Source organism: Pygocentrus nattereri, chromosome 29, assembly GCF_015220715.1.
Source record: "Pygocentrus nattereri isolate fPygNat1 chromosome 29, fPygNat1.pri, whole genome shotgun sequence".
NCBI lineage: Eukaryota > Metazoa > Chordata > Actinopteri > Characiformes > Serrasalmidae > Pygocentrus > Pygocentrus nattereri.
The window spans coordinates 8,583,833-8,655,921 of NC_051239.1; the positions used below are offsets into that span (position 1 = coordinate 8,583,833).

At 40.0% G+C, this 72,089-nt stretch overlaps 3 protein-coding genes across 8 annotated transcripts in view; 2 read left to right on the forward strand and 1 right to left on the reverse strand.

Moving 5' to 3' along the window:
• Positions 1–6,273, forward strand: part of fgf17 (fibroblast growth factor 17) — a 7,571-nt gene extending 1,298 nt beyond the window's left edge. For all 3 annotated transcript variants that reach the window (XM_017696251.2, XM_017696252.2, XM_017696253.2), the window contains exons 4-5: positions 2,300–2,406; positions 5,690–6,273. In XM_017696251.2, coding sequence (XP_017551740.1) covers positions 2,300–2,406; positions 5,690–5,980 — 398 coding nt within the window. In that variant the 3' untranslated portion in view covers positions 5,981–6,273. The remainder of the gene's footprint in view (positions 1–2,299; positions 2,407–5,689) is intronic.
• A 24,520-nt stretch (positions 6,274–30,793) lies between these two features.
• Positions 30,794–34,209, forward strand: tubb2b (tubulin, beta 2b). The gene is made up of 4 exons (XM_017696289.2): positions 30,794–30,933; positions 32,583–32,691; positions 32,773–32,883; positions 32,998–34,209. Exons 1-4 carry the CDS (start codon positions 30,877–30,879, stop codon positions 34,056–34,058), a joined length of 1,338 nt encoding a protein of 445 aa, XP_017551778.1. The 5' UTR covers positions 30,794–30,876; the 3' UTR covers positions 34,059–34,209.
• Positions 34,210–36,384: 2,175 nt separating this feature from the next.
• bcl2l16 (BCL2 like 16) lies at positions 36,385–39,169 on the reverse strand. 4 transcript variants are annotated; one of them, XM_017696255.1, is made up of 5 exons: positions 39,069–39,169; positions 38,508–38,566; positions 38,360–38,425; positions 37,451–38,077; positions 36,385–36,849 (listed from the first exon to the last, which is right to left on the reverse strand). In XM_017696255.1, the coding sequence occupies exons 4-5, from the start codon at positions 37,916–37,918 to the stop codon at positions 36,718–36,720; spliced, it is 600 nt and encodes a 199-aa protein (XP_017551744.1). In that variant the 5' UTR covers positions 37,919–38,077; positions 38,360–38,425; positions 38,508–38,566; positions 39,069–39,169; the 3' UTR covers positions 36,385–36,717. The 4 variants fall into 4 exon arrangements, with proteins under 4 accessions (XP_017551744.1, XP_017551746.1, XP_017551745.1 ...); XM_017696257.1 differs by having other exon boundaries at positions 38,508–38,622; XM_017696256.1 differs by lacking the exon at positions 38,508–38,566.
• Positions 39,170–72,089: the final 32,920 nt, after the last annotated feature.

Below are 72,089 nucleotides of genomic sequence, written 5' to 3' on the forward strand. Positions count from 1 at the left end.
CTTTGAGTGTCCATGGTTCTATACAGAACCATTTTCTTTACCTTAAAAGAAGGCAGTTTTTAAGAGTGTACATAAGCACCTTAGAAGCATGAAATGGTTCTATAAAGAACCCACAGGTATACACAGAACTGGGGTCCATAGTGCTATTGTGTTTACTTTTGTTTTGTTTATCTTTTGAAAGTGTGTACGGTTCTATATAGCATCCAAAGGAGTTCTGCTGTTATGGTGTCAAGCTTGAAGAACCTTTTTTGGTGCTGTATAGAACATTTTCAGAAGGTTTTATATAGAACCATATGCAGCACATTCACCGTTCATCTGAATGACCATTTCTGTGTTTAAGCATGGAATGGTTCTGTATAGAACCATCTTTTTAAGCGAGATGGTTCTTTTCCCATCCACATGGGCTTGTTAGCAGAAGAAGAGATTCAGTGATGATTTGAAATGTTAAACAGAGACAGGAAAGAGAACCGATAATAAAAAAATATAAAACCTGTTGATCTAAGTCTGCAGAAAGTAAACCAAGAATCTGTGTAAATAACAACGTTATTAGTTGGTTAGTTGATTATTAGGGATGCACCTATATGAGAGTCGTGGGCCGATACGGATATAAACATTAATAAACTATAAAAGCTGGGACCCGATCAGCGTCGTGGAGAAATGTACTGTTTATGTGTGGAGTCTTGACTTGACTTAGTGAAACGTAGATGTTCTAACACAGAAGTTCAGAACCACTGAGTACAGTAAATACGTCAGTTTGATCATCTGCCGATACCGAGATGATTCCGATGTCATCGGCCGTCTCTAGTAATTCCTTTGGAAGTAGTCCCACCATAGAACAATAATACCTAGATTAATCAGTTTAATGAGACTAAAACGGGTCTGTTAGAGGAGAGGAAACAGCGTGCGGTGCAGAGGAAACTACAGGAGCAGGATTGAGAAACAATTTTAACTGGACATTAAGCCACGTTAGGTTTCGGGTGAGATAAGGACACTTTGAAATGTCTGATTGATTGGGCTGTTTGTAAAGGCAGGACACACAGACACTTTGCTGTTGCTTCAAAAGAAGTTCTGTAATTGCTCTCCTTTCGCGCTGTGAGACGTGGTAATTTACTTTAGATATCAAACCCAAAGGAGCAGCCCAGCTGTCTGTGACTGAGAAAAGGCTTAGATTGCACTCATAAGTAACCAGAACAGATGTAGGTAAACTATTTGTTGTCCAGTAGATTCATCAAATCATGTACCAATCACAGCTTCAACAATGTGGACTGTGATTGAGGTATTACTGAACGAGTGAGCTCAGCCTAGCATGCTGGAACAAAACCTTGTATCTCAATTTTTGTCTTTTTTTTTTTTTTTTTCCTGTCCGATGTAATTTGACGCCTGTTGTCCTCTACATTGTGTGTAAATTTCAAGATGATTAAACCAAAAGAAACAGCCCAAAATTACTTGATAAAAAGTCTGGTCGACTTACGTTAAAAGTAAAATGTTTTTTCCTGCAAATTTTTTGTTTTTATTTTTGTCATACAAGAATTTGTTCTGACGGCAGCAGTGTATATATATATATATATATAAAACATTACAGTAGAAAAGAAAAAACATACTTTACTTTTAATGTAAGTCAATGGAATCAGAATTTTTTCTAAGTAATTTTGGCTCATTTGTTTTGGTCCATCCTCCATGAAATTTACACACAATATAAAAGCAACAGACATAAAATCAATGACAAAAAATCAACAAGAATGAAGTTATAAGGTGTTTTTCTGTCAGCAGATATATATATATATATATATATATATATATATATATATATATATATATATATATATACACACACGTTATGCACTTTTACAAATGCAATATGTGAGTGTATCTAAAGAACCTCCCGATTAGGTTTAGGTTCAAGAACTTTTTTTCCTACCAAACATCCAAACCACTTAGGAACCTTTACTCTTAAGAGTGAAGCTTTTTGTTCTTTGTTAGCAGTTGTTTCTCCATAGAACCATTTTTGTAAATGAAATGTACAGATGGGAGGATCCTATGAAAGTCCTCATAATATAACATTGTTGAAAGAACCCTTAAATTGGCATAGAACCTTTATATTATGTGAATCTCTTTTCCAGACACGCTTTTTTTAGGGAACCAGAAGGCATTCTTCTGTGGTGTCATTCACAGAACCCTTTTTGGAGCCTTTTTATTAAGAACATATTCGAGATTTTAGTCATTCTTGCTTTTCCTGAGTGCCTGAGAATTCGCAGAACCTGCTTGAGTCTAACGCTGTGGATGATTTGCTGTGTTGCAGCCAGGCTGTATGTGGAGACGGACACGTTCGGCAGTCGAGTTCGGATCAAAGGAGCCGAGAGCGGCCGATATCTGTGTATGAACCGCAGAGGGAAACTGGTGGGCAAGGTATGTGACAGAGTCTCTCACTGGATTATTTTCTACAGCTGTTAACACAGACAGAAACCTAGACTTTGTGATGTAGTGGGTGTTTTGCGGGCAGAGTTGCAGAGATGGTTGGCACGGCTAGTTTCAGTAGCACTAGTGCTTGTATATGTGCATGTCGGACTCGTACACGGCTGCCAGAGTTCCCTTCACACCCATCTGTGCTGGTCAGATGTCATGCTGCTACTTCCTTCAGGGAAATGGAAAAGATGTCTTCAGCACTATGGGCTGGCCATGAGGAAAGAACAGGGAGAGCTTGGTACAGTCAACTAGGAATTAGTTGGCGATACAAGCTGTATTTCCTGCTGGCATCTTAACAGGGTATGAACACATTATTTGTGAATATATAAATGCTTAGAGAGGAATTTCACACCACCCTTCATTTATCTCTGCATAATGTCTGCATAATTAAACGGCTGAGACCTAAACAGAGTCATTCAGAGCGGTCTGATGCGAAATGGTTCATTGCAGAGAAACTTACCAACTCTGATTTCTTTACAGTGGTGGTGAAAGGAACCAGAAGCCACATTATAAATGCTTAAAGAGTAATTCCACTGCATCATGTCTGCATAATTCAATGGCTGAGACATTCAGAGTGGTTTGATGTGAAATCATTCACTGTAGAGAAACTGAGAATTCTTTACAGTGGAGGTGGTAGGAACCAGGAGTCACCACGTTTACAACACAAATATGGACCTTTTGTTTGCTATCCAAAACAGCCAATGGAAGTCTTTTTATATTTAATGTAACATTGATAATGAGAAAAAATTTTTTAGGCCAAAACCTTCTCAGAATGACCGTGAAACAGTGTCGTGAGCATCAGGAGGTGTGTTATAACCATTTCATGTAGTCACTTTCTGTGAAAAAGCATTTAGAGCCAGTAGACGTCTGGTTCCTAACGCTGCCATTGTGAACATTTCTGACACCAGGTTTACAGTGGAGCTTTTCACATCAAACTCTACTGAGTGACTGTTTACATCTTAACTGTTTAATTATGCCGATATCAAGGTGGAATTCCTCTTTAATGTAGTAACCGATTTTATATTTGTCGTTATTGTGATTAAGTGTGATCTAAGCACATTGTGGACATCATCAGGACTGACCAACTGCATGTTCCATTACAAAAACAGCATAATTAGACCTGGTTCATTAGAATTACTGCAGTGCAAAATGTGAAATATTAAAATAAAATCACTGAAATCATTGTTTATGATACATTTTTAATGTGGCATTTCTAGTTTTTTCTCAGTCTTAACTTACCAAACCTCAGAAAAATGAAATATTGTGGTGTTACACGGTGAAAAAGAAGGTTCTTCACAGGTTCTTTAGTGAAGAAAATGGTTCTATAAACACGCATGAACAAACTCAACAACTCAAAAAAAACTCTGCCCGATTAAAGGGCGCTTTGAACCATGAAAGGACTCTTCAGAATGTGCTGTAGATGTAGATGGTGACAGAACCTTTTGAAATGGCTTCTAGGTAGCACCAAAAAGCACAATAGAAGAACCCCTTGCAAAAAGGTTCCATATAGAACCGTCTACAGCACATTCTCCATCAATCTGAAGAACGCAAATGCAAAGAACGCAGATGCAAAGAACCCGTCGATCATGCAAAGGGTTCTTTGAGTGTTCATGGTTCTTTATAGAACCATTTTCTGTACTAAAGAACCCTTGAAGAACCATCTTTTTTAAGAGTGCATTTTTGTTGTGGGGCCCACATCTAGTGTGATTTTAATGAAACAGTAAACTGGTTACAATTAGAATTTAGATTAGAATCTAAAAAAAGGTGCCACATAGGGGTTTTTCGTTATAAAAGAACCACTTTTGGTTCCTTCAAAGCCCCGTTTGAAAAAGACCTGTGTGAGTGTGAGGAACCTCCTAAATGTTTTAATGAACGTTTACATAATGTAAAGGTTCTGTACGCATTTCTCGGACACATTTCTCGAACCTTTACATTGTGTGAGGTTCTTGAAGCTTTAAAGGTTCTTCACAGCAACCTCCTCCTCTCTTTTACAAAAAAAGTCCATCCACTGAAACAAAGGCGTTTTTTTATGGCATTTTGACACCTTTATTTTTAAGAATGTGTAATAATTCTTGGCTTTTAACCCCTAAACACTTTAGCAGTAATGAAACCATATCCACTGTATATCTGTGTATGAGGCATATACTCACAGAGGGGAAATCAACCTGGTTTGCTTTTATTTTGGTTTGTGAAACTGATTTTCTTGTGTTATGAAGTATTAGAACATTATTAGCGCTTTAGAGCCTTGCCCAGGGTCCTTGAGTTTTACTGAACGCCTCGTCCAAATTGGTTACACTATTCTTTCAGTCTGTTGGGAAGATTTAGGAGCCTCTGTTAGGAAACTTTGACATCTGCTGCCAGCGTTAGGAACTGGCTTTCCAGGGCAGGAGCCGTTTGATTTGTCTTCTTGACTGAGAATCATATTCATGGATTACATTTATCGTCTTCTTCCACATTCAGATAGTCCTAGAGAGGTTCACATGTACATGTTCTGCCGCCAAGCATATTTACAGTTGGTCTCAATGGGGAAAGATGTTTTTGTGCGCTGGCCGCCTTGAATATTGTAAACGGCCTGCATGGTCAGCTCTGCCTTTTGTTCGTAGTTGAAAAAAAATGAATTCTAAGCAGTCAGATAGCCCGAATTATGAGCGCTTTTCTCTGCCGACTAAGATCAGAGGGAAGACGGACCTTCAGTGACAGTTGTAATGGGGGGATTAGTAGTGGTTGCACTCTTTTTAAGGTTTAAATGACATTTTATATTTATGGCCAAAAGAAAAACGCACTTTTTTCATATGTTTTTGCTAGCAGCACCATGCTTGTTAGTGAAAAGTTATAGGTAAACTTTCTGCCTGTACATATTGAAATCATAGCTAACACAGTTGACTGACAAATGCAAAGTTGTTGTTGCTTAGCAACAGAGACGCCCATCAATGTGACTAGCTGAGAATAAAGCACTACATTCATAAAAATAAAAGGTTCCTAGATGGTTGCTGGCTTGGATGTGTGGTTCTAGGAAAAAAATGTTTAAATTAATTGGAATAGAAGTTTACATTAGGGAAGGTTCGCTAGAAGTAATTCACCACTAAAATGTTCTTTAAGGAACCAAAAGAGGTTCAGAAAACTCATAACGTCATAAAACAGTGATACCACTGCTCTTGATCATCAGGATGTCCGTTTAAGACGAATGTACTGATGTACCATAACACCTAATGATGTTTTCCCACAGGTCAGCGGAAAGGGCAGGGACTGCATCTTCACAGAGATTGTCCTGGAGAACAACTACACAGCTTTCCAGAATGCCAAATATGAGGGCTGGTATGTGGCTTTCACCAGGAAAGGAAGGCCCGTCAAAGCCTCCAAAACGAAGCAGAACCAGAGAGAGGTCCACTTCATCAAGCGGCTGCACAAAGGGCCGCTTCCCTTCCCCAACTCGGACCAGCCCAAACACTTCGAGTTCATCAGCTTTCCTCCAATACGGCGAGCCAAGCGCAACAGGAAACCGCACGCAGCTTCCTAACGCTGGGCAACACAAACCTACAGGACTGGTTTTATAACTAATAACAAGAAAGAAGAGGCAGCTTTATTTTTTATATTTTCATAGTTAACGGACACAAAAATGCTCAAAAAAAAACTGAATGGACACTCGGTATGAAGGGGTGACTAAGGTGTAAATATGGTAAGATAGTAAAAGAAGATGTATATTTAATAAGCTCAGAATTTTCCGTGTGTGTTGTGTGAGCGCCTTGTGAAGAGGTGAAGAGAGGCTGAATTGTAACATATTCAGTAATAAACAAGTTATTTAAAAATCTAGTCCAGTTTTTTGTTCTTTTTTTTTAATAATAATAATCCATTTCGTCCATTTCATTGGCCTCAATGTAGATGACTGTGATTTCCCTGGATAAAATGGAGGGAAAGCTGGAAATTCAAAGTTAACCAGGACTATATTTGCTAGTGTACAGTGTAGGATTTCATAGATAAATGGTGAGATAAAGCTACAGATACAGACTTAATGACTTCCTCAGACTTACTGTCTGGGTGGACGGCTAGTGCTGGATGGTGGCTAGCATGCATTTCCCGTTGGCTATTGTCACATGACTCAAGTTGGATCTTCCATCAAGTGTTAACTTGAACAGCATTAGCATGTTGCTAATATCATCTGCAATTTCCCCCTGGGATCAATAAAGGAACCTGAATCTGAATCTGAATCGCACTCCTGTTGGATAAATTAGCACCATTTTTTCGGAGCATCTTCTTCATGTAATTCCTGACGGTAGAGGACAAACAGTTAGCTAAAAACACAGAGAAAAAAATGTGAGGAAAAGATTTCAAGCTGCTCTTATTTTTAGCGATGCTACATACTTTTGTCCATTTTTATAGGCGGCAGTATGTCATGCAGTGACAGATACCGCATAAACATGCTGACTACTTCAGCATGGTTTGAGGTGAAGGGTGTGAGGATCGTTAGACATGCAGTTAGCACGACGCTAATTGGTATTTGCGATCTTTGTTAGCCACATTAGCCTCGTGGCTGCGGTGCAAAGCTAAAGAAGCGGACTTAAGACACGACACAGTTGTTGGCTGATGGATATTTTGGGGTAAATTGTATGAATTTGATTCTATTATAAGCAGAATATTTTTCTTAACAGCCGGTTTTTGGAATGGGAAAAGAATGTCTGGTCTGGAAGCAGTTAGCCAAAGGAAATGTAATGCTAACATTAGCTAAGCTGAATGAGTGGTTTCATAACATCATGCCAAACTCCTTTTTTACCTCTTCATTTATCCTTTTTTACCGCTTTCTTTACACTGTGTGAACCAAAGAAATTGCCCAGAAATAAAATGTCATTATATTAACCCTGATAGCAAGAGGACATTGGTCCACTGTTGGCCCACTAATGGCAAAGCTGGTGGTCCACTGGCCTGTTGCTCAGGATTTTCTGGGTGTTTAAGCAGTTTTAGACAAAATTCCACTTATCATTAGTCAGTTTCCACTCACCCTCCAGTTTACTAACGTTTTGTTCCTTACTTTCTTCAGTTATACTTAGTAAGTCAGTTTAGTAAATGAGTTTGATGCAGCTCAGTGTCAGCAACGTTTTCTATAAAATCGTTTTATATCAGGCCTAGTCATTATTTTTTCTCTCTCAGGTGTTTGTAATATTTATCTTAGTTTATTTTCTAAAATAATAAGCTATGTGCTTTTACAGTCTGTTTGAGGAGGTTTGCAGTATGCAGGACAGTAATCTTGGTGGTCCGAGGCTGGACCAGAAGTGGCAAACAGTCTGTGGGGAGCCGACCTTATCAAGCCAGCAGACTGTTGTATGCTCGCTGTCTGGAAACTTACACCAATAAGTTAAAAACATTCACCCTTTCCCTATGACGTTACTGTTATTATACATTATATATGTTATTTACAACGGTAAAATGCAGGCAAAATTTGGGTGCACCACGTCACCCAAATGGCATAGCTTCAGACTCTTAAGGACCACATGACTCCTGTTCTGTTGGACCCTCTGGAGAGTTTTGAAGGTGGAGAATAAGTTCTGTCTCTAATGAGCTCATACACGTAGATGGCTTCGCCCTAGCAGTGATCTCTCTTTAATCTCAGACCTTCTGAGCAATTTCTGTAAGTACAGTGCACTGAATGCGGTTGGTGTTCTTTAATCAAGCCACGACTGCAGTGTCATTCCACAGCGCCATGTCTGACTAATCTCACTGTCGTCTCTACAGCACGCATGCAGTACAGTACGTAAATAATTGGACAACAACATACATGAGTATGCATGAGTATATTTAGCGCACTGGATTTGAAATGAAACAACGATTATAAGATTAAAGTGCAGACTTGTCAGTTTTAATTCGGGGGTATGTGTGTCCATATCTGGTGAAGAAATTACAGTCCTTTTTTATTATGGTTCACTCAATATAGATGTAAATACCCTCAAATTAAATCTGCCATTCGAACTCTTTAAGCTCAAAGTCTTTGCTGCGTTTCTGTGCTGGAATACAGAGCCAAAGCAAGAAAAAACAACATTGTCCATACTGTCCATTGCACCACATTCAGTTTCTTATCCCATATAGGAATATATGAATGCTTAAAGAGTAGTTATGCTTATTTATGCATTATTTTTGCGTAATTCAATGGCTGAGATATTCAGAAAGTCATTCCGAGTGGTTTGATGTGAAATGGTTCATTGTAGAGAAACAAGGGAAGTTTTGTTTACAGCAGTGGTGATAGGAACCAGGGGTCACAGGGTCTACAACACAAATATGGCCATTTTATTTACTATCCAAAACCACTATTGAGCCTATATGTGCCGTCTGAGTTTTTACATGTAATGTTGATGAGTGTAAAATCGGAAAACTACATTTCTGGGGGACTAATTTGCCTCACAACACCCTGTTTCAGCCATGAATATATTAAAAACGAGTACATTTCAGGCCAGATTTCTAACACTTATCGTAAAACTGGACTCAAAGATCAGGCAACATATTCAGAACCATTTCATATAATAACTTTGTATGGAATGGCATTCGGAGGCATTCAACGTTTCTGCTTCCTATCACTGCTGTTGTGAAGTTTCTGTAGAACAAAACACATCAACACACTCTGAATGACTTTGTTTGCATCTCAGCTATGTGTTGATACAGAAATTGTCATAAATCAGTGGGATTTCATCCATAATTAATTTCAGAAGAATTTAATTCCCAAAAATATTCATTTTGTAACAACAGTGAAAACATACCACAAGGATCCATTAGTGAAAATAAGAAGAAATGGTGAAGGCCTCCTTTAAATATAAGCTGTGTTTGTGTATGTTCTCATGGAGAGGCACACAGAGGATATTATACGCTTATCACTGTCAATAACACGCCGTCTTTTCATCAGCGCTGGCAATAATTAATCAGAACACAGGCATCTAATTCATAAGCAGTCATGTTTGTATTAGGATCATCACCACAGCAGCTGCACAGCACATGCATTCAGCACGTAAGGCCCCTGATCCAGTTTTAAAGCCAATATGATTGTAAACTTATTGCTAGTGATGAAGTTGGCACTGTATTAGACATGAGCATTACGCCGGATCAATTTCTGTGAATTAATAAAGCCAATAAATACTCTGCCCTTGTATGAAGTGTAAAGATAACGTGCTATTTTTATCATGTTGAGCTCCATTTCAGGACAAACTATTTGTCACTGTGAGCATTGAAAAAGCCAGAGAAAGGCCAGGGTGACAGCACAATGCAGACTGCTGGAGGTCATTAAGGTCATCAGAAATTCACTGGCCGTGATTGAATAGCTATTAATTAGCTTATTTTAAAGGGCCTGTATTCTACATTTTTCTTGTGTTTTATTTTTCCCTTTTGAGGTCTGCTTATCACGTTTGTGTGGTCATTTTTTTCATGACCATGTTCTAACCTCTCTTACTGCCTTAGTATTAAACTGTGACTGTTACTTCGTGGTCCTGTTTACACCTGGTCACTTCATGCGTCTAGTATCCGGATTGTATCCTGATAAGATTTTAGCCACATGCATTTAGGCTGCATTCACACAGCAGGTAAAAGTGCCCCACATCTTTTTGGTTCCATACATGACACAGATGTCATCTCAATATATGGCAATGCAACTCTGTCTGAACAGCCAGATCAGAATTTATGAGACTTCTTTGTCAGTCAAGCTTCATGATGGCTCCTGTGATGCTGAAGAAGATTAAACTGAAAGCTCTGGGAGCGACTGGCGTTCGTTGGCAGGTGTGGTTGTTTACCTCTGGACAAGCCACGTGAATCATTGTTCTTTTGCACATGTGGGTCAGACCAGTGTCGCATACAGATCAAATGTAGTGTGATAGTGTGAACAGCCAAACAAAAAAAAACACATTTGATTTCAGCCAGTTTTCCTTGCTGTGTGAATGTAGTCATACACTTGGTAGTCAAATGCATCTCTGGTTAGCCGGGCTGAAATCTGATTGCTGTGTGGGATGATATATGCAAATATGCTTGTTACATGGCAACCAATTACCAATTGCTTATCCATTCACAGCCACTTTTACAGTTAGGTTCAGTACAGTACAGCTTCTTTATCTCCCACTGCCACTGCAGCCATGCTCTTTGTAGGCCTTAAGCATTTTGTTTCGTCTGGTCCCCAACCGTGTGCATCCTCCATGATTATCTTCCTGATATGGTGATAAAAGCTCATGGTGGCACATCATGCATTGTGAAAAGTCCTGAAGTATCGCAGTATTATATTTTTTTTTTTATCGCCCAGCTCTACACAATTAAAGGAAGGCGCGATACAAAACAGTAGATGGAAATGATTGGATAAAGTCCAAACATCAATGGTGGAAATGATGTTTAAACACAATAAAACGCAAACAAGGAGGTATCGATATAGTTGTTGAATGTGTCTTAGAGAGACGGACGCATTTACGCTGCTATAATATGTGGTTTAGATGCGTCTCGGACACCTCCTGAAGTGGTTTGAGTAATTGGATTTGTATCTGTTTTAAATCCGTCTTGGGTGCGTTTACGCTTGTATTTTTTGTGCCTTGGCCTAATCCAGATATAATCCGGATTCTCAAGATGAAGTAACCAGGTGTCAACAGGGTCCAAGACTGTTCTCTGTAGAGGACGTGAGATCAGTTAAACGCACAGTGTTAAGAATTAATAAGTAAACTGTAAACTGGAGTATATTGGCTCTAACCTAAAACCTTAAGTTTAAAGATGTACAGCCACCCGGTGATCCGCTTTATTGTCATTGCCAATTTTATTTGTATTTATTTTGTCGTTTTGCTTATTTATTGATTGATTTCTTTTTTTCTACGGCTTGTGTGTTTGTTTGCTTGCTCGCGTATTTGTATATTTATTTTATTTTATTAATAGTATTATTTATTTATTTATTTATTTATTTTTTTATTTCTTTTAATGATACAGAGCCTTGTACAGCACTGGATTAAACCAGGTCATGAATGTAGCACCAACACAGCTGGGGTGGGACGGGGGAGGATAAAGGGGGTCATGTTGAAAAATCTATTTTAAAAAATGTTAATCATAAAAAAATGTACAGCCACCAACTGGGCAAAATAAAAGTTGAATCAAGAATTGACTGGAATGTGAACCAGTGTTGAAAGCTGTATTTGCCCATATTTGCATAACTTTAAATAATTTTGAGGCCTCATTCACTAATATCTACCTACGTTTTGTTCTTAAATGTGCTCTTGAGAAAGATCTAAAGAAATAGTCTACTTCAGATTCATGACGTGTTCTTAAACCACAGAATTGTTTGCACCCTTGTGCTCCCAAGTGTGTGTAGATTCTGTTCTCTTACCCAAGAACGATTCCCAAATAGGAAAACGCTGATAACAGAATCTTCGTGAAAACTGCGTAATTGGGTTTTAAGAAGAAATTTCTTCTTCGATTGGTGAACGAGGCCCAGTGATACTTTAGTTAACAGTCTGTTTGAGGAAATTAAGCTGCTGAAAAAGCCTTCAGTTTTAATTGAATTGTTTTCTGTGTTTTCAGCAGTTCAGCGCCACCCACTCACATTGAAGTTATACGGAAAAGCTGAATGAGGTGCAATACTGTGCAGCCAATTAGAACAGTGGTCATTTGCATATATCCATCATAAAAGTGTGTTTTCAAGAGAAAGATGTCAAATGAACTTTGACTATTTTGATACATAAAGCCACACAAATAGCAGGAGCCCGTAGTCCACATTTTACTTATATTGTATTTTTCCCCACTGAGGTCTGCTTACGTTTGTGTGGTTTTAATTGCCAAAATTAAATTTTTCATGACCATTTTCTTGCCTCTCTTTACGCCTTAGAATCAAACAGGCTGTCTTTTTTACTACAGCTTTAGTAGTGATGTATGCAAATGAGCTCTGTTCTGATTGGCTTGCCTGTATTGCACCTCATTCAGAAACTACTCAAAGCTGAAATACTCCTCCTAACTCTGTTGTTTTCTTCTTTAGTGTTTTGTCCTCATGTTGCATTTGGCTGTTTATCAGAAATGTCAGGCTCTCATGTGCAAGTGCAAGTATAATCAATAATTATGGGGCAGTCGTGGGCTGGAGGTCAGGGAACTGGCCCTGTGACTGGAAGGTTGCCGGTTCAATCCCCAGGGCCGACAGCACGTTACTGAGGTGTCCTTGAGCAAGACACCCAACCCCCAATTGCTCCCTGGGTGCTGTGGATTGGGCTGCCCACCACTCCGGGCAAGTGTCCTCACTGCCCCCTAGTGTGTGTGTCTATTCACTAGTGTGTATGTGGTGTTTCACTTCACAGATGGGTTAAATGCGAAGGTGGAATTTCCCCGTTTGTGGGATTAATAAAGTAACACTTAACACAGTTCTGCAGGGCTCAATACATCACACTAGTCCCAAGCGCACACTGTAAAACTCGGAGTCCTCAGGGTCCCCGCCTTTATACGCCTGCACACTGCTGACGTCACTGAAGTGCAGACTCTGAGGAGGAATGCAGTGCTTAGGGCGTCTTTTGGGACAGGTCTTCAGTCATTTCTCCCTTTCTGTCTCTTCCTCTCTTAATTGTAGAGGAACTTAGGCAGCCTCATGTAAGACTGTTATTCCATGGCGCCCTCCAGAGGATACTTCAGTAAGTGCAGACAAATATACAGTCATAAAAGTTTGAGCTCCCAGGTCAATTGACGTTTTGTTGATTTTCTATGTAAAAATAATAGAACACGTCTTTTACAGAGAGGGTGCACATTTTAATGCACAATTACTGAATTTAATATGTTGAGGACAAAAAAGAAAACATGACATGTGGCCTGTGAAAAAGTTATTGAGCACTTTATATGTTATGCTCATTCATTTTCTAATATGTTAAACAAATAAATAGAAAGTGAGAACAAAACAAATGGCAGAAAAATTTAAATGTGTTCTCTGTGGAGGACGTGTTCACTTACCTACACTCAAAATCAACAAAACATGTCATTTGACCACTGTAGTTCTACTGAGTTGTGGTGATTACTGAATGTCCACTGGCAAGACGTCTGGGAACTGAGAAGCTGAGCAGCTGTGGGTTAAAGAAGCAGTGAAATAAACATATGGAGCGACTGGAAGACTGAAGAAGGTCAAAGAGAGATTAGTTAAACATACCATGCTAAGAAATAGCAAGTAACCGAGTATGGTGGCCTTAAAGATGTAGTCTAAAAGGTCATGGGTGTCGGGTAAAAATTCACTCAACTGGCCATAATGAAAGCCAAATAAAGAATCGACTGCAATGGAGACGCATATCGTGGAAAAACTGGATTTTCCTCACTTTTTAAAAAGAAATGTTGTAGTATGTTAAAGCAGTGAAGCCAAGAGTGTGATTTTATTACAGGGAAGAGTGTTCATTTGCGTTATTATTAATAATGATCATCATAAACACATGTTCTGCCAAGAAATGTAGTTCATTTAGATTATGGTATCGTTACCAAGCAACCACAGACCGGTGAACGAGGAGAACAGCCCGTTGCTGTTTACTGCAGTCATTTCATGAGCTTTTTAGCTTTTTTGTTGTATAAGAATAAACATATGATAACGCAGCACTGTTTGATTCAAAACCCTTTGATTTCTAAGCACTTTTTGGCCACCAAATTACCACCGCAAGTCTTATTTAGCACCAATCCAGCGGCGCCCTCTTCTCACAATGGGGCTGAATCTCAAACGTCTCCCAGCTCCCTGCATAGTGCACTAAATACTGGATCCTGAAAACAGTCATTTGGGACTCCACACTCGATAAAAGATGCACTATTTGGCTATAGAGGCTAGAATCTCGAAACTTTCATAGCAAGCACACTATTTAGGGTATACGGAGCCGTTTGGGATTCAGTCTGGGTTTGACAGGACTTCTGACTGAAACATGGACATTTGAAGCGTGTAATCCATACAAGTAACAATTCACTGCCGTTTTTCACTGAATCCCATTGTGAGTACTTTAATTCAAGCCTGTGATATTATTGATGAAGCTGTTTAGGCAGTTGACTCTTCTAGCCTGTTACCTAGCTGAATAGCGTAGTTCTAGTTAAGAACATAAGTTGCCAGCCCCTCAGTTCAAACAAAAAATGGGTTCTCGCTTCATTAATACTCGCAAGAGAGTCAAAGATTAGTCCATTAACAGTGCAAGGGTTTTTTGTCCTGTGGCGCAGAAATGCACAGTTCAGTTACTGTGAGGCGGTCATAGATGTGGTATATTGGGGATATTACAACAGCTTGACCGCAGCTCAGCCAGTCAGATTTAGGCTGATTATTAGAACTGTTAACATTTCAAATCATACCCGCCCAGACTGTCTGTATGTGGAAACTAACCTGCGAAAACAGCCTGTTTTAAATGAGTTTGGCATGTCATAAAACTGAATTCAACAAATCTTAATTTGAGTATGTTTAAAAGACCAGTTCATTAAAAAAATGCAGTAGTTTGCTGCTTCAGTTTTCCCTAAAGTTAAGGATATAAAAATTTAAAGCAGTGTTTCTCAAGCCGGGCCCTGGAGGCCCAATGTCCTGCGCATTTTAATGCTTTTCCTGCTTCAAGAAACCCACTTGAACCCAACAATAGAGTGGAAATGAACAGATTGGCTGTGTTGGGAGCAGGGAAAACAAAAATGTGAGCAGTTCAGTGAGGCTCCAGGACTCGACTTGAGAAACACTGTTTTAAAGGGATGGTTATACTATTACACAATATTCCTATATAAATGTATTCAATCAAATGTTGCTTCTTCAGGCTAGCCTGTCTTAAATGGTTTTTGTAATGACACGCCCACAGCAGTTTCTTCAACCACTCGCGTTAAAGCTATAAAGGGAAGTTTTACTGAAGATGAATGAGGCACAATTCAGGGCTAGACAATCAGAATAGAGGTTATTTACATCTATCAGTCCTGATATCAGCCTGTTCTGTGGGATAAAGAGAGATTGTAAAGTTGCCATATAGCATGAATCAGGACCATCTTTGTACTTGAAGCCACACACCTCAGTGGAAAAAAGTAAAATACAAGAATGGAGGATCTGGCCTCTTTAAATTATACCCCAAGTAGAATGGACAGTAATGCTTTGGACATGATTTTTTTCTGGTGGTACCATATGGCCTGGGTCCATAGGTCAACCAGTGTAGAATTAGGCCTCATTCTTGGTGGGTGTGGGTCACTGTTTTCACTGAATTCACTGTTTCTGTGCACTGCATGCCACTAGGACAAGAAGGGTGATGAAAAGCTCCAAGTTCTAGATGTTCTCCTGATAAAATCAGCTAATCATTTTAGTACATTTGTTCCAGTGTGCTCATAGCTGGATGCAAAAACTGAATTTTAGATAAAGTCTTCACCCTTCAGTCACCTTTACGTTTAATTATACGTTTAGTTAGAAGGCCAAACTGACCAGGCTGAAATAAACCACATAAAAAGACACGCCTTACCAGAAAAAACAAGAAAGGCACTAGATGAATGCTGCTGTGATACTAGTTGACCACTAGAGGGCGCCACCAACACACTGTGCAGAAGACGGATCACAGTCAGTGCTGGCAGCTACAGAGAGTCAAAGCTAGAGGGTGATCAAAACAACAGTTTGGATCACCTGGGCAGCAGACGTCAAGCTGCTGTTGTCCGAAATTCATTTGCTTTATCAGTGGATGAAGCAGCGCTGATGGTGACGCAGAGACTGTTTATATTTTAATATGTTTATATTTCTAACCTAGAAATGACCTAATCTGTCAACGTAAATCTTGTTTGTTGACCTCTTTTTCCTTCAGGCTACAGTGGTCATCCTGTTAGGTACATAGTAAGAATATTTTGCTTAACGTTCTGTTTAGGCTTCCAATCCTGCAATTTGCCTAACTGAACTTTTTCTCCTGCAATCTGGTTAATTAAAAGTGTTCTGCTGTAAATCGGATTGGTTAATTAACTAATTTTCTCCTGCAATTTTGATTGGATAATTTAAAATGTTCTGCTGTAAATCTGATTGGTTAATTAACAAATTTTCTCCTTTCTCATTCTTTTTTTACTTGCAATTCTGAAATGGTTAATTCAAATCTGGTTAATTAAAAATCTTCTGCTGCAGATCTGATCTGGCTTGTTGCACTTCTTCCCTTTCAATCTGATTGGTTAATTAAATTTTTTCTCCTGCAACTGTGATTGGTTATTTGTTTTGGGGTTTTTTTTGCTTGCAATTTTGATTGGTTAATTGTTGTTTGTTTATGTCTTGCTTGCAATTCTGATTGGTTAATTAAAATACTTTGCTGCAAAGAAGCTTGGCTTGTTGCATTTTTTGACCTGCAATCTGATTGGTTAATGAAATGTTCTGCTGCAGGTCTGATTGGCTTGATTGACTTTTTCTATTGTAATCTGATTGGTGAATTTAGCTCATTTTTTCTCCTGAAATTTGTTTGGCTTGCTGAACTTTGACTCCTGCAGTCTGATTGGTAGTTAAACATTACTTTGTTGATTCTGCTTCTGGTTGCAGGCACTAAGCCCCATTTTAGGCCTATTCGACTTAACTCAGTTATGCTCACACCGGTTAGAGCCAAGCTTTGCGTAATTCATGCTCACCGGATATTTAATTCCACTTGCATCAGTGCCACCACATCGCAATCATGTTCTGCATGATAATCTCACGAGAGCAAGGCTGCGGCAGTTCACAGTGCCTGGACCTGTAGTTGCTCACCATGGTTATGAGCGGCAACCATGATGTTTAGTTTTTAAAAACCCTTCAATTTTTTACATGAATGCATTAAAAATAAATATCCTTTTTAAATGATTTATAAACCATGTTTTTATATGCCCTTATCATGTTTTTATGCATGAGCTTTTTCCATGAGAAGAAGGTGTAATTATTGTTTCCTTGGCTGCCTCACTAATTATCCTGGATCTATACAAAAGATCCTGCTATTGACTGATTCAGAGCCCTCCCCCAAAACCAATATCCCCTTCAGACCCTTCATGGATATTGCTTTGCAGTTCTTGTGCTTGTATTAGACAGGAATAAAGGACAGAGGAAAGGAGATACACATTAAACCCATCACGCTCAACATGTGGGCCTACAAAAAGCGAAAACCTGAGTTTTCACACTTTTTCACTGCAAATTTTACTGAATGATCGATGTAATTATTACACCATCACTTGACCTCAGCTGGGCTGAACTGTGAGCCTTTTCCTCAGTCATTACATTTCACCATCACATGTTTACATTGCAAGAAACAGAAAGCGAATTCAGTGGGGTTTCATCAGTTAGGATGAAGTAACGGTTCTTTGCTGCTTAATTTTAGTGTGTATGAAGAAATAAATCATTAGGAAAAAAGTCTAATTTACAAAATTCTCCCCTCAGCCCAGATGTAGTCGATCATCCAAGACATTTTGCTCCTTTAGTTCAGCACTGAAGCTACATGGCTATTGTTGCTAACAAATACTAGAAGTCAGTAGTCACCCAAATCTTTTTGGTAAATACATCCCCAGAACTTCTCTCGGCCTGCACAAACCGCATCCAACTTGTCAGTGTTTAGCTTATGATAAACTATGAAAAAAGAACAAAACCTCCCTGTGTAGCTAAAACACTGCGGCAGGTATTTTACACAACAGGATACATACACGTCACACAGACATATGGATGCATTACATTTGTGATGTCTAATGTTTCTATTTATAATTAAATCTTAAATTTAAAACTGAAAATATACGTTCATAAACGGAAAACAACAGAAATCAGGAATGTATACATGCATACAAAGCCTGCTGGGGAGGTGGAATAACTGCCCACTTCATTCAGTTTGTCAATAGTCACCCCAAACCGCTCATGTGGTTTAGTTTTGTTCATTTCTATAATTCACAGTAAGTCATAATGTGTCTTAAACCACATTGACAGCTCTGCAAGACCTTAATGATGAGCTGGATGTGATATCCGCTGGTTGAGAGATGTTTTGGGGATGTATTTACCGAAGAGATTTGGGTGACTACTGACTTCTAGTGTTTGTGAACATGGTTAGCCTTGTAGCCGCAGCGTTAAACTAAAGAAGCAAACTGTGGACACCAAACATATCTAGGTCAATCGACCACATCGGCGGTAAGTGGAAAATTTGTGAATTTAAATTTTTATGGTACCATTCCTTTAATTTGCAGCACAATCAATATAACTATAAATTTAATTTAATCAATACGTTTTTCTCCTTCATCCTAAAAAAAATCTTGTTTTCTTTGTGTATTATTACACTGTAATTAGATTTATGCTGCAGTAGGTGGAATAAAATAGGCAAAACGATCTTTAATCGAAATTATTTTTATCATTAGCTAAAATATCTTGGCACCATCCGGAGAGACGGGGGCTGTCTAGGAGATTTTTCCACTCGGTGACCTCCCTGTTACGTCGTCTCCAGCCTTTTCCTCATGAGGTTCTTCCGCATTGACTGCAGTAGACGAGCAGGGTGGAGAAAGAGTCCATTCCCATTAGCATCACAGCAGCATCCTGCCGCTCATTCCCAAGGGGAGGGTGCAGAGCCGGAGGCAGGCATGCGTAACAAAGTGCTGCTAATACCAAACTCATTCTGCATCCTTAAACGCTCCTTCACATCCCCCACTGCCACAGCCCTGCACAGCTCAATAGCGGATAATTCATACCGACTGCGGCTGCGCACCAGCAGCACACCAGGGGTGGGGCGATGGCTGATTCCCAGGGGAAGAGGGCAACTGATTCAAATAGTCCTATTTTAGTTCTCTTTCTTTCAAATTACTGTCTAATGAGAAGGTTTGATGTGCTGCTCTCAGACTGGTATCACTACAGTACCATAAATAACATACTCACACACATTTCCTCTTGCTCTGTGTGCAGGGCTCATCCAGTCACACTGGTCGAACAGAGCTTAACCTGATACACACACCGTGCAACAATCTGAGCCTGGTACACCACGTCCTACTTTCAGGAAATCATTGCCATAGAATAATATTGAGGATCTTCCTAGAGCCTTTACAATACATGGTCCTGTATCTTCCATTGAAAGGTTCTTTAGGTATCCAGAAGTGGTTCTTCTACAGCAGTGCGTAAAGAAGCCTTTCTGGCAGGAGTTTAGTGACGTGGCTTCAGTAAATAACTGGCAAAACTCAATTTTTTTCTTCGTCAGTGCTCAGAGGACGCTGCTCACAGGACGCTGTTGGCTGGATGCAGAGGAACAGATGGACTGCAGTCTGTAACTGTACTGTGTAACTACAAAGTGCAGCTATACAGTAAGTGGAGCTGATGAAGTGGACAATGAGCGTAGAAACAAGAAATGCTTGATTGGTGTATGTCCAGTACTTGATATTGAAATATACATCACATATATGTACAAATATTTAGAAATGTAAGCCAGGCCCTTTGTTATACAGGGTGATTGAAAAAGATTCATCTGATTTCAAAGCGCCGCATTTTTACAACTGCGAGGCGTCTAGGAACCAATCACAATCCAATTGCAAGAGGGGGTCATAGAGTTTCTGACTGTCACGCGAGATGGCTCCTTTCAGTCTGAGAGGAGATGAGACCCCTGAGCAGAAAGCATCCTGCGATCTCCTCTTCAATAACAGGGAATCCGTCATAACTGTGCAACGTGATTTTTGAGGGCAATGAAGCTTCAACAGCTCAGAGCGTTCATCGTGGGTTCCACAGCACCGGATGATCTCCAAAATCGCCCTGAAAGAGCCATGAGTGCAACGACACCCGTCATGCTCAATCGAGTCTGGGATGAATTTGACTGTGGCGTTGATGTCGTCCATACAGCTGGAGGAGGTTCATACTGGTCATATTGAGCACTTGTAAAACTACATCATAAACTTTATGCTCAACTAAACCGTTTACAGTTTACTGCATTGCTCTGTAATGATGCCCTGCGATGGACTGGTGACCTCTCCAGGGTGTATCCTGCCTTCCATCCAATGAATATCTGGGATAAGCTACAGCTCCCCCCGCAACCCAGAAGGATAAGCAGCTTAGAAGATTACGTAGCGGTGGTTGTGTAGTGCTGTACATTTCTTGGTTAGCCATTTGTAGCAGCTCATTGACGATGTGGACACTGTACAAATCTGTGAAGGATTCAGAAGGACATACTCTGTTTGTGAAACCTGTTTCTGAGAAAGAAAGCTTTGAAAAGAAGCAAAACGCTCAGCACTACTACAGCAACGTATCAGCCCTCACTACTCCTGCAAACAGACCTCCGAGCTGCCAGCTAGCACAGTAATAAAGACAGGCTGTTACTTTTGAGGCCACGGGCACGTCTCAGAGGCTCTGTCTGGCTGCTGAAAGAGAAGCAGTGGGTGTCCAGAGCAGCTGAGTCAGCCTTGCAGAGAGGAGGTTCCTCCAGAGGGAGTGTGTGTGACTCAGCCTGAGCTAAACTAGCAGTTCTGCTGGGAGGGGGATGGGCTGGCAGGCAGCATTGAAACACTGCAGCAGTCCACAAAGGGCAGCTTTCTAAGGACAAACACTGCTTTTGTTAGGTCCTGAGCATGTGAAAGTGACAATAGAACGAATTTCAGAGCATCTAAACTGTAAGCGATTCACTGAATTTGCATTATTTAAATAAATGTTGTCCCTATGAAGAAAATATGACATCAAAACAGTTCTGTCTTTCAGTTTCCTCACCTTCGGGGGGAATTGTGTTGATGTGGTATATTTCATCTGTGCGAAAGTGATGCACACATATGAACTCAATTAAGTTTTCTCAATGTGGGCCAACGCACCTTTTCTCCACTCACACTACTGGCCAACTACATGTGTACAAGGAACTTGTTTGGGGGGAGTTAGCACCCCAGAATATTCACCACTCATCCAAGACTCGTAAATACGGCAGGCCATGCCGGGTTAATATATGACTGTGTGGGAAATAGAAGATGATATCTGTGTTGATGTCACCTGTGGGTTGCACAAGCTCAGTGTGAGGCAGTTGAACATAATATGAAGCCTCAGGCCTCAATGACTGAGGTCCAGAACCATCACGCTAACAGGGAATTCAGGGAATTATGCAAAAACAACAGGCTTTTTTATTTTTATACGCTCAGAAATAAAAATATGAAACTGTCATTCTTGTCACTGGGGGGGGGGGGGGGGGGGGGGGGGGGGATCAAGGGTACATCTCAGTACCTTTAATCAGGGAACATAATTGTACCATAATCCACTGAAACTATATTTTCACTGATCTCCACACACCCCGTCTCGTCTCCAGGCTTTTTATTTTATTGTTCTGTTTTTTTTTTTGTTGTTGTTTTGTTTTTTTTAATAATATTAAATTATATAAAAAGGTACAAATCTGTACTTTTTACCTGGAAAAACCTAATTAAGGTACACGACTCAACCTTAAAACCACTGTTGTACCTCTGATGGGACCATTGATGAATGAAAAATTTACCTGTACAGCACCTTAGTTTCTAACCCTATAAGAAGAACTCAATTGATTATGATGTTGAAGCAAATTACAAACACGACATATAGTTCTAAAATGCACAGCTATTATTTAAAATCCCAATAATTGTTCATAATTTCTGCATAATTACACAGATAAGATGTAAACAAAGTCATTCAGGGTGGTTTGATGTGAAATGCTCTGCTCTAGAGAAACGTAATGAGGCAGAATTGTCCACAGTGGTGGTGATAGGAGCCAGACATGCCTTATGCCCAAGACATTGTTTTACACAGTTTCAAGATAGGCTTTGGGCCTAAAATGCATTTTGTAAAGACATTTATGGCAGGGTGTTGTAATGTGAAATAGCACACAAAGAAAACTTATTTGGAATTACCACTAATTTCCCTTACAGAAATCTGATTATAGCATATTTGCACATATACCCGGGCATATATTCAATAATATATGTGGTATACATTAACCCTATATAGGGGTATACATGACCCTTATTAGTCCCACATTGGGGAAATTTTACCTCCGCATTTAACCCATCCGTAAAGTGAAACACCACATACACACTAGTGAGCACACTTGCCTGGAGTGGTGGGCAGCCCTATCCATGGCACCCAGTGAGCAGTTGGGGGTTAGGTGTCTCACTCACAGACACCTCAGTCATGTGCTGTCAGCTCAACATTACATATAAAAGCTCAGAAGATACGTGTAAGTTCACGGGGGGTCTTGGATGGTAAATAAATTGGCTATGTTTGTGTTGTAGGCAATGTATCCCCTGGTTCCTTTCACCACCACTGTAAAGAAATCTGAGTCTCTAAGTTTCTCTACAATGAACCATTTCACATCAAACCACACTGATTTACTGCGTTTCCATCTTAAAGACTGAATTATGTGGACATTTTGAAAAAAATGTTGAATTATCCTTTAAACACACTCTCCTTGTCACAATCTCTCAGTCCTGCTGTAGGCCAGCATGGACACTCCTGCTGTCTGGTCCTCCGTGTTATGAGAAGAGGGATTAGGAGTGGTGGGCAGATGCTGAGTCAAAAGATAATAGATCATTCGGGGATCAATCAGGGGATCCATATTGGAACACGCCAATAGTCATTAATGCACACACACACACACACACACACACACACACACACACACACACACACACACAGGATACACCAGATCATTCAATAAAACCCACAACATCCAGAGATGCAGAGAAACAAAGATCTTAGCCTGCCCTCAGATAACTCTGTGTCCCTGCTGTAGTGTTCATACACTCACACAGGCACCCCTGCATACTGTCACACCTCAAATCTTGCAGGCTTTACCACCATCACCCCTCCCCCCACCCCACACACACAGCCCCTACCCAGTGCCACGCCCTCTAAATCAATTATTAATTTAGCTGCCAGAATGGAGCTTCAGCTGAGTAATAGCTCATAGGTCAAAGCTGAGAGGCAGAAGGGAAATGAAAGCCTGGAGACTGCAGGCTGTCTCAGAAGCACCGAGCACAGAGTGGCTCTTTGTCTCCAGATTTAAATTCCCGGTTATGAACATTGCAGAGGATCAGGCCAGCTTTTGTCAAAATCAGGTCACCCAATAGTTTTATGGCATTTTGTGTGTGTGTTGTGGCTTTTTTCTGACTCCTGGGTTCTCTGGTGAGTGTGATAATATAAACATCTCTTGTTTTAATCCTTTAAACTGTAAGAACCTGTTCACACATCAAAACCTTCAGGTGTTACATATCAAATCAACGTGAAAATGATATAAAGCACATGTTAAAAATGCTGGAGCTTCTGCTTGACTCTATTGCCTGCCTTCACAGGTGCCTTTGGATGGATGGATGGATGGATGGATGGATGGAGATATATATATATATATATATATATATATATATATATATATATATATATATATATATATATATATATATAACATAGGTTTTGCACAGGCCACATTTTATGTTTTATTTTTTTCCAATGTGTTCAATTCAATTCAGCAAATAAACAGTAATTAAAATGTATATACACATATATACATATATACAGTATGTACTACAGTAGTGGACAATAAACTTTAAGATAAATAACTGAATCATAAGCCTGCAGTTTAAAAGATTAACTACCAGTTAGAAATAATCCTGTTGCGCTGCTGATATTTTAAGCCTTTAAGGCACTTTGAGCTCACACTCTTGAGCTAATCTACAGAAACACATTTCTCTTTTTCTCAGAACATTGAAAAAGCTTTAAGTTAGGAAGGTGTCATCAAGTGGAAGAGGCAGACTGGACCGTGGGCCTCATCTGAGGAATTAGCTGCTAAGACCCCATCTGTTCAGTGACTGCTGCTGCTGGCTTTGGTCAACAGAGGAGAGCCCAAGAGGCCTGAGAAATGTCTCCCTGCCCCCTCAGCCCCCGAAGGCACACTGTGACAAACCTCTCATTCTCTTCCTCTAAGTCATGCCAACTGTGCCAGGGCAGCTGACTGTACCCCGGCATTCCCCTCCTGTACACAGATTAGCTATTAATAATCCCTCTGCCCCCATTCCTCAATAAAGGAAAACACAACCACAACACGCAGAGGTGTAGCTTCTACTGAGGACTTTTAACCAAACAGAGCTGATAAAAAACAGAAGTTCAAGCAGCTCAGAGTAAAGCATGCATTGTTGTAACTTAGCAACCAGTGCTTAGAAGATATGATTCTGTGGTCAGAACTGACTGTTGTATATGAGCTATGATAATCGAGATTATACACATACAAGCTGTAACTAGTTTTAATCACCTCAAACTGAAATGCACAGACCTTTTGGAAAATAAATGATAAAAATTTTAAAAAGCTGAGAGGAAAAAAAATAATGACTGGACCTAATATGAAATGATTTTGTTGAAAATGTTGCTGATACTGTGCTAGACCAGCTTTATTTATGAAACTGCTGTTAAAATTAGTTAATTTACAAAGGATACTGAAAGAAAGAAACGTAGGAAATTAAGTAAACTGGTCGATGTGAAGTTGATTGTACTTTTGGAAATGGATCAAGGGGCCACAACTTTTGTCATGGGTACACTACAGCCATTTCCATAGTTATTCTGCACCTATTGCCATGGTTACACTACAGCCATTTCCATAGTTATTCTGCACCTATTGCCATGGTTACACTACAGCCATTTCCATAGTTATTCTGCACCTATTGCCATGGTTACACTACAGCCATTTCCATAGTTATTCTGCACCTATTGCCATGGTTACACTACAGCCATTTCCATAGTTATTCTACACCTATTTCCATAGTTACACTACAGCTATTTCCATAGTTACACTACAGCTATTTCCATAGTTATTCTACAACCATTTCCATAGTTGCACTACAGCTATTTTCATAGTTATTCTACACCCATTTTCAGTTACACTACAGCCATTTCCATAGTTATTCTACACCTACATCCATAGTTGCACTACAGCCATTTCCATAGTTATTCTACACCCATTTCCATAGCTACACTACAGCTATTTCCATAGTTATTCTACATCCATTTTCATAGTTACACTACAGCTATTTCCATAGTTATTCTACACCCATTTTCATAGTTACACTACAGCCATTTCCATGGTTATGCCACACCCATTTCCATAGTTACACTACAGCCATTTCCATGGTTATGCCACACCCATTTCCATAGTTACACTACAGCTATTTCCATAGTTATTCCACACCCATTTTCATAGTTACACTACAGCTATTTCCATAGTTATTCTACACCCATTTTCATAGTTACGCTACAACTATTTCCATAGTTATTCTACACCGATTTCCATAATTACACTACAGCCATTTCCATGGTTACGCCACACCCATTTCCATAGTTACACTACAGCTATTTCCATAGTTATTCTACACCCATTTCCATAGTTACACTACAGCTGTTTCCATAGTTATTCTACACCCATTTTCATAGTTACACTACAGCCATTTCCATAGTTACACTACAGCTATTTCCATAGTTACACTACAGCTATTTCCATAGTTATTCTACAACCATTTCCATAGTTGCACTACAGCTATTTTCATAGTTATTCTACACCCATTTTCAGTTACACTACAGCCATTTCCATAGTTATTCTACACCTACATCCATAGTTGCACTACAGCCATTTCCATAGTTATTCTACACCCATTTCCATAGCTACACTACAGCTATTTCCATAGTTATTCTACATCCATTTTCATAGTTACACTACAGCTATTTCCATAGTTATTCTACATCCCTTTTCATAGTTAAACTACAGCTATTTCCATAGTTATTCTACACCCATTTTCATAGTTACACTACAACTATTTCCATAGTTATTCTACACCGATTTCCATAATTACACTACAGCCATTTCCATGGTTACGCCACACCCATTTCCATAGTTACACTACAGCTATTTCCATAGTTATTCTACACCCATTTCCATAGTTACACTACAGCTGTTTCCATAGTTATTCTACACCCATTTTCATAGTTACACTACAGCCATTTCCATAGTTACACTACAGCTATTTCCATAGTTACACTACAGCCATTTCCATAGTTATTCTACACCCATTTTCATAGTTGCACTACAGCTATTTCCATAGTTATTCTACACCCATTTTCATAGTTACACTACAGCTATTTCCATAATTATTCTACACCTACATCCATAGTTGCACTACAGCCATTTCCATAGTTATTCTACACCCATTTCCATAGCTACACTACAGCTATTTCCATAGTTATTCTACACCCATTTTCATAGTTACACTACAGCCATTTCCATAGTTACACTACAGCTATTTCCATAGTTACACTACAGCTATTTCCATAGTTATTCTACACCCATTTCCATAGTTGCACTACAGCTATTTCCATAGTTATTCTACACCCATTGTCATAGTTACACTACAGCTATTTCCATAATTATTCTACACCTACATCCATAGTTGCACTACAGCCATTTCCATAGTTATTCTACACCCATTTCCATAGCTACACTACAGCTATTTCCATAGTTATTCTACATCCATTTTCATAGTTACATTACAGCTATTTCCATAGTTATTCTACACCCATTTTCATAGTTACACTACAGCCATTTCCATGGTTATGCCACACCCATTTCCATAGTTACACTACAGCCATTTCCATGGTTACGCCACACCCATTTCCATAGTTACACTACAGCTATTTCCATAGTTATTCTACATCCATTTTCATAGTTACACTGCAGCTATTTCCATAGTTATTCTACACCCATTTTCATAGTTACACTACAGCCATTTCCATGGTTATGCCACACCCATTTCCATAGTTACACTACAGCCATTTCCATGGTTACGCCACACCCATTTCCATAGTTACACTACAGCTATTTCCATAGTTACACTACAGCCATTTCCATAGTTATTCTACACCCATTTTCATAGTTGCACTACAGCTATTTCCATAGGTATTCTACACCCATTTTCATAGTTACACTACAGCTATTTCCATAATTATTCTACACCTACATCCATAGTTGCACTACAGCCATTTCCATAGTTATTCTACACCCATTTCCATAGCTACACTACAGCTATTTCCATAGTTATTCTACACCCATTTTCATAGTTACACTACAGCCATTTCCATAGTTACACTACAGCTATTTCCATAGTTACACTACAGCTATTTCCATAGTTATTCTACACCCATTTCCATAGTTGCACTACAGCTATTTCCATAGTTATTCTACACCCATTGTCATAGTTACACTACAGCTATTTCCATAATTATTCTACACCTACATCCATAGTTGCACTACAGCCATTTCCATAGTTATTCTACACCCATTTCCATAGCTACACTACAGCTATTTCCATAGTTATTCTACACCCATTTTCATAGTTACACTACAGCCATTTCCATGGTTATGCCACACCCATTTCCATAGTTACACTACAGCCATTTCCATGGTTACGCCACACCCATTTCCATAGTTACACTACAGCTATTTCCATAGTTATTCTACATCCATTTTCATAGTTACACTGCAGCTATTTCCATAGTTATTCTACATCCCTTTTCATAGTTAAACTACAGCTATTTCCATAGTTATTCTACACCCATTTTCATAGTTACACTACAGCCATTTCCATAGTTATTCTACACCTACTTCCATAGTTGCACTACAGCCATTTCCATAGTTATTCTACACCCATTTCCATAGTTACACTACAGCTATTTCCATAGTTATTCTACACCCATTTCCATAGTTACACTACAGCCATTTCCATGGTTATGCCACACCCATTTCCATAGTTACACTACAGCCATTTCCATGGTTACGCCACACCCATTTCCATAGTTACACTACAGCCATTTCCATAGTTATTCTACACCCATTTCCATAGTTACACTACAGCTATTTCCATAGTTATTCTACACCCATTTCCATAGTTGCACTACAGCTATTTCCATAGTTATTCTACACCCATTGTCATAGTTACACTACAGCTATTTCCATAGTTATTCTACACCTACATCCATAGTTGCACTACAGCCATTTCCATAGTTATTCTACACCCATTTCCATAGCTACACTACAGCTATTTCCATAGTTATTCTACATCCATTTTCATAGTTACACTACAGCTATTTCCATAGTTATTCTACACCCATTTTCATAGTTACACTACAGCCATTTCCATGGTTATGCCACACCCATTTCCATAGTTACACTACAGCCATTTCCATGGTTACGCCACACCCATTTCCATAGTTACACTACAGCTATTTCCATAGTTATTCTACATCCATTTTCATAGTTACACTGCAGCTATTTCCATAGTTATTCTACATCCCTTTTCATAGTTAAACTACAGCTATTTCCATAGTTATTCTACACCCATTTTCATAGTTACACTACAGCCATTTCCATAGTTATTCTACACCTACTTCCATAGTTGCACTACAGCCATTTCCATAGTTATTCTACACCCATTTCCATAGATACACTACAGCTATTTCCATAGTTATTCTACACCCATTTCCATAGTTACACTACAGCCATTTCCATGGTTATGCCACACCCATTTCCATAGTTACACTACAGCCATTTCCATGGTTACGCCACACCCATTTCCATAGTTACACTACAGCCATTTCTATGGTTATGCCACACCCATTTCCATAGTTACACTACAGCCATTTCCATGGTTACGCCACATCCATTTCAATAGTTACACTACAGCTATTTCCATAGTTATTCTACACCCATTTCCGTAGTTACACTACAGCTATTTCCATAGTTATTCTACACCTATTTCCATAGTCACACTACAGCTATTTCCATAGACATTCTACACCCATTTTCAGAGAAGCAAGTAATCTGACGATAGGCTAATCCTTTCCAATAGCATCTGCATAGTGATCTCTCCTCTACCACAGATGAGCTCACACTTATTTTACTATTCCACACACAAACTACTTAATCCCTCTTCTCCATCACTGCAGCCTTCATGCTGGGCAGAAGCACTCTTTATGGTTAGCCAGCTATGCTGCATTCAGGGCTAATGGTCATAGAGCCGCAGTGGGGGATGGAGCAGAGTGTTGCATTTACTGTAGACTGTGTAATGGCTCAGTAAATAGTGGCTGTGTCAACATGCAGAGACAATCTTGTCACGCCCACAAAGGAAATTAACTAATGGTGCAAGCACTGAGCTGTAAACAGCATCTAAAACAGAGGAAGAATTCATATCCTTGTCCTTCTGACTGGTCACATGCTGTTGCATATGCAATACATGTGTTTGTATATCCTATATATTGTACTATATGTGCTAGCCCAGGCAGTAAAGGCTGATCCTACCTAGAACCGTGGTCAGGGGCCTGCAGCAGGGTGACTCTGAAAGCTAAGCCATGCTATGGAGAGGTCTATGGAGTCTATGAAGATAGGTATAGTGTTGTATTTGTGTTAAAGGGACGAGAACATGATATTTAATCTTTGGTTACTAAAATGTTCCTATGAAGCTACGCCGATACAAAGTTGTCTGAGAACAATAACACGGTCATGTGAGGATGAACCAGAGTGGCTGGTAGCACAGCCGGTCATTACACCGCATATAAATCACATGATAATTAAAATTCATAAAAACAGTGTCCCATCAAATAGCAACTGACTGACAGGACATGGAGGGAAACCTTGGTACAAATATTTTCATTTAGGCCAGTGGTATCCCTAAAAGAGAAGAACAGCCTCGAGCATCTTCAACTGTTGTGCTAATAAGTGCTAGATATACTAATATGAACGATGAATAGTATTTATATAGAAATTTAAGAGAGTGAAATTCGCAAGCGCTGCAGTATTTTTAACGACAGCCTACATGACCAAAAAACGGTCTCTTGCGTTTTAGTGGGGAAATTGAACCTAATAACAGAGCTGGCTGTTGTTAAGTTAGACCAATCAGAGGCAACCAAAGCGCCATGTGTTGTGACGTCACAACCATAACTTACTGGCAATCTGACGCGCTACGTTCAGGGCTCAAACCAGCAAAGGTGGATATTCTGAACCTCTAGGCCGGAGAGCAGGCCTGAACCTCAGTTTTATGAAACATAATCGCAATTCAAATGGCAGTCGTAATATTGGTAGGGAAAAAATAGCAATTAGGTATTTCCCTCAAATCGTTCCCAAAACAACAGACAACCAAATATTCTTCCCTGTGGGTTTTGGAAACTGATAACATCCTTTTTTTTTTAACTAAAATTGATGCTTGGCTCCTCTGCTCAGAGGTTACAAGTACAACGCATGAGCCTGCCGGGCCCAATGAGGGGAAAAACCTACACGTCAGGATCCAGTGTGATTGGCAGCTGACGAGCACCAATCAGCGTCGTCGACGCCTACAGTAACCGCGCTATAGGCGGCTGTTTGAAAATCTCAGCCAATGGGATTGCGATACGCCGGGTTTAGAGGCGGGAACAAGGAAAGCTATTAATATGGGGGAAGCGGGTTTAACGCAGCTCAGTTAGAGAAAGGCAGATCAGTCAGCGCTCGAGGCTTCACCACCTCCAAAGACACAATGAGGGAAATCGTGCATCTTCAGGCCGGACAGTGCGGTAACCAGATCGGAGCCAAAGTGAGTTTTTTTTTTTTGTTTCATTAAAAAAAATTTTTTAATCTTTATCCGAAATGCGACAAACGATCGATAAAACGCATTTATAATTCCTCAACATGCTCCTAAATGCACTTTGGTGAATTAAGATGTATTTAATGTCGTTGGTTTAAATGCAGGACCTCCGTTTTCAGCGCGCAGCCACAGACAAAGCCGCGGATGGTTTGAATGAGAAGTGGGTCAGCTGCGCCCCGCAGTCCGCTTCCTCATTTTCTCCGATCCTAAATAAGCCACACGGAACTAGATTTAATAGACTTAGCCTAAAGATTTTAACCGTTTATCTCGTGCCTTATTTCGTGCTTTATTTCTGCCGTTCAGTGTTTTTTTCTGGTGGTCAGCCGTTGGAGGGGCTTTCCCTCCATCGAGGCGTTGCAGCGTCACCAAAAAAATCAACCGAGTCGAAGCTGAAGTCCGCTTCCTGCTCGGCTTCTGGGTGGAATTTTTCCGTTCTACCTTAAATATTTGATAATTTACATTCACTTACATCCCACATCTCAGGCGCCGGAATGGAACGGCTGCACCATTTAAGGTGGAACGGGTAATTCGAACACGCTGCAGAGGAGGAGGTCCAATTTGAGCGTCCGTTGAGTCCGTCTGTCGGAACCGGGCGGTGTTGAAGCTCTGGGCGCGGATTATTCCCGGTTTCCCTCTCAGAAGAGGGATTTATTGATTTGTTGCCCGGATGAAAGAACACGAGGGCGCCGGATGTAACGTTAGGTGGCGCGAGACCGGGCGCGTGACGTAGGCAGTTTTTCAAACGCGCGACGCGACTGGATTTCAGCCAATCAGCGCACGAGCCGCGCGCGCCATTTTAGACACGAGACGGGTTTGAAATGAAGTTTGGCGCCACAATCCGCTCCTCGCCGCGGTCCCTCCGACTGTAGCTCCGCTCCTCGCCGCGGTCCCTCCGACTGTAGCTCCGCTCCTCGCCGCGGCCCGTCTGACTGTAGCTCCGCTCCCTCCTCTCCGTTTAGAGATGCTTCTGAGGGGGTTTTGTGACTTCAGTTTAAACCTGCTGCTCGGGCCGCAGTGCCCAGGTTAATTGTTGTGTGTCTGAACATCTGCAGAATACACTGAATATGTAATCGTTCTTAAGTTATATGTAGTTTTTTTTTTTATGAGGAATGCAATAACAGGAATTTTGGGCAGATTATCATGCAGTGTGTGTGTAGTGTTGGTCAAAATTCACAGGACAGGTTTTTGTTCAACTTTTATCATCTCAAACAAATGAGAATCTGCAGCAAACACCACCTTCAGCACCACATTGTGGAGGCTTGTGACAGCATAAAATAACTGACTTTTGACTCACCCTGTGTGTGTGTGTGTGTGTGTGTGTATGTGTGTATATATATATATATATATATATATATATATATATATATATATATATATATATACACACACACACGAGAAGGGATTAATTCTTATTTTGATCCGTTGATCATGAAGTCTACATGCAGTATTAAGGTCAAGTTACTATCAAATAGTTAAACTGAAACAAGTGGACGTGGGATGTTTCATCCATCCTTATTTGTAGTTGTGCAAAGTCCACACTGTCACCAATAAAACAAAGTGAATGATTAACTCATGACTTCATTTGTTTATTCTTTCAGTTCTGGGAGGTTATCAGCGATGAGCATGGCATTGACCCAACTGGCACTTACCATGGAGACAGTGACCTCCAGCTGGACAGGATCAATGTCTACTACAACGAGGCATCAGGTACATTTGCAGGTGGTCTTTAAATGTATACGTCTGGGGTCATGCATTAGCCTCGTTTCTCATAACTCCATTTTGTTGTAGGAGGCAAATATGTGCCCCGTGCCGTGTTGGTTGACTTGGAGCCTGGTACTATGGACTCTGTGAGGTCTGGACCTTTCGGACAGGTCTTCAGGCCAGACAACTTTGTTTTTGGTGAGTGGTCTTAGCAGGGTAGTGTTTTAACTAATTGTATGTTAGGTCACCAATTACAGTTTGAAATTTGCAGAAGTGAGCATTGAATAAATTCTGCTTGGATTCATTGATCAGGTCAGAGCGGTGCTGGAAACAACTGGGCCAAGGGCCACTACACAGAGGGCGCAGAGCTGGTTGACTCGGTTCTCGATGTGGTGCGCAAAGAGGCCGAGAGCTGCGATTGCCTGCAGGGCTTCCAGCTCACCCACTCCTTGGGTGGAGGCACTGGGTCCGGCATGGGTACCCTCCTCATCAGCAAGATCCGTGAAGAGTATCCCGACCGCATCATGAACACATTCAGTGTGGTGCCCTCACCCAAAGTGTCCGACACGGTTGTAGAGCCCTACAACGCCACCCTGTCCGTGCACCAGCTGGTGGAGAACACAGATGAGACGTACTGCATTGACAACGAGGCTCTGTATGACATCTGCTTCCGCACTCTCAAGCTGACCACTCCCTCATATGGCGACCTCAACCACCTCGTCTCAGCCACTATGAGCGGCGTCACCACCTGCCTCAGGTTCCCCGGCCAGCTGAACGCTGACCTGCGCAAGTTGGCTGTCAACATGGTGCCCTTCCCACGTCTGCACTTCTTCATGCCTGGTTTTGCCCCTCTCACCAGCAGGGGGAGCCAGCAGTACCGCTCCCTCACCGTGCCAGAGCTCACACAGCAGATGTTCGATGCCAAGAACATGATGGCTGCCTGCGACCCACGCCACGGCCGCTACCTCACAGTTGCCGCCATCTTCCGTGGCCGCATGTCCATGAAGGAGGTGGACGAGCAGATGCTCAATGTCCAGAACAAGAACAGCAGCTACTTCGTGGAGTGGATCCCCAACAACGTCAAGACCGCCGTCTGCGACATCCCACCCCGCGGCCTTAAGATGGCAGCCACCTTCATTGGCAACAGCACTGCCATCCAGGAGCTGTTCAAGCGCATCTCCGAGCAGTTCACAGCCATGTTCAGGCGCAAGGCTTTCTTGCATTGGTACACCGGCGAGGGCATGGATGAGATGGAGTTCACAGAGGCCGAGAGCAACATGAACGACCTGGTGTCTGAGTACCAGCAGTACCAGGATGCCACGGCTGAGGAAGAGGGCGAGTTTGAAGAGGAAGGAGAAGAGGAGCTTGCTTAAGTCTGCTTGTGTATATGTGTATGTGCCAAGCTGTAATATTGTAATGACCTGCCTGACAGCTTTTCCAAAGCTCAGTTTTTCCTTTTGTTTGTCATCTCTGCTGCCCATTCCTTTTCTGTACAGAAAGAACAATAAAACTTTTTTTTTCTAACTTGCCGTGTCATTCGTACTTACAAACATGAAACAAAATGAGTTCCTGGGCCTCAAAGTGGCTTCATATCCTTGTTTAACCTGTTGCTCACATTTGGCACATGAGCTTCGTCCTCAGGTGTAATGTGAACTGATTAAACAGTCAGCCGGAATGCCTTCATGACTTGATTAATCGCTTCAGCTGCTGGGCACAATGTATAGAATGTGCATAATGGGTGCCACCTAGTCTTCAATCTCTGGGAAAGCAGTTGAGGTTGGTGTTAATGCCATATGGGCTCACTGTACATTTTACCAGCTCTCCTTACAATATAGGTGCATTTTGTAATTACACAATCAGACTAGTCTGTTTCTCTGACTACTTTTAGCTCCCTCCTACCATCTTCAATGGTTAGGACCCCCACAGAGCAGGTATTTGGTTGATGGATCATTCTCAACACTGATATTTTGGTGTGAGTGGTTTTTTAAACACTGTCCACTTACTGTCGACACTCTTAGGCAGTCCTGCCTTGTCTATTCACCTTGTAGATGTGAAGTCAGAGACCGTAGCTCATGTGTTACTGCAGTTTGTGTTGGTCATCCTCTAGTCCTTCATCAGCTTTGTTTTATGGGCGGTTTGGTCATTATAAGGCACACCTTTAGGTGCTGTGTGGTTGGGCATGCTACATTATTTAATTTTTAGAAACATAAGATTAAGTGGCCCTTATTAGTCCCACAATAAATTTACTCTTTTACCCACCCATGAAATGAAACCCCACATACGCACTAGGGGGTAGTGAGTACACTTGCCCGGTGGGCAGCCCTATCTGCAGCAGTTGAGGGTTAGGTGCCTTGCTCAAAGATACCTCAGTCATTTACTGTTGGCTCTGGGCATCGAACTGGCAGTCTTCACAGGGCAGGTTCCCTAACCTCCAGCTCACGAAGGCCAGAGGAGAAATACTGATATATTACCACATAGCATTAGATTTTTAAAATCTTTTCATGGCTTTTCATTGGGGGTGGAAATGGTCCATAGCTGTCAACAGGAGTTTGGTGCGTAAACTGTACGCTCAAGAAAAAAAAAACCCTTAAGTAAACTTGAAAAATGGACAGTGCTTCAACACAACTGAACTGAACGACATCTTAACGGATCTTTACAGAGCTGTACAAACACCTAGTGTTGTGAATACTCCAAAGTAAGTAAAAACCCATTGCAAGTTTGTATTATGTATCCATATATTATGCACAAATGCATTTAATGTGCAATTTAATAGCGATAAGTCCGATCTACATAATGTCAAAGATGATGAAGTGTTCGGTCCACTGTACTACGCACGTGCCAACCTGCTCTTACAGCCAGCAATAATAAGGCCTCGCAGTAAAAAGAGGGGAAAGGTGCATCTAATATGCAAATCTGTGATGCCAGGAGCCAATGGGAAAGATGCTAATTTTACTCAGCAAGGTTGCTTTGACAAAATAAACACTGATCCAGTAAACCTGACAAGTCTGTCTTTCAAACAACCCAGCTGACTGTTTTACTGAGTTATATGCTTTTGTTAAGTAACAGCAAGAGAGAGATGGTTAAAACCAACAATACCATTTCCTTTTTTTTTTGAGTGTTTGTCCAACTCCTTTCTCTATCTGGATGAACATCAGAACCAAACCTATGTTCTCTGTTGAAAGGAATCCATGCTCTGGTGGGACTATGGCCTCAACTGCATGGACAAAAACAAGATTTAATACATAAAATTAATTTAAGACATTACATCATCCAGCAGTGGTATCAGTACTTCTGTTTAACTTGCTACATTTCTTATTATTACTGAGTAGTGATATTTTTTTGGCATGTAAGAAAATATTGACATATCTGAGTATGGCAGGATTATATTTTGTGATACTGTGACAAACATGAATCATTTACATTTATGATACAACAGTATCATTTACGGCATTTGGCTGACACTCTTATCCAGAGTGGACTTACAGTTTGATCATTTATACACAGGTAGGCGAAGGCGGTGTTAGGAGTCTTGCCCAAGGACTCTTATTGGTGTAGTGTGTTTACCCAGGTGGGGATTGAACCCCAGTCTACAGCGTAGAAGGCAGAGGTGTTAACCACTACACTAACCAACCACTACCAGTATCGATTTCAGTTAAAAGTTTACACTCAAGTTTACGAAGACTCATAGCGAACAATAAGTCATTTCATGTCGTGTTTATACCCCTGACTGCTAGACAGCAGGGTTGTAATCTATCTTCAGCCATTTGACTTTTGGTGGTGTGCTTTTTATGCTATGACAGTTTTCGTAAAATTTGATTTTAAAATATTGCAATATCGCAATATATCAAATCGTAACCCCTGTATCATGAAATGTGCTGTATTGCCAGGTTCTTGCCAATACACAGTCCTAGTTGTGGGGGAGATGTCAATAGTAGCAGCCCAACCTTTACAGAGTTCAGACATTATGGTTAAAGCAGTTGAGACAACTCCAAAATTTTATGTCCAGTGTTCTCCACAAGATGGCACTGTTCTTCAAGTTATTCTTCTTTTCCAGAGAAAGTAGAAAAGGATCCCCACAGTCAGCATGAGGAGACTCCAGCAGCACACCTTCTTCACTTGGCCTTCCAAAGTCTGTTTCTTCCCAAAGCGAGATACAAATCCGGACTGCACATGGACACAGAAAATCACAGTAAGTGACTGCTGGATGGACAGTTGGAAGATTTTCCGCTGCAGATGATCCATCACTACCAACATATCGTTGTCAGAAACAAAACCTCATATCTGCCAAATGGTAACTTTACAGGAGAACGAAATAACATATTTTACTTTTAATGTAAGTCAATGGAAAGAAACTTTTTTCCAAGTCATTTTGGGTCATTACTTTTGGTCTGTTCATCTTGATGTTCAAACACAATGTAAAGGGCAGCAGGCATTTTCAAGTTATGCCAAAAACTGAAAAACTAAAATGTAAAAACAAAAAAGGAGATACAAGTTTTTGTTCCAACAGCAATGAGATGTTGCTGCTAACAACAGAAAATACACTTTGCTAGAGTTTAAGAAAAATGAAGATACCCCACTTGTTCTTAGAGTAAGGGATGTATAAAAAGTGTCAAGAGCATCAAAGGGCAGTCTTCCCTTTGTAGAACTGCTCCACATGAACAAAATGATCAAAGAACCTGATCTTGGTTATGATCTGAACAAAATTCTACTAACTGGTTCCTCAAAAAGGAGACTGCTTTGTCTGTCTTGCTTCGTTTCTACTCACCCATCCTCCCTTGTCCCTGATCTCAGGGCAGATGACTCTCTCCACATAGCTGCCCACACAGTCCTGGAGCTTGGGTAAGACGTTGGTCATCCCCCTCTGCTGGCAGTGCAAGGCCATCTGGCCAGCCAGCACAAAGATGGAGAGCACGGCACTCCAGGCCAGGTCCCGGCGCCTTGTGGGTGCAAAATGCTCATCTAGGATGGAGACCAGAGTCGGGCAGGCTGACTCCTCCGTCACGTCCTGGAAGACACGTGGCCAGCGGCGGAAGAAGATGGGGAAGCGCTGGAGGAGCTCGTCCCCTGCATGGCGCAGGGCCGCTGAGGTTGCGGATGGTGCCGGGGTGAGGGGGACCCCCGGCTTGGCCGTCACATAGTTTATGTAGTCAAAAGCCATCAGGTAGGCCTCCTGGACCAGCGGATCAGGGCTGGTCAGGCCTTGGCCGACCACAGACTGCTCTGATTTGTCCATCACTTGGGTCCAATCAGGGCCTGTTTGCTCTTCAGTAGGCACTCATGATGCTAATTATGAATGCCTCCAGTGGTTGGGAGCTTTCCTGCATGGTGTTCTGCTCGAATATGCCCTGGTTAGGTCCTTAAGTCCCTCAGTCCATCAGCCTCCTGGAGTTTCCTAAAAGTAGGAATGATTAGTACTTTGAGTCACTTACACAATGTTAACAATGCAATTTTTTCAATTTCAATTAAAAGTTGTACAGGGCATCAACTAAGACTGGGTAAAATGTAACTTTTTATGTAGTTAAACAGTAGCACATGCTATTAGCCACTATCTCATATTCTCATAGCAGCAGAATCTGTGAATTTGGAAAGCTATCAGACACCTTGGTTTTTACAAAATAAAAGTATTGCCATGATTGTTTTTTACTTAGTGAGCTTTGTAAGAATTCATACTTACATTGGGCCAGAACAGGGGTGTCAAACCCAACAAGTAAATGGGCAATTTTAGGAAATCTCAACAAATCTGTGGGCCAGAGGAAAAAAAAGTTTGGTAACACTTTATGTGGATAGTTCACTTTAAACGGCTTTGTAGGTAGTTAATTTACCTTTAACCTGCACCGATGGCACCATCCGAACTCACAAACACAAATTACAGCACCTGTGGCTGTAATATAGTCATCTTTAGAAGCGTAGAACAGCTCACAGTGTGAGCTAGCCAAGCTAAAGTACAGCCACCACACGACGGGGTTAGTTTTAGCCCAGTGTTCCAACTAAGACTCCCAAAGTATTGCAATAGACTTTTTTTCAAATGTTTTATTCACAGATTAATCAGAAACATTCTATAGATGTCATGTAAATAAAACAGACTTAAAAGGCGTCATATCAGCTAATCTGGGTAGCAATTGCTACATCTAACCCCTCGGTCTGAAACCCCCTATAGGCACCTTTGGTGGAATTGTTCATCAGTGATAGGTGCTGGAAACAGGTTGTGTATATAAATCAAATGAAATGCTTCTAAAATTATTTAGCAGAAAAAAAATGTGACAGATTGTCCCCACTCTCCCCTGCAGTTAGCATTAGCATTGCTGCTAAGGAATCAAATTCCTATATCAAATCTTACAAATGCACACATACTCATGCACCCTGCCGCTGACAGAGCGACTCACCCCTCTTCACACAGGCGAAAATCGTGCTAGAGCTCGAGCGCTAAGGACTAGCTAGCAAGTGGCTCGCTGACAATGGAGTCTCCTTTTGACTAAGCGTGCTCTTTCAGTCAGCCAGTGTGTATGTATGTGTGTATGTGTGTGTGTGTGTGTGTGTGTGTTCTAATGCGTTGACCCTGCCTATATTTAGCACTCTTTCTGGTACCCGATACAGAGCCAGGGTTTCATCTGCTTGCAGTCCCCAGGCCTGTGACGCCCCCCGCCTCGGCCATGTAGTTCCAGCTAAAAATACCACACCGAGAGGCCTGACCCTTAAGCTTCTCTCTATACCCGATAAAGCTCAAACTCTGTAAATATATTTGTCTGCGCTTACTGAGCGTCTGCCCTTACTGAGCGGTGTCAGGCAGGAACAGGATGAAAACCTGATGTTAATGGACATCATTTGAATATCTTTTCAAATCAATACTTCACAAAAAAATGCTAACATGTCTGACAAAGACTGAAACGTAGTGGGTACCAGTTACCATACCTGTATTAGTTAACTTTAAACATTACCCTCAACTACTTTCAAAGTGAGGTGTTGATAGCGTTTATCCAGCACTAGCAGTGCTAGCACTTTCGCTAATCCATAATTTGCTAATTCAATTGTTAGCAATGTTAGCATTGTAATTTTACCCAACCAACGTAGATTTGTTGGTAGTTCTTGTTAAATTGTGGCAAATACTAGCAGGAAAAACACTTTCGTGGTTGTTTTTCTCCAGGAAAATGTAAAGGCAAACGTGTTTCTCTAGGCACATGTTAAGAAGCTAGCATGTATGCTGGTCTAAGCTGGACTGGTGCTGGTTTAACTGGTCACTTGACCAGTATACTAGCATCCAAAACACATATTCACATGTTCCCTTTTGAAGAGGAAATTGCTAAAGGGTGCTATGATTTCACACCTCATGCCTGGACATCAGTCCATCATTGCTGAAATGTGAGCACGTTAGCCTCGTGGTAATTATAGAGCTTATTAATGAATTATTCTCGAAGGTAGCTATGGAAACAGCACAACAAAGCTTTAAAGCATAAAATATGTTATATTTGTCTGCATTTACTGAGCGGTGTCAGGCAAGGACAGCATGAAAATCTGATGTTAATGGACACCATTTGAATGTCCCTTCATATGAAAACAAAAAATGCCAACATGTCTGACAAAGACTGAAACCTTATTACCATAATTTTATTTGGTAATTACGCCCTATAGGTAGCATAACCCTCAAGCACTTTTAAAGCAAGGTCAGTGTTGTTAGTGTTTTTTTTTTCTTTTCATTATTAGCAATGCTAGCACTTTTGCTAATTCATAATTAGCTAATTTCATGATTAGCAATGTTAGCGTTTTGATTTTATCTAAGATTTGTTGGTAATTTTTTGTGAAATTATGATAAATAGTAGCAGGAATAACATTTTCATTTCTCAAGTCAAATGTTGATGTAAAGGCAGATGGTCTAAGCTGGTCTGGTGCTGGTTTAACTGGTCACTTGACCAGGATACTAGCATCCAAAACACAACATATGCTGGATTTGCTGGTGGTCAGCCTATCTTCCATCTCTGCTGACCAGCATATGAGCATCCATGACACAACATATGCCGGCTTTGCTGGCGACCAGCCATGCTGATTGTTTCTAGAAAGGCATAATTAGCATAGAAAGGTAAAGCCCATAGCTATCTGTATTTGCCAACAATACTCATCTACCCAGTGAACTGCAATCCTGCACTACTGCATGAGCTAAAAAATTGTGTAGAACTTGTCCTGCTTAATTAAACTACACATTCTAGTAGTACTCTGGTGGTCTTTCTAGAAGTTGGTATGTTTGAATGGTCTCTTGGGGTGAATGCTGTGACTGTAAATGGAGTGTAATTACAGCCCAGTCTTTTGTTTGCAAGAAGACAGCGCTGCATTGTCACTAGATGGCAGCACTGCACCAATAATTTAATTTCTTTAAAAACTGATTGAAGATTCTTTGAAAGCCTGACGTTAGGCTATTTTTTAATATTCACACATTCCCTTTTTAAGGGGAAATAGCTAAGAGGTATTACGATTTCACCCTTCATGCTTGGATATCAGTCCTTCATTCCTGAAATGTGAACACATCAGCCTTGTGGTAATCCACAGTGCTTATTACTGATGCTTGGTGCTAGCTACGGAAACAGTACAGCAAAGCTTTAAAACATGAAAGTGACCCAAGTAGTATAAAATTATCCAAAGGTGTTGATTTTTAAATCACCACCACTTATTCATTGGCATGTGGGGTCTAAACACAATGCAAATGTGTTTCTGGTTCAGCGCTAGGCTAATTACATTTAATTAAACAGAACGGCCTACCATGGAGAAACACTAACACATTTCCTATGTTCACAGACTTCTCGTGTATAATGACTTCCGTCATGCTTTCTGTGAGCCCAACTAATCTGACTCATTTAAAAGGGCAATTATGGCTGACCCTAACTGATAAGAGCAGGAAACGCTGGTTATGATTAAGGCTTGGAGTCTTGTATCCAGGCTGCAGACTTCTAGATGAAGCCCCAGGCTGGGCAAAGTCTCAGCTTGGGCGGATGATAGGCAGCTAATGTTAGCTACGTAGGCTAAAGTGTTAATGGACACATTATTGGCGAGGTATCTGAAATTAACATTAAGCAAAGGAAATGGTTACAGTTAGGGTTGTAGTTACTTTCCCAGACATGTAAGTACAGCTTCTTCAAAAGATTGCTTCAAAATAAAAAGGCTAAAGTAATGGGGTAAGGTTAGCTCCACACCCAACTACGTTAGCTAGCTACTGCACCCTGAAAGCTATTCACCCTCAGTTAGCAATGTTACACCTATGGACCGGCAGCATATAAAAGACATATCCTTAACATTAATGTGAGCTTTCCCACCAACACCGGATAACCAGCTAATTAAGGTAGTTGGCTAAAGTGATGCCTACCACCTCTAAACATTCTCTCCTCTGAGAAAAACCTCAACAGAGCTCCTGAAAACAAATCTGCAGTGAGAATGGCGTTGGGATGTATTATGCCTGACACAATGTCCTGATCATCTGGAGAGTGGTGCTTTTTTATTTCATTCCTGAGGCTTAAAAAGTTTTGGATTAAGCTGGATTAAGTGAAAGACCATATTTCCATCTTAATGGCAAAACTACTAACAGCCAGGTCTACGGTAAGTGAAATCTGGGTAAAAATCATTTTTAAGATCAGCTCTAATAATAAATACCGTAACAGACAAATGTTAAAATCTTCTGTGATTAAATTAAATTGTGCGTAAAGATAAACATTAATGCACTTGTACATACATATAACATCGCTCGGACTAGCTCCAGCGTTAGCTTTAGCATTAGCGCATCTGAAGGGGCAGCTTCTATTACTAAAATCTTATTATTCGGCTGCAAACCTGTTATGAGTGGCTAAACTGAACGTTTCCCTGGTTTGATTAATGTATATATGGGTTCCAGAGCCCTTCCTCCAGCCTGCGTACTTATTTTGTTACTTCTCCAGCATGTCCGCAGTGAACATCTTGTAAAGCCATTTTTTTCATGAAAAGGATTTAATTGCAGTCTTTTGTGTGCTTCTAATATTTCCTGCTAGTATTTACGATTACTTCATCTGCTGCTACTGCTTAGTCTGTTCGTAGTTTTACAAATGCTACCAGGAAGCCTGAGAACTTGACAGGCATACCAAAAATTATGATATGGTAGGCAGGCCTTGAATTTTGCGGTCGATTGAGGCTTTGTCCAGTCAAGGTCTTGTCACTCACTTGGACAGAAGAGGGACAGTTTTGAGGGGATGATAGAGAAAGTGAGAGAGAGGGCTTCAAAACTCTGCGAATAATCAGTGATTATTTTCCCATTTCTGAACCTCTGTGGTTTACGGGTAACGTTAAAAGCCTTTTAATTTCCTGTCGAATGTGGAGCACTTGCCTGAGTATGTGTGTGTGAGCGAGGGGGGATTTGTGTTTTTGTTTTTACAGCATGCTGTTCTCAGCTTTTGGGGTCGTGTGTCATGTAGGAGTTTAATGCAGTGCTCATTTCCTGGACTAGCTAAGATAGAGATCAAAGCCTCTCTGCGCAAGCCTCTCCCCTCGCAAGGTGTGGAAACACACACACTCACGCACAGCACTCAGGTTTTTGCTTTTTAACTCCATGCGGCTTTCATGTCATCAGCTGTCCCTCATCTGGATCGCATATCCTTCATTACTGTAGCTCATATCAGTATCCTCTCCGCTCTGACTGCAATCTAATTCTATTTCAGCGCACTGTGACATAACCACGCTGGCATGTCCCCCTCTTTATTAAATCTCCTCTGGCTTGCAGATTCTGATACTGCTGGCCTGAGACTGGGCCACTAAGCACTTCTCCACCCATGCTATCTACTGTAATATATCAAACGTGCTTGCAGTGATTATAATGTGAGACATGTGGTCTGGCTTGAGTGACTTACGTTTGCCTACAACAACAAGCCTCTCTCGAAACCACGCTCATAATTCAACAGACTGCTGTTAAAGGAATAGTTAAGTGGAAAAAAAACTAATTCACACCATTTTTCTCTTACCCTAAATTACCCTAAAGTTGGTTAGCCAAGAAATGTTTGGTGTCCAAAGTTTGCTGGCTTAGTTTTGCACAGGAACGAAGAGGCTAACATAGCCAACAAGAAACAGAAGTAGAATATTTCTGTAATCTATAAAACAGACTTAATTCAGGCACCAAGATGGCCACCTCTAATGTTTTTAGCTGGAAAATGTACTTTTGTCCATTTTTAGTTAAAAAGGAATCTCATACTTCAGAGGACCTTTGTTGGTAGCTCATTTCAGAAGCCTAAGCTGGTCTCAGATGGTCATTAACTGACCTCTTGCTGGTCTAAGGCAGGTGAAGTAGTTAACCAGCTGGACATCTAGTTAATGACCATCAAAGACCGGCAAAAGCCTAGCTAATGACCATTACCTAGTCTGGCTAGATATCCCACTGGTCTAAGATGGCTGATGTCGCTGACAAGCTGGACATCTAGCTTTTACTATCAAAGATCAGCTTAGAGCTCTAAGAGCCAAGCCAATGCCCATCAAGGGCCTGCAAGATTCTTGCTAACGACCACTGCCTAGTCCAGCTAGATGTCCAGCTTGTTGATCAGCGAGACATCTAGCTAAAGACCAGCTTAGAACAGCAGTTCTGAACCTGATTTATGCTGGTCTGGTGCTGATTGACCAGTTTATCGGCAACCAACACAAAATATCCTGGTTTTGGTGGTGGTCAGCTGGTCTTTTCTGTTTTTTCAAGCAGAGCAGTCAAATTTGTCATGTTGGCAGATACAGGGGTTGGCAAACTGCGGGCCTTGGAGGGCATGAGGCCAGCACAGTTGGTGATTTTCCTACTCTACCTCGCCTATTTAACCTAGCAAGTAGCTTCTGGGTTGAATAAGATGTGTGGAGCTGGAAAAAACACTGAAATGTACTGGACACCAGCCCTTGAGTTCACCATTGGTAAGCTGAACCATCGGTAAGCTGAACCATCTATCGCAAAAGGAAAACATATCCTAAGCTAGTCAGCTGGATAAGCTGATTTTTTGTAAATGTGACAGTGTCAGCAACAACATAAGCAAGTCTGTTTTAAATAATTAAGCTTTTCACGATGGTTTGGGGCGAGTGTGTGATGATTTAGGCATGCAGTTTGCAACATGCTAATTGGTTAGGTCAGGGGACGCAACCCAGATGTTAAGAAGAGCCATTTTGTCCTTTCAGCAAAAATCAAACCACTGTCCTGGGTGTAAATATGTCTCAGTGTGAGCTGATGTCCTAGTACAGGCTAAAAATTTAAATATTAATGAAAGCGCAGACCTACTTTGCTCTGCTTTAAGTTTCAGCTCAGCTATAGCGACTTTTCTCACATCTCCAACAGAACAGTTATGTAGAACTGTAGAATAGTTTCTGGCAAAATGTCTGAACATTTGACTTTTTTTCACAAGGCCGAAGTCACAAAGTCACAAAATCAGCTACTCATTCGCTGGCTTTTTTTCTTTTTTTGGCATTTTGAACAAGAAGCTGGCATTTTTTTAGTGTTTCACAGTTTCAGGTTCCAAACGAAACGTATCAGGAAGCCAGCCGGAGTGATTTTAAATACAAATCCATGCAAGTCTGTTCGTCTCCAAATCATCAATGTTCATCTTCGTTAGCTACTAGCTAGGCAAGATTGTTGTTTGTGTTGCTATGGTGACCAGCAGTCTGGCACCGACCTTCAGGGTTAAAGTTAACAGTTATACATTAACTCCAGAGTTTAAGACCATTTATAGTTAAAACTGTTGAACGATCATCAGAGCTTCATTTGACTGTAAAAGAGGATTATTTTATTTTTACATAAACATGTTGCCGACCTCTGGGTTAGATGTCGCTTCCAAAACTTGTTAGTAACATTAACCTCGTAGCCCCAGTGTACAACTAAAGCAAAGTTCAAACATCCAAATATGTCTTGGCTGATCGACTACATGGGGATAAAACTGCGTAAATTTGATGCTTTTCACTGAACTACTTCTTTGAACTAAGCATTGTTATTAGAACCAATTAGAACCAGCAATGACTATTTCAGTCATTGTTAAGTTTAACAAAGATGTGCTAGATTCTTCAAATTATACCTACTTGTTCAGCTGAATTTGTGATTTTAACGGGCAGTGGGTATTAAGCAATGGTGGTTTAGTTCTGTGTCGATCTCTTATGGATTTATCCTTGGTAAGAGTCCTCAGTGATTGTTGTTATCAGTGGAACAGAGCTGCAGGCATTAATAGTGTTTTTGTCCTGGAGACCGAGGGAGAAGCGAGAGAGAAAGAGAGAAAGAGCATGTCTGATTTCATAAAGAGACGTGTGGGGGGTGCACTGCAAATGACAGGATGTTTTTATTGTATTGCACCAAGGGCACCTCTCAATTTCCCTTTCTTCATCCACCTAGCACTTATCCGGCACCCCTCTATCCATCCGTTCATTCTTCCCTCCTCCTGATCCCTCCTTTCTCACTGTGGAATGTGGCATTGAAGGGAAGAAAAGAGTGAAAAATTGTCCTGGCTGTTATTACCTTGAAAATAGGAGAGAGAGAGAGAGAGAGAATGGGAGAGAATGTAAGGCACTATAATTTCGCCATTTGCAGTATCTGCAGGTTTCCTATAGAACTGGGCCACTTTTGATGCAGATTCAGGCAGTCGGACCTGTAAGTTCATCTATATGAATTGTTTGAAATAACATAATGAACTAGCATTGTTTTGTAGATTGTTCTCAGCTCATTTCAACAGGCTTATGGAGGGATAATCTGCAAATCTTTACTGTTTGACCACTTGCTGCTCCACTAATGGCCTCGCCATGTTCTCAGTGAACAATACAGACCTCTGTAGCATATGATACTTACAGAAAGAGAGTGAGTTACATAACATAAAGCAAAGGGGGAAAAAGTGAGAGCTAGCATTGCTACTCTAAGTGGGGAGCTAGCATTGAGATAATCATTGCCAACAAATTTTAAAACCTGGTGTTAGATCCTAATGTCAGTGCGTACTGATCAATGCACTATTGATCATGACCATATCATGACCTATGGGGTTAAGGGGCTGTGTCACACAGAGGCCTCAGCTCATTTTTGTGCGTTCATATGGTTAGTTGTAACTCATAGTGACAACGATATCCGATCAGCAATGTTCTAACACTTATCTGTTGTTTAGGCTCCATGTACCCGGACGTCATAAATGTCCTTGGGGGCCCTTGTCCACCTATAACTCTATTTTATCCAATCCTCTCTCTCTATTGTCTTGTCACATGATCACGCGATGGTCATGCCATTTGTGTGTATATAAACTTTGCTATTCTGATTAATAAACGGGGAAAATCTTCTGAGTACAGACCTAGTCTCTGTGGTCATTTGAGTTTCCCCCAACCGGCTGGACTCTCAGAAGGACGGAGGGCTTCTGGCTAAGTTCACAGCTTTGGTATTGAGGGCGAACCATAAACCTTAAAACCATATCAAACGGTTCTGACACCTGGGCTCACTCTGTTTTGGTCCAATTCAACATTATAATAAGAGCACAGAAATCTTGATGACTACTCCAACGTTCACATGCACTGAGCATTACTTACAGCAGTACTTCAACCAAGCAATGCTAACATGGCTAACGGTAAATGAAAGACAGTCTTTTCAGTTAGCATGATGTCGTACTACAGCTCATTAAAAGTAAAGCATGTTTTTCGCTTCTAATGTAAAGTTACGATTTTGGAGAAATGAGGTTGTGTTCCGACAGCAGCGATCTGTCAATAACCTGAGCTTAGAATCTCTATAGCAATGTTACTTTTTCTGTTTAAAGTTAAAATAACATTTTTTATATTTTATTAAACATTTATGGACATTGAACTTCAGGAGCTCCTCAGTGGTGCAACCATCAAAGTGTTTACCCCAACCTGTGGTATGCATGTAAGTTGATGAAATATATGTAATACTGTCAACGTCAAATATGCGTGGAAATATGTTACGAATTAGAAAATTCGGTCATATGCAAAAGTTAGAATTTTCTACGTGAAAATAAGGTAATGCGCTTTTTTCAAACTTTAGAGCACAATTCCTATTTACTTGTAATAAAACAAAACATGAAATGTGTCATAATTTTTGTACAGGACACATTTTATGTGTTTTTGTGTGTTTTAATGTGTTAAATTCTACAAATAAACAGCAATTGTGTGTTAAAATGTGCAGAAATGCGTTGATTACAGAGGATGTGTCCACTTCTTTTCACACAGACAACCAGCAAAAAAATAAAATTTGACCAGGGGTGCTCTAATTTTTGCACAGGACTGTATATGAAAGTATATTTCTTTTGCAGATGTTCAATGCTGCACCCTGAAAAAAAGGTGGCGCATGTTATTTATATGGAAAAGAGTGTTTTTTCAGAGTATAATGCTTATCACACTAAACTGACTGCTGAAACATTCTCTCCAAAAATCTTACTGTCAACTTAAAGGACCTCAAAACTCAGATTTGGGCTGTTTTCGGGTTGTCGATAGTGAGCTGAAGGTGAGTGGGGGGGATGGGGGGGGGGTCGTTGTGTGCGAGATTGCCTGCCGTCCCTCTGTGCTCTTGGCCGTGGTTGAGGAACAGCGGGACAGTAGCGGTCATCGCTTAGACCCCCATTTCTCTCCCAGTCAGGGGCCGCCTCTCTGAATGGATGAAATTACACTGAATTCTCCCGTAATTGAAAATACCGATCCCACCTTATGGTCCACTCCCCCTCTCAGCATCCAAAGACATAAATCTCTGTGTCTCCGTCCCTGTCTGTCTCTCCGTCTCTCTCTCTCTCTCCAAGCCTCAACAAAAGGCCTTTTTGTAGCGCTTTAAATGGCCCCTACCCCATTTTGTCCTCACTCCCCCACCGAACTGAATTGACGCAAAACTGGTGGCGTCCCAATTACCGTCTGCTCACGGGATAACACACACTGCTGCGTTTCCTGGCCTAACATGTGCACACGTACACACTCTGCCGCAGTAGATTGCAGGTATTGATGCAGTACCATTGTGTCTCATAGCTCAGCGGGATAAATAGTTTGGGCAGTTTGGGCGTAATCGGGGCTCCTCGGGTGGAGAATGCTTTTATTGATCTCCTCCTCCTCTATTTGCTTGCAACTCCACGCTTTCCAGACCAAAGACCCAATCTCAAAAAGACTTATTTCCACATACGAGACACTTCTGACAGATTTAATTGTGTGCATAATTGGCTTGAAGATGTAAACCTCAATAGGCAGCTTCCAGTTTTACCTTCAGAAGTCGATCCTTAACAATAAAAGCATGTTGTAGTTTTATAATAATCATTTCACATTAGTATCTCATTGAGACGAGCAGAGAAAGTTTGTGGAATGTACAGATTGTTAACTTTCTATCCATACCACATTTGTGTCTGTAAGTAGAAGAGGGGATATTTTGTTTTGATTATAATTCGATGAAAAGTTTTCCATATTTTTGTCATTGTTTGGCATCAAAACAAGAAGAGAATGTGCTCAAACCTGTCCCTACAGAATGTAAATGTAATCCGTTAAGTTCTGTAAGTGTGCAATTACAGTGAGCCATTAGAAATGTGATAATTAGCCTTATTATTTTGACCAGCCATGGAAGGCTTACCATAAGCAATGAGATGATGGTCCTTTTGAAGCCCTAAATTAGTCTGATTTTAACTTTATTTCCACTGAAAAGAGGTGATGTATGTTAATGGTCATCGCACTGAATGGACTGGCTGAAACGGTCTCTCCAAAAACCTTTCAGTCAACTGAAAAGACCTCAAAACTCAAGATTTGGGTTGTTTTCGAGTTGTCGATAGTGAGCTGTGGGAAGAAGAGGAGATATTTTGTTATGATTAGAATTTAATTAAAAGTTTTCCATATTTTTGTCTTTGGCATCTAAACACAGAAAAAGTGCTCAAACCTGTTGATACAGAATGCAAATATAATTCGTTCCTGTTCCTTAGGAAGTAATGCACCATCCACAGTCCCAAAGCTCCACCAATCAGAAACTTCGCTGACACCATGGAAAAATCAGCTGTGTGGTCTGGTGCCATAGAGAACCTAAATGTCTCCTCGATCTCAGGGTGGGTAGGATGGTCCTCGCTTTCCCCCAATCACTCAGCATGATGCTAGCCTACATCTGTTAGTTGACCTAACAAAATTGGCAGTTAGCGTTCTCCTCCAAGCGTGTTGAGCTGTGTTAGCAGCAGTTTGAAAAGGTGTGATAGCGCTTCACTTATATCAGAGGAAGCAAATGCTAGTCTTGGCCGTGCCAGATTTTTTCTCAGGTAGGGAGAAAAAAATTAGACAAATCAGGGTCATTTGAGGTTGAAGGTAAAGTCCTAGATCTCCAGGAGCTCTAGGGTTGATGACCAGAACCTCAGGATGATCAAAATACTTTAATAAAAGGATGATCACTGCCTGAGATGAAACACTGTGACATGAGTGCTGAGCCACTTGGAAACGAGGTAAAACAAGCTAACTACAAAACTCAAACGAGAGAATGTAACTGCTACACAAATCTTTAAAAGTAGTTTTTCATGTATCTGTACTTTTTGAAATTTGTCCATTTATGGCGACTTTTTCCTTTCACTCCACTACATTTCAGAGTCTAATATCCGACTTTTTCCTCCTACATTTTGAGAAATCTGTCGTTCCTTTTGGTTTCTGTGTATAAAAACGTAACATGTCAAAACAAAAGAAGCGCAAAGCCAGAGCACCAATCAGGGCCCAGCGGTCACTTTGTTTAGAGCTGGTTTTGACCTGTTGGTCATACCGACCCAGTGCAGCACGCGGTTCAACGTCGTAAAATTTGGGAGAGTCTGTTCAACATAAATGATGAACTAACCTAACTTTGTGTAAATAGAGCACAATATAGAAATATTTGGGTATCTTTACTTTAACTCAAGTACGTGGTTTATGTACTTCATCCACCACTGCAAATCTATAATAAAACAAAAATTAAGAAATACTACTATACACACACACGCACACACACACACACAAACACTTTTGGGAAAATATATAACTGCAAATATACATGCCTTAAAACTGTTTGAAATGGAGGGCAAGCTATTGGATCATTAGCAGTGGTTTGTGGGGTACGTAGCTCATTCTTTCATTAAAAACATTTTTACTTTGAATCCTTTTTATGTTATGATGCATCTAGTAGCTACCTGGTTTAGTTTGCTGCTTAAAACTCTATAAAAATCTTTCCTGAATGTCTACGAAGAAAATGAATTTTTAATATTGAAACCTGTCGGCTCTGTAGTCAAAAACTGGAGTTCCCAAAACTAGAAAAAAAAGATGATAAAGTGCAGAGAAAATGAGACCAACCACCTGCAAGATCTAGTAGACCACCAAAACTGTCCCCATCAGATAAGCAGCACTTAAAGCTTTCCTATTTGAGAGAGAGGAGAATATCAAGCTGCTTCAGATCTGAAAACATCCAAAAAACAGGTGTTTCTGTCCGTCCTTCCACTGGGAGAAGACGACTCGGCACGGTGGGTCTGAAAGGATGTGTAGCTGTTCAAGAAGAACCTCACTGAGAAAAGGAGACGGACACACCAAACAAAGAAGCTGAACAATGGACTGACCACTCCAGAGTCCAGACCTCAACACCACTGAATGAGAGATTGCTGGGATTGTGGGAAGCAGGAAATGCAACCAACTTCTACAACAGAACTTTGGAGGTCCCTGTAGACTTCTCTGAGAAACTAGAGAGTCTCCTGAAAAGAACAGGAGCTATAATAAAAGAAAAGAGTGGACGCACTGAATGCTAAAAAATCTGATATTATATTTAGTTGTTGAGGCTTTGGTGTAATTTTTTGTTCGATATATTTCACAGCTTCTTTCCATGATACTGAAAAATGAAAAACATGAAATTAACATCAGTTTTGATTAGATATCAAATAAACAAATGGTGGTCTCTGACTTTCACACTACTGTAAGTTGTACATTACTGTGATCTTATGCAATACAGGTCCATTTACCGAATACACAGAATAGCTTGTTTCTCAGTACAACGTCAGTGTGTCACTGCTGTGCTGAGAAAAATCCACCACCAAATCATTCTTGGCCAGAGGTGATCCTATGGTGGTCCTTTGTCGTTGGTGGAAGGGGTAAAGGGGGCTGATGAATCATGCAGTGGTAGATGGAGTACAGTCTGTAATTGCAAACCTACAAAAGGACCCTGTTTTGTAGATGTTTCTAATAAAATGGCCAGGGTAGCTAATAAGCCGTGTATAGTGAAGCTGAATGGTATATTGCGCCTTTGAAGAGTATGAACCAGCCAACTGAATATGACTATTAATAGCTAGCAACCCTATTAGCTCTAATGAGCACTACTGTGTGGACACTGTGCTTGAGAGACACCCATCTAATGTAACAGTGTGCACTTCATACCATTAACACGCTCACACTCTCAGCCCACACACACATTAATGTATTATTATCATCAGTATGGAGGTTTTCAAATGAACTCTCTAAGCCAGTGCCATAACTACACCAGAACTAAGGCTTAAAGGAATAATTCATCAAAAAAAAAAAAAGTAAACCATTTTGCCTTTAACAAAAATATAAACAATCAGCTAAGACATGTTTGGCGTTAAAAGTTTGCTTCTTATTACATTTTTGGGTTAACTCAACTTGAAAGCTGGAGTTTACCTAATTCAGACTTGTTGTTTAGTCAAAACTCACAAGCATCGCAGTTGGGTAAACAACAGTACTCACTTACGGATGGCTGTGGCATCACTCACAATCTTCTTAGGTTGGGGTAAAAGCTTTGATGGTTGCACCATTGAGGAGCTCCTGAAGGTTAATATCTATAAAATGTTTAATAGAATATAAAAATGTTATTTTAACTTTAAACAGAAAAAAGTAACATTGCTATAGAGATTCTAAGTTCATTTTATTGACAGATCGCTGTTCTGTCAATAAAAAACCTTCTATCTCCAAAAAACTTTACAGGAGAAGAAAAAAAACATTATTTTTTAATGTAAGTCGATGGAACCAGACACATTTTCCAAGCTATTTTGGGTCGTTTCTTTTGGTACATTCATCATGAAATTTACACACAATGTAAAGGGCAACAGGAATTTGCAAACTGTGTCAAAGCAGAAAAACGACAAAAACGGAGATTCAAGGTTTTGTTCTGACAGCAGCGATATGCACAATTTATTTTGTTACTCTAACAAACTTAAACATATTGTGTTCAAATGTTTGTTTTAATTAGTTCACCAACTAACTCAGTACTAGAAACACATAAAATACTTAAATATCTGAGTTTCATAACTTAATTTACAGCTACACTATGTGCATTTTGGGGATTTGGAGACCTCTCTGGTGGAAACATGTAATTGCATGCAATATGTGGAAGAATATTTTGTACTTTGATGCTAATTGCTGGGGCATTCATTAGCATTCATTACTTGCTAGGTACATTAGCTTCATAGCTCAGGCACAAAACTAATGAAGCAAACTTCAGACTTGAGTGGTCTTCTCTAAGGGGGCCGGTCGAAAAAATGCAAAGACACTCGTTTAAGCACATCTTAGTCAATGTTTATTAGAAATTCTTACATCACTACAAACCACCACTACTACTACTGTCATTAATAATAATTGTATCATTTGTATCCTAATTAGTTGTAAAGTTTTAATATATTACATTTAATAACTTATTTAATGTTCAATTAAATCATGTAAACTGACATTTAACAGTAGACGTACATGGGACTTTTATTGTGATGCTGGAGTTTTTAAACACCCCAGTGTGACAGACAATTGTCCACTAACCAAAAATATCCAGCCAACAGCGTCCTATGGGCAGTGTCCTATGGGCAACGTCCTATGGGCAGCGTCCTATGGGCAGCGTCCTATGACCACTGATGAAGGACTAGATGATGACCTACACAAACTGTCCAGCATGGGCTATCATCCCTGACTACATCCACAAGGTGGACCAACAAGGTAGGAGTATCTAACAAAGTGGACAATGAGTGGACACAGTGTTTATGTGGTGAGAAAAATCTGCATGTCAGATGAAAATATTTATCCACAGAGAAAAGGGAAAAAAAGATTTGTTGACTCGATTTAAGGGTAAATTATAAAAACGTGACGGGATGTATGAAGTCCTTTATTCACGGCATGTCCCTGCATTTAGACACCAAATCGTCCAATAAAAAGCATTAAATCTTCATGTAGGCGACAAGTACCTCCTCTCAATCATCCTCCTCATAACTGTTCACACTCAACACTCTCTGGCACCATGTAAGCTCCGTCAGGTACAAAATGAGTGTCAAAGTAAAGCCTGAAGTGCTGGATCTGTAACAAGTGCAGGCATACGCTAATTAACAAATTAATTACTGCAGAGAAAATGAATACGTGGCTCCAAACTCACTTTTTCTCAAGTTCTCATCACCTCCCACTGGCTCAGTGACTCTCTCTTTCTCACACTTTCTCTCAAACTTTCTCTCCAAAGTTGTAATATAATGTCAGGGTTCGTTCCTTTTGTGCATGTGGTCCTGATTTAGTGATTTAGGGTGGGCCGCACCAACAGAGAAACCAAGTCCTAGGAAACGCAGAGTAAAATACAGGGTGAATCAAAAAGATTCATCTGATTTCAAAATGATTTATTTCACTTGTAAATCATCACAGAGCAATGCTGTAAACTGTAAACGGTTTAGGTACATAAAGTTTATTATGTAATTTAATATGAACCACCTGCGCGGTTATGACGGATTCATTCTTATTGAAGTGGAGAATGCAACACGCTTTCTGCTCAGGGGTCGTCCTCGCAGACTGAAGGGAGTCATCTTCCAGTGAAACTCTATGGCCCCCCTCTTGCAATTGGTATGTGATTGGTTCCTAGACGCCTCACGGTTGTAAAAATATGGCGCTTTGAAGTCGGATGACACTTTTTGAATCACCCCGTATTACTTCAGCATTTTAATATTTCTAAAACGTAGTGTTATATCAAACATCCAGCAAAGCTTGCATAACATATAAATGATAAAACGGGCTTAAAAGCCGCAGATCTGAAAACTGAGTGGGTGTAGCTAATGGGCATCTTGATTGACAGCTCTCTGTTCAACACTCAAACAGACCTGGAATCACTGTCCAGCTTTTCTGTGACAGTAACCGGAAGAAAAAAGTCACAAATGAACAGATATGCACGAACGCGTGAGTGATGAACGGATGAATGAACATTGCGAGATCATCACAGTGAAGAGCCCCAATTGAAAATGCTCGTTTTAAAGCACAGTAGTGTTTGTAGAAGAAATATCACTCCAGTATCAGCCCATGCCAGGTTTCTGTATCAGTATCGAAAAAGAAAAAGTGGTATCATGTCATCTCTGCTGCAAACTCAGCCAAGGTCACAGGTCATTCACAGTCAGGCCCTCAAAAGCAGTCATCAGTAGTGGACATCAAATCAATACATGACAGAAATAAATCATGAAGAAATGCTCATGTCATACGAGTCATTTCCAGAATCTTAACTTTAAAAGCAACTAAACCTGAATCCAGTAAAAAAACAACTAATTAAACATGTAGGCTGGGATCACCCAACAGAGCCAAAAACTCAGGGTCACACTTTATTTAGACGGTCCCCTATAGATGCTCTACAGATATTTAAATCACTAACAGGCTTTCTGGTGATGTTCAGTTGATTATCAACAACAGTATGGTTATGGTTAGGAGTAGGTGTAGGTTTTGCCTTGAGGTTAAGATTAGGGTTAGGGTTTAGATTTAATAAAATCTTTATTGAAATTTTAGTTTTATTTAATGGATATTTAGTTGAATGTTACTTAAAGACAGACTACAAAGCATCTACACTGGACCATCCAAATAAAGTGTGACCAAACTTAGACTGTGACTGCTGTGTGTGTGAGTGTGTTTGATAGAGAGAGAGAGAGAGAGAGAGAGAGAGAGAGAGAGAGAGAGAGAGAGAGAGAGAGAGAGAGAGAGAGAGAGAGAGAGAGAGAGATTAGAAAGAGGGATAGAGGGAGAGGGAGAGAGAGAGGGAGAGAGAGAGAGGGAGAGAGAGAGAGAGAGAGAGAGAGAGAGAGGGAGAGAGAGGGAGAGAGCGAGCAGTAGTGAATAGCGCAGGAAGTGCAGGTTTACTGTTTATTTGTGGTGAAGAAAAGTGCTGTGTTGGTCAAACCAAGGAAATGACACCAGTGTTCAACAGCACTCTCTCTCTCTATATACCTCTGTCTTCTTTGTTTGATTTACAAATATGGTATATATATATATATACAGTACTGTGTGAAAGTCTTAGGCACCCAAGACACATTTTCAAAATCTATTTATTTGTGTAGTTTGTGTTTATTTGCTGAGAAAAGTGTTAATATTTGAATAAACAAAATGTATAGAATATTAATTAATAATGATTTTATATATATATATATATATATACACACACACACACACACTCACCGGCCACTTTATTAGGTATTGCTAGTAAAAGGTTGGACCCCCTTTCACCTTCAGAACTGTCTTAATTCTTCATGACACACTTTCAACAAGGTGTTGGAAACGTTCCTCAGAGATTTTGGTTGGTTATTTGAGTTACTGTTGTCTTTCTATCATCTCAAACCAGTCTGCCCATTCTCCTCTGACCTCTCACATCAACAAGGCATTTTCATCCACACAACTGACCGCTCACTGGATATTTCCTCTTTTTCGGACCGTTCTCTGTAAACCCTTTAGATGGTTGTGTGTGAAAATCCCAGTAGATCAGCAGTTTCTGAAATACTCAGACCAGCCCGTCTGGCACCAACAACCACGGCACGTTCAAAGTCCCTTAAATCCCTTTTCTTCCCCGTTCTGATGCTCGGTCTGCACTTCAGCAAGTTGTCTTGACCACCTCTACATGCCTAAATGCACTGAGTTGCAGCCCTGTGATTGGCTGATTAGCTATTTGTGTTAACAAGCAACCGAACAGGTGAGTTTATAATAAATAGTGATTTTCTGGATGTTGGTGTGTTTGTTTAACCATTTCAACCACTTTTTATTGTTTTTATGTTTATTTGAATTATTTATACGACTTTATTCTAACGTATATTGTGTTAAACTCGCTGCTGAGGTAACTTGTTTATTTTTATTTTTATTTTTTTTTGAAGAGATAGAAGAAAGAAACAAAGACAAAGAGAGAGATTGGGAGAGAAAGAAAGAGATAAAGACAGGGAGATGGAGAGAGAGAGCGCTGTTTCTTCTCCCGTGCCGTCTCACTGAGCTCTACAGTCAAAGCAGATGGACTCATTTGTAGCCAATTAGCCGCCGCACTTAAAGCTCCGACTCACCTCCACAATTACAGCCTTAATAGAAAAGCCTCCCAGCAGCTTCAGAGCAGACCCCCAAACACCTCTTAATCCAGATGGGACGCGGGGAAGAGGTGCAGAGGGAAAAGAGAGAGCAGAGGAGGACACAAGATCATACAACACAACACACCACTGGAGCAGTACGTGCTGTACACACCGAGCTGAAACAGATCCTGTCCATAATGGCTTAACTGGGTATTATTTGTTTGTTAAGCATATGTGATTATGCATTCATTTACAAGGATTATGTTATTATCTAATTAAACCTAACTCATTCATAGAGATGCTAATAAGCTTAATATATATAAATGATCTTTTATAGGATACTTTCTAATAGGAGGTATCTGTCCCAAACCCTCAACTCTGAATTTTAACTGGTTAATTTTTGTATAAAAAAACAGAACCTTATTTTAGCCACACCCCTGCATTTTAAAGCAGAAAGTGAGACTGCATCCCTGTCCCTCATGGCCACATGTTGAGCAGTTAGATCCCACTCTTTTGCAGTAAATGTGTCCCAAAGTCTGAAAATCAATATTTAACATTAAGAACTGTCAATACCGAAGCACATATTTCTCTGACATATCTATGATTCATTGTAAATTTGGTCTCAAACTACACTGGAATTGACATGAAATGTCTTCAAAATTATTTTATTTTTAACTTGAGGATGTCCACAGCCCCCCTAGTTATAAGCAAGCAGATCAGTTGCCTCTGTATAATTATAGTCCGTTTGTAATGAGCTGTTTCCAGGTCCTGCCCCGTGTGGCTCTACAGGACACTACCACCACCATGCTTCACAGATTAGACTTTATGTAGTATTCATGAGTGATAGCTTGTGTAGTTTAGTTACTGCTCTTTTGCTGTTTTGTATTCAGCAGTGATTTATGTGCGGAGCCTAAATCACAATAAATAGGCTAGTGTTTATTTTGGCACTGACCTAATATGGCTGCAGACAACAGCGCTAAAGGCCGGGTGCTGCTATTATAACACGTTTTAGTCATAAGCTAAAAACTTAAGGGTTAAATGTAAAGCTGTAAACATTTCTTTAACTGTCAAATCTATATTTTTTTTCCACCAATTTCCACTCAAACATTTCAAGGAAGAAATTGTATGCAGCTCATATAAGGTAAAGAGAATACTTAAAGGGCCATTCCAGCCTAAAACTAGCATTTAAGTGTTATTTGTTGCGTTGTGTAGTACTCAGTAGTGCAGTAGTGCATCCCTCAGTAGTGCATCCCTCACCCCTGGTTGTTCACTCTCACTACAATACCCAGAATGCATTAAGTAAATACATCATACAGCCACTGGGATTCCCCCAACACTGATAACAACATGTAGCAGTCTGGCTTCTAGTGCAGTTAATTTGAAAATGGTTTAGGTGCACAAAGTTTATTATGTAAACAAGTGCTCAGTATGAACCTCCTCCAGCTGAACGGACAACATCAACGGCATAATTAAATTCATCCCATACTCGACTGAGCATGTCAGGTGTCACTTTCCTTATGACTCTTTCAGTACGATTTCGGAGATCATCCAGTGTTGTGGAACCAGTGACGAACACTCTGAGCTGTTGGAGGTTCACTGCAGACGAAAATCACACTGCACAGTTACGACGGATTCACTCTTATTGAAGTGGAGAACACAGAACACTTTCTGCTCAGGGGTCGCGTCTCCTTGCAGACTGAAGGGAGTCATCTTCCAGTGATAGTCAGAAACTCTATGACCCCCTCTTGCCATTGGTGTGTGATTGGTTCCTAGACGCCACAAGGTTGTAAAAATGTGGCGCTTTGAAATCAGATTAATCTTTTCGAATCACCCTGTACTTGTACTTCTTCCCACCTTCATCAGAAGAGGGGTTTCATAGTCTTTGAACTAGAAAACCATGTTCTGTGGCACCACAGTAAAAGGAGTTTCATTTTAAAATGGTTTCATTTTTCATTTTGGGTGGAGAGTCCCTTTAAGGCCAAAATGAGTTTAAGATGATTTATGCAACTTAAAACAGACCAGCAATGGCTTACGAAAATTTGATGCTCATAGACAAAAGTGTGTGTGTGTGTGTGTGTGTGTGTGTGTGTGTGTGTGTGTGTGTGTGTGTGTGTGTGTGTGTGTGTGTGATCTCTAAACGCAAACAAAAAAACACAGTAAAAGCAATGTACAGATGAATTATCATTCAAACTTTCCTCAAACTCCAAATGACTGGCATGTGACCCACGTGTGGCAACAGCATGTTGTGTTTGCTTTGTTTGTTGGTTCTTTGCCATGCCAACCAGTCATGCACTGAGCTTAATGCTTGGTAGAGCACTTAGTATTTTGATGGCAGAGCTGATTATGCCCACAAAGTACAGTACAATTCTGTTTTTCTTGCCGTGGTCAGGATATGCGCTTAAAAAAATAAAGAGTAAACAAGTACGTACTATAAATGGAACCTGCAGAAATATAACAGAGTGGGATTATGACGGTTGTCAGCACATAAAGGTGCTTTTGTACTGTTGTGCTGTATTTATTTGGACTGTGAAGAGGGATCAGGCAAATATGAACACTCATCAAGGCGCGATGATCCAAACAGCACGTCTGCCTGTTCTCTGGTGATAGCTCACTTTGTTTTGGGAGTGCACCCTGTGGGCCGTGCAGAAGAATGAAGCCCCTCTCTATGTCTCGCTTTGTCTCTCTGACATCTCTCTCTTATACTCTCTTTCACTCTCTCTCCTCTCTATTTGTCTTTCTCACTCACTTTCTCTTACTCCTCTCTCTCTCTCTCTCTCTCTCTCTCTCTCTCTCTCTCTCTCTCTCTCCCTCTCTCTCCTGTAATCACTCTATCATGCTGCTGGCCTCTGCTTGACTCCTTTTGTGATGGTCCACTTCATCTGGGCCATAAACAGTGGCTCCATCTTGCTCTCTCCCGACTGCACTTCCTCCCTTTCTCTCTCCCTCTCTTTTTCATCCCCCTTTCTCCCACAGGTTTGCATTAAGGGTCGTATTTTATTAGGTGATTAGGCTTTAAAGACATAACTCCTTTTCTTTGAAACATGATTCCACCAGCAAAATAAAGTCAAGCTATTTTTAAAGGTCAGCCATAAAGAAATATAATGGACATTACAAAATGGTGCAACTTTGACTGAACCGTCTACTTAAAACTTAAAACTTTACTGAATGTATAAGCTTAGTTGAGTTCTGATGTTACTTAACATTTACCTTAACCAAGTCAAGTACCTAAGATTTTACTTAATGTTTAACTTAAATAAGTCAAGTCCCTATGATTTTACTTAATATTTTACTTAACCAAGTCAAGTACCTAAGATTTTACTTAATGTTTAACTTAAATAAGTCAAGTCCCTATGATTTCACTTAATATTTTACTTAACCAAGTCAAGTACCTAAGACAATGCTTAAGGTTTAACCCTGCTAAGTCGAGACTTAAAACGTTACTTAACATTTAACGCAACTAAGTCGAGACTTAAAACGGTACTTTACATTATAAGTCAAGTACCTATGATGTTACTTAATATTTTAGTTAACCAAGTCAAGTACCTAAGACGATGCTCAAGGTTTAACTCTGCTAAGTCAAGACTTTACGTTTAATGTTATTAAACATTTAGATTAATTAAGTTGAGACTTAAAATGTTACTTAACATTTAATGTAACTAAGTTGAGACTTAAAATGGTACTTTACATTAAACTTAACTAAGTTGAGATTTAAAACATTACTTAACATTTAACTTAACTCGAGACTTAAAAATGTACTTAACATTAAACTTAACTAAGTTGAGACTTAAAACATTACTTAACATTTAAAGTAACTAAGTTGAGACTTAAAACATGTAACATGTAACAAGTGAAAAAGTGTCCTGTGGTCTGAAGAATCAAAATTTTAAATTCTTTCTGCAAATCACGGACACTGTCCTTGCTGAAGACAGCCCAGCTTGATATCAGCACATAATTCAAAAGGCAGCTTCCGTGATGGTTTGGAGGTGCATTAATGCACATGAAATTGATGGCTTGCAGATCTGTGAAAGCACCGTCAACGCTGAACAATATATATAGGTTTTGGAGCAACATATACTGCCATCCAGACAATGTCTTTTTCAGGGAAGGCCTTGTTTACTTCAGCAAGACAATGTAAAACCATATTCTGCACGTATTACAACAGAAAAAGTCTTAGTGCTAAACTGATATGCCTGCAGTCTAGACCTGTCACCACTGAAAACATTTGGCGCCTTATGAAACAAAAATACGACAAAGAAGACCCTGAACTTTTAAGCAGCTGTAATACTGTATGAAGCAAGAATGTGAAAACATTTCACTTTCACAACTACAGTAATTGGTGTCCTCAGTTTCCAAACACTTACAGTGTTGTTAAAAGAAGAGGTGATGCAACACAGTGGTAAACATGGCCACATCCCAAAATGAAATTCAAAATGGGCATATATATTTCAAAAACTGTAAAATTTCTCAGTTTCAGTATTTCATATGTTGTCTTTGTACCATTTTGAATGAAATATAGGGATTACATGATTTGCAGATCTTTGCATTCAGTTTTTTTGCACATTTTGCACAGTGTACCAACTTTTTTGGAAACAGGTTTGTAAAAGAGAAACTCAGAGCAAACTCAATCTTTACTTAAGATGGAAATGAAATTAAGGCATGTGATTTTTATAGAGAGAGATTTCCTCTTAAACACAGTAGTTTGAATGTTGTTGCAGCACACTGAGCTCCAGGCCCGCAGCCAGAGCCCACTGTGTGTGCGTGTGTGTGTGTGTGTGTGTGTGTGTGTGTGTGTGTGTGTGTGTGTGAATGAAGTGTAGATGAGCAAACCCCCAACCAACACTCCACCCACCTGCCTCCAGTGAGGCCAAATGCAAATGACTTAAACTCTGATGTGCTTCAGAAGACTACCAAACAGCAAAAATCCAGCATTCCAACTGTGCTATGAAAACAGTGGGCTGGAGGTAAATAAAAAGAAAAAACATTTAATTACTTGTGCATGTCATCACTGCCATAAGACTTCATAATGTCAGCTAGCAAAACGTTGTGTGAATGTTAACAGTGTTAACAGTGAATGGAGCAACAGAAAGGTACAAAAGTATCTAAACAAACTGCTGCATTAAAAGAAGTGAAATACTTTTCAGTGATAAGAGGCTGTAATAGTGATGTAATGAAGAGTTTACGTTTCCAGAAAACTCCTATCTAGGATCTACAGTTTCCAATTGGAGTGGAGATGTAAACAAAGTCATTCAGAATCATTTGATGTCAAATAATTCAGTATAGAGAAATTTACAGTTTACAGTGTAGGTGATAGGAACCAGGGGTTGTGATGTCTACCTTATGAATACAGTATTTCACACATGTCTTCTGAGTTTTTATATGTAATGCTGATGGTGATAAAATAGTAATAAATCTGAAAAAACCTGGTCTGCATTTGTTTACCCGCTGACCTAGACTCATGGCGATTGGGCGTGATGTCCTCTCTCTTTCTGCAATGCTGGCTCACCAACCTCTTCACTGCTTACCACACTAAGGCCTTAGAAAGTCTCGCCTCGCCACACAGCCTTGCAGTGCTGTCAGTCTTCTGCCAGGTTCTCCATTTCTCACCACCAGCTTTGAAGCTCCATGTAGTGCAATTCCACTCTAGACTGCTGGGGTATGCAATCCCATGTCTGACACCACTGTAGCTTTGTAGATTAAGACACAAATTAAGGCCATGATTCCCCACAAAAAACGCTCTTTATTAAACACCAGGATAGAAAGGCATATATAACAGCACTCCCCTCATGGGGAAGGTCACCATTAGCTAACTACTTCTACTGCACACCCCAACACAAAACATCCACAGCCTAACACAATAAACACATACCACACAACTTTAACTGACAAACAACAATAAAGTTTGTTTTTTTGATGTGCCAATCAGCATGGCCATGCCTCACAAGCTTCTAGAGGCCACTGTCAGCCAGTAGCAGGTCACTACAGTGTTAAGCATTTACTGAAGCCAAAAATGTGAAAAATCCGTGGAATTCACCTTTGAATATGTCTTAAATGCATCAGGGATGAATTTGCCCAAATGAAAGAACATAAAAGAAGTTTTATTACACAATTCATCTTCATAAATTTTGTCTTTTGATCACCTGGATCTTTTATTTTTTTAATAAAACAGTTGGATTGTGAATAAAAGTATGAAAATGACATAAAATAAAAAAAAATGACTGGGCATTGTTTGATGTTCCTCAAACTATAAAACATGTCATCACTTTACGCCAAACATAACAGGTTCTGTGGCATATGAATTTTCATTGTCGAACATGAACAGGTTAATAATAGTAATATTAATAATTAATTGTAATAGGGCTATTTTTAAAGGTTTTTTAAGATGTCAAGAAGCTTGATGCAGCTTACTAAAGGTAAAGATGTTAAAAGTCCAAATTCATGTGGTGATGTTTTATTTTGTGTCCACAGAATGAAACCTATAAACTAAAATTATTAATCTTAAGTCTTATTAAATAGTACAAATTATTCAAAAATTGCTATTACGTTTGTGTATGAGTTATGTAGCTTCAGGAGTAAGGAAATGAAGGGTGGGCCTTCATACTGATTTTAAGGGATTAACATCAACAATGCTCTGAAAAAATGACCATACCATTGAAGCCTTTTTCGAGTTTAACTCTGTCATATGCATCATGTTCAATTATTCAAGTAAAATCTGCCCTTCCCCTCATATGCGGTGGGATTAGTGGTTGGATAGTGTAGTGGTTAACACCTCTGCCTTCTACACTGTAGACTTGGGTTCATTCCCCACCTGGGTAAACACCCCACACTATACCAATAAGAGTCCTTGGGCAAGACTCCTAACACTGCCTTGGCCTCCCTATGTAAAATGATCAAATTGTAAGTCGCTCTGGATAAGAGCGTCAGCCAAATGCCAGAAATGTAAATATGCGGCCAAATAAGCTGGTAACAGGACGCTACAATATTGCTATGGTAATGTTTATTATTGATTTGTTTTAATAGAGTAACTACAAAAATAAAAGTGACTGAAGTATGTTCCTATGAGTGGTGAACTGTGACTATTAGAGCTCGCCTTCAATTTGGGCCATAAATGTTGAAATTTGGTCAAAAACCTACTGATGCTAACATCTGCTGTAGGATTCTAGTTTTAAAAAATCTAGTTATTAGTTAATAGTTATTATTCTAATTATTAAAACTAAAAGCAATTCATATTAACACTTTCTAAAAAGGTTGAATTTAGCTTCTTGTTCAAATTTTCCGTCCCCCTTCAAATGTTATAGCAGCTACATTTTGCTGCATTTAGACACCAGAATGTAAATGCACAGTCCACTTCACCACAGTCCAGACAGTCCATGTTGTACTTGAAGTTGTGACAGAGGTATTATATTCAGGTTACCATATGTTTTACTTTGTGGCAATTTCACAGTGTGTCAGTAATGAGCTCTGGTATAGAGCTGCTCTCGCTGTTTTCCATTTCTAACAACTTACTGATTAGCTCAAATTTACAATCAGTAATATATCTGGGACTTCCAGAATGCCTAGAGTTACTTTTTATTTTCATAAAATTATTCCCACCCATTAAAATTGCATGATTGGTTGATTTCTCTGTAATTCCTTTGTAATTATGTCTATCTAACGCTTCAGTTCATCTCTTCAGCTCTTGAACTCCTAACAAATAGGAGAGCTCTCTTAACCATATCTGCCAAGATATTGCAGAGAAAAATATCTCCTGATTGGCCAATTTTCTGCTCAGCATTTCTAGAATTTTACCCCTTCATTTCCATCTAAAACTTAACCATGAAACTAGAGTAGTATTGTCATACTGGCAGAGACAGTCAGTTACAGACAGTTTTCTAGTTCCAAGAAGTCAGTAGACCTTCTCTGAAGGCCTAGAAGACCCTGCTGGAACCCTCTGATTCCTGTTAATGTGTATTTGCTCAGAACTGTAGTTTGTGATACGATATAAAAATTTAAGATGTGTTAGATTATCACTAACGTCTTTGAGAAATTATATAGTTAAAGGGGAAGAGTAGAGTAAAAGTCACACATTACTGTGTTAATGGGAGTGAGAAACAGAGAGGACAAAGAGGTCAGAACTCATACAGAAATGTCGTGCTGCTCTGTTATGACTCCATAACAAGGCTTAAGTTTACAATAAAGGCTCAGACCAAACAATTCCTCTCTCTCCTTTCTCTCTTTCATCTTGTCCTGTAGAACACGAGCTGCAGTTCCACTCAGGCTGGTGATTCTGTTGATTTTCTTCACACTCCCCCATCCTCTCTTGCTCAACTGATGCCTATCACCCAACGGGACTTCACCACTGAGTTTTGAGAAGATCCAATCTAACTGAAGCCGAACTTAACAAGGAATTCAAGATTTGATTACAAACCACCAGGGGCAGGACACCCCCTCCCACCCCCACATGGAGATTTGTTGTTATACCTTGCTAGGATACCATGTTCCATGTACATCATATATGCAAGTACGATGTGTAACAATAATGTGTCCCATATGTGTTAAATATATCATTGCTGCCTTGCAGAAACCATTTTTGTTGATTTGTACTTTTTTGAATAATTTGAAAACTCCAGTAACCCTCTGCAATGTTTCAAGTGTCCTTCAGGATCAGTATCTATCTATCTGTCTATCTATCTATCTATCTATCTATCTATCTATCTATCTATCTATCTATCTATCTATCTATCTATCTGACCACCCACCCATCCTTCCATCCATCCATCCATTCATCCACCCACCCACCGATCCTTCCATCCATCCAATGGACGACCCAAAAGAAATGGCCTAAATTTAGATTTTCAAAAATTATGTTTTTACATCAACTTCTGTTACAAGTTTTTTTCTTCTCCTGTACAGTCATCTGAGAGAAACAAGGTTTTGTTCTGACAGTGCAAATATAAAAACAGTACTGTGCAAAAGTTGAAAGAGCACCCTTCATTTATTTAATTTACAGTCAAAAAAAAAATTCATTTTTCATCATCAAGATCAAATACAATGATATTTTTCCACACTTCCAAAGTTCAGTCTTAAGAGTGGGTTGCATTTTCTGCTTCTCATAATTCAAGTCTACAGTATGGCCAAAAGTATGCAGACACCTGACCATCATACCTAAGTGAGCTTGTTGTCCCATTCCAAAACATCCTCCATCCTTCTTGGAAGCTTTCTACAAGATTTTGGAGTGTGTCTGTGGGAATTTGTGTTCATTCAGTCAAAAGAGCATTTGTGAGGTCAGGTACTGATGTTGGACAAGAGGGCCCATTATCCCTCCTCCACCATACTGTACTGTTGGAAGTATGCATTTCGGTAGGTAGCATTTTCCTGGCATCCACCAAAACCAGACTTATTGCTCCAGTGTCCAGTGGTGGCATGCTTTACACCACTCCAGCTGATGCTTGGCACTGTGCATAGTGATCTTAGGCTTGTGTGCAGCTGCTGAGCAATGGAAACCTATGTCATGAAGTTCCCAACACACAGTTGTTGTGCTGATGAAGCAGTTTGGAACTCTGACCCGGGTGATGCAACAGAGGATAGGCGATTTTTATGTAATATGCTCTTCAGCACTTGCTGGGCCTACTTTGTGAGTTTGCATGGCCTACTTTTTCATGGTCAAGCTGTTGTTGCTCCTAGATGCTTCCATTTCACAACAATACCACTTACAGTTGACAGAGGCAGATCTAGCAGGGCAGAAATTTCACAAACTAATGTGTGGTAAAGGTGGGATCCATAGTCTTCTTCTTCTTCTTCTTCTTTCGGCTGCTCCCTTTAGGGGTTTGACACAGTGGATCATCTGCCTCATAGTGCTATATTTAAATTTGCTGAGGTCTTCAGTATTACCCATACACTGCCAATGTTTGTCTATGGAATTTGCATGGCTATGTGTCTGATTATGTGTTATATAGTGTTGTGACTGAAACACCTAAAGTCAATAATTAGGAGGGCTGTCGACTGGCATTGACCATATTATGAGTATGAATACGTATATATAGTCAAAGTCGTATGGCAAGGTTTGGCTCCCTTAGTCCAAATTGTTTTGTTGATTTTATTGAAGTGAAAATAAATACAAATCTTCTGCTGAGAACACATTTCTGCACAATTTAACAAAAAATCAACATAGCCTGTACAAAAGTCATGGCACATTTTATGTTAAGTTTTTTCAAGTATGTTAAACTCAGGAAATAAATAAAAAGTACACTAAAATTGATTGAAATTGATGCTATATTTATATAAGGAGGCCTGTTATGATTATTTTCAATGTTCATAGATTTACATGCTTCAGTGTTGAAAAAACACATCCATTAACTTATACTGTACATCTCTATTCACCCTATGTCTGAAACACTTTGTTAGAGCTCCTGCGTCTTCAAGCCCCACCTCCCGATGAGCTTGGTGTGCTCTGATTGGTCAGCTACAAACCTGAACAAACTCTTCCTGGCCTACAGTGGTTGTTGCATGTTCCATGAGGGCATGACAAGCTTGCCAGTAGGTGGGCAATAATGACTGTGTTGCGAGATCGCCAGAGAAAAGGGCTGTGAAGGTGGTTTCCCTGGGGAGAGTTCCTCCTTCGGGTCTGTACTTTTGAGCTTTGTAACTTCACGGACTGTTTAGATGCACAAAAAGCTACATAACACAAAAAAATGACAAAACCGGAAAAGCATAACGGGCTCCCTTTAAGTAAGTTCTCTGTAGAGGATGTGTTTCTATATATTTAGGCACATTTTGCTGTGTTAGAACAAAATCAGACCATTTTGGTCCTGAAACACAGAAACAGCTTTGAAAAGAAACATTACATAATCTGCACAAAGCAGGTGTGAACATCATGGGCTGAGTGTAGCATCAGACAAGAGAGATGGATAATTAACAAAAAGAGGGAGAGAGAACATACACAAAGTGGGGTAAAGTGATGAAATGGAAAAAGTAACAGAGAGAGAGAGAGAAGGCAGAGGGAGAGAGAGAGAGAGAGAGAGCTATTACCAGTCTCAGTATCAGTGCAGTCATCGGCTGGTCTGCTGTGCCGCGTCTGCAGTCTGGCTCCAAACGGCTTATCACAACTCCACAGTGACTTATACAATAATCACACCACAGACACTCACAGATGCAGAAATATAACCAAGCTTGTTCAGATCTGTCCTCCAGATAAAACCAATCAGCAGTTATATTTTAATTTAGGTTACATGGTATTGTGACATCCGATCATTACATGAAGTTAAATAGTATATAGTAGACAAAACGGTGAAATCTAGACTTCCAGATATAATAAGTCTAATAGCTGAGTGATCTTGTAAAGGATGGGCTCTCTTATTCTGTCTTAGACAATCAGTAAAATGTAATTTGATTGAAAGAGGTCAAACTTTTGCATACAACTGAATGCCTAGCGCTGTAAAAGGTAGGCCTGCAACTTTAATTAGCTGTGCAGTAGACTGTGTTCTGTCAGCTGTATTAGCTGTGTAGTAATTAGTTACTGTGAGTCAGTTAAATGTGAGGTTGGCAGTTTTCTGTGTTTTTCATGTATACTTTATTTCACCGAACTGGTTCAAAGTCACCACGCGGCCCAGAAGGATAAGCGGCTTAGGAAATGTATGTGTGCATGTATGGCTCAAGTCAAAGTTGAAAACACATTTAGGACTTTTAACGGACTAAAATCCTTTTATGTGTGATCTTGTACCATAAATATGTTTATTTTATTAAAATAAATGATTGGACATTGCATTTTGGCACTACCAAAACAATCATAACGCTACCGAAACTTTACCAAATGTTTCATTAGTGACAGTTTGAGCTAAATTTGAGCAGAACTCAAAAACAGTAGCCAGTTCAAGACTCCCAAACACAGCTTTGAACAGCTGCGCACACATAAAATTTTAATATTTACAATAAACACAAAACTTTGCTCAATTGTAAAAAATATGTTTCAGTAGTGACAGTTTTTTGTTTCTCACTGACTTTCAGACTTTGGGTCTGAAAATGTGGCCATGAGAGACAGGGATGCAGTCTCACTTCCTGTTCTAAAATGCAGGGGTGTGGTTAAAATAAGGCCCCGCCTCCTAGTATTTCAGTACAGATATGAAAATGTGAGACAGCATAAAAATGTATTTAAAAATGAACCTAATGCCACATTGAAATCTTTCAACTTCACTTGAAAATAAATCAAAAAGATCTTTTGAAAAAATAACATTGAAAATCATTTTCATAAGTTGAAATTTAGGTCTCTCTAGAAAGTGCTCTATAAATGATGATTTTGGATATATTTACACCCCTAGACATCAAGAGCAAAACAAGCTGTAAAAATATTCTTAATTACTTGTTCTTTTTGATATTTCATTCAAAATATTAGCAAAAATATAACCTTTATGTAAGGTATAATGACTGATTTTGTTATGAAATATTTTTCTGAACACAATTATTGGCACCTCTAGTAAGTCTTAAAAGTGAAATCTAACTGAAGTTACCCGTTCATCTTTTATGTTTAAAGTTCACCTAAACAATTAGGAACAGTGAAACGGTCAGCCATGACTTCTTCTTTTACTGGGCAATATATATGAAGTGAAACAAGGCCAAATGCACTCAGTCATCCATCACTGTGAGAAGGACCAGAAAAAAACAGCTGTGATGTACGACAAAAGGTTGTTAAGCTGCACAAATCAGGAAACAACTACAAGAAAATAGCTCAACTGATGAAAATGTCCATTTCCACTATCAAGTCAATGATTAAACACTTAAAACAATTGGAGATGTTAAGAATCTGTTGATCTATTCTGTCTCTGCTGATGCCATGCACAGTGAGGAGGATGACATTAGTTAGGTCTTAGAGTCAGAACGTCTCTCAAACTTTGATCAAACAACCTAAATTAGAGGTTTTGGGCAACACACACCAGAGGTAAGTTTAGGACACAAAGACAGCCATGCAGAAAAGTACCTCATCCTTAAAGTGATGGTGGACCTGTGATGTTGTAGTTCTGTTTTTCTTCCAAAGGCCCTGCACAATTTATTCAGATACATGATATCACAGACTCCATCAAGAACCAGCAGAAATAAAATCAAAACCTGACCCCTTCAGCTAGGAGCCTTAAACTTGGCCATAGTTTTGATCTTCCAGCAGGAGAATGATCCCAAACACACCGCAAAATCAACACAAAACTAGTACACTGACCACAGAATTAAGGTTTTGCCTTGGCCTCTCCAGTCCCATGACCTAAACCCCATAGAAAACTTGGGATGAGCTGAAAAAAGTCCACTTTGTGGATCTTGGAATTTGAAGGAAGGGGAGGTTCTGTATGGAGGAGTGGTCTCAGATCACTTGTCATAGGTTCTCCAGTCTTATTAAGCATGTTGTGGCACACAGATCTGAGTAAGATTTACGTATTTATATACATATGGGTCATTCTACAGAAACATCCACTTTTCTATCTCTCCATCAGTGTCACTGGTGCTACCAATCCTCACTGGTTTCACACGTAAGAAAGGTAACACTAGAGACATTTTTAATGAAAAATGGATTTTACAAAATGGCATCAAAACACATGTTGTCAGTCATGGCATTTCCACTAAAATATGCTATTTAATCCATTTGTATTCCATTGTTTCACAATTACCTAAGAATAAAGTAGGTCACACCAGTGACCTCAACTAAGAGCTTCATATGAAATCATGAGCTAAATGAGAAAATGTCTGATATCTGAAAAGGCACAGTCGACTCACCATGTGCTTTTCGTCATAGAACATCAGAAAATAGGTAAAAGTCAAGTGATGTCAGTGTAATTTATTTCAAAATAAGAGATTTTTTGTTACACCAGTGACATGACTCCTGGGGACAACAACTTTCATCATATATTTTATAATATTTATTTGTAATGTGTTTTCTTTATGTAATTTAATTTATATATTCCAAAGTCATGTATAGATTATTGTATCTTCTTTAAATATTTTTTTTTATCTTAATGAATGGGTAGCTTTCAGTGCAGTAAGCTATTGCTTACTTAGCTGTTTGTCATCCTCAGAAGTGGTGTCTCTGGAAACGCTTCTTAGCTGGCCCCTCAAGCTGGAACCAGACCCTCCATGAAATGAAATTCTGGCTAAACCACACACATACACACACACACACACACACACACACACACACACACACATACACACACACACGTGCATACCCTACAGTGGCCCCCTATTGTCTGTCTGAGCAGGTGTGTGACAGGCGATAACTGAGAGCAATGTTTTGTGGTTCAGTAAGGTGGGGGTCCCTCAGAAAAGCTCTACTGGCATTTACACACAGATGCACAGCTCGAGCCTTGGCATTTCCAGGCAGGTTAAAGTCTTATCTCTAGCTGAGAGTTTGGCCACTGTCTGCTAGAGTGCCCCTCGGGGCCTGTGGTTAGGACCCCTTTTCACAACTGCACTCTGCACTGCCTGCGTCTCTATCAGCGGTCACCTCAGCCTGGGTCCAGCCAAAGAGGTGAGGGGCCTTCTGCCCCACGCCGCCATGTGAAATGCTATCTCTCTCACAAATGCCAAACCACTAACTGACATTTCAGCTACATGGTCTGATTCGCAGTAACAGCACACCTGAGAGAAAGAGAAGCCTCTCTCTGATGTTTAAGGATGTATAGGAGTTGGATTAGTTAGACAAGAGGTGGATCTGTAATGTAATGTAGTTTGTGGAATTTGACTGGTTGATATGTTTGGAATAAAGCACCCGCGTAACTTTCCCAGATTCCCACAGGTAACCTAGACTGACATGTTTTATAATGGAAATGTCAAAATCCAAATTATGCTTTTTCTTATTGGTGTCATTTCATGGTCTTAAATATTTTTTAAGGGCTTGCAGCCCCAACTGGTTTATGTTGTCTTAATCTTTGATTAGATAGATAGATAGATAGATAGATAGATAGATAGATAGATAGATAGATAGATAGATAGATAGATAGATAGATAGATAGATAGTTGATATGATTAAAAAGATGTCAAATTAATTAATGAATATTAAAAATGGGAAAAATTAAACCTGTAAAAAATGAAGTAATATTTATTATATTAATTGTAGCAAAATAGAGGATTTCAGTAGTTACTAACTTTCTGTCTGTTCCCTGCAGTGTGTAGTTTTACAGTCTAACGGTAGCATTTGTGGAATCATTTTAATCCAGTGTGAATCTGCAGTGT

Coding starts and splice junctions, on each gene's coding strand:
- tubb2b (XM_017696289.2), top strand. CDS start 30,877: ATGAGGGAAATCGTGCATCTTCAGGCCGGACAGTGCGGTAACCAGATC. Junction 30,934..32,582: donor GTAACCAGATCGGAGCCAAA/GTGAGTTTTTTT, acceptor TTATTCTTTCAG/TTCTGGGAGGTTATCAGCGA. Junction 32,692..32,772: donor CTACTACAACGAGGCATCAG/GTACATTTGCAG, acceptor ATTTTGTTGTAG/GAGGCAAATATGTGCCCCGT.
- bcl2l16 (XM_017696256.1), bottom strand. CDS start 37,918: ATGGACAAATCAGAGCAGTCTGTGGTCGGCCAAGGCCTGACCAGCCCT. Junction 36,850..37,450: donor TCAGGGACAAGGGAGGATGG/GTGAGTAGAAAC, acceptor GTCCATGTGCAG/TCCGGATTTGTATCTCGCTT.